Below are 72,089 nucleotides of genomic sequence, written 5' to 3'. Positions count from 1 at the left end.
AATAACTTTATTTGTGTTTAAAAACTACATTTAATATTTGTTTGGCAAAATTTCAAACTTGGTTGAAAAACTTAGTTGTAATAGCAAAACAATAGTTAAAAGTAAAACATCTTGTTATGCAGCTTTGATAAAAAAAAGAAACTATAGAAAAAATCGATTTAAAGTTTTTTTACTGTTTAAACACTTAAATTTAAATAACTAAAACGTTATGGAGTTCATAAAAATAAGAAATGAGTAATTTTTTTTTGTTATAAACGCACTTAAATATAATCATTATTGCATAGTGCATACTACTGTGCTTATTTTAACTTCTTATTAAAAACAAGTTTAAAATTTGTTATTTATCTGTAGGAAATGATAAACATGTTTTGCTAAAAATAAAAAAAACGTTTCTACAAATGCTGAGTTTAAGTTTTTATTTTTAAAATTGAGTTAGCTCTTAAAATTAAGTATTATAAATATAGTATTTTTTCCAGCTTAACGAAAAAACATTAAAACATTCATTAAAACTCGCTTAAGCTTATTTATCATACTATTTTTTTTCATAACAAACTTTTCATTTAAAATTTTATAACAGTTAATTTTATTGTTAAACAACTCCTAAACCTAATAATTTAATTTTTAAAATTTAAAAACATCATTGGTAGATAACCATTTAAAATTGGTGTTGCTTTTACATTTGGTTTTAAGATCTCACACTATATTTTGTGTAATTATAACGAATTTAAACTTTAAAATATTATTACTATTATCTTGAAACTCGTTTAAAGAGGAATTCTCAATAGTTTTAATTGAAGTATGTTTATAGTTTCTTTTAGTTTCTGTACAAAATGTAATCAACCATTACTTAGCATCTAAAATTTATACAACACTTTTTTAATATATACGTATCATATTATTTTAACTACATTTTTTTCGTTCTATGTCATTTAAATTTTCAATTGATAAATCACTGTTTAAAAATCCGTTCGCAATGAACATTCTGTAACCGTTGGATTTTTCAACAAATGTTTTTTTGAAATACATGTTTTAATGAAAGTTTATACAAATTATCTTCAAAAAGTCCTAAAATAATTTTACTTACTAAAAAAGTATTTGATATTTCGAAAATCTAGCATATCTCTCTTATTTTGAAATATACAACCTCTATAGATAAAGCATTTAAAGACCAAATGCTAAAATTCTATATTGATAAGCCTACTTAAACATCTATCATGAGCTATTTGCGATTTTACTTGTTTTGTTTACTTTCAGTGGGCGTTTAAATACGTTGTCACATTAGGTAAATAACAACACCTCAGCATATTTGTTTTTTATCGGTCAAAATGTACACTTGATGGAATTTAAAAGATTTTTTTTAAATCAAAATAATGGTTTTAGAAGTAAGACACTATTTTACTAAAATTGTTTTTGCATAAAAGTAGTTTAGTTATGTGATTAAGACTATGTTAAGTTTATAGATTAATGATTAAATTATTTACTCATTTAAATTAAAGACAAAAAGTTAAAGCACAAAAATTTGTAGACTTATCAAAATCAAAAGATTAATTTATGTTTTTAAATAAACTTAGCCGAACCAATAATGTTCGATTATGTTTTTTAATAAAAAAACAAACTTCATAGCTTGGTAAATTATTGTTTTATCCGAACAGTTGTTAAAAATATATCATTATCCAAGCTCTTGTTCTTGACATTTAACTGTTTTTAAGTTTTTTTCAAGTTGTTTTCAAGTTTCTGAAAAATATAATCTTTGCTGCTTTTTGTTTTTTAGTTTTTGAAGTACAGTTGACTTTTTACTTTAGAGATCACAATAAAAGTTCTTGACTTAATAATAAGGAAAAAAATTAACTCAAACTTTTAAATTTTATGTTCAGCACCATACAATTTAAAAAACTTGAGTTGTTTTTGTAATACTACTAGTAAAATTGTTTTAATTTTTGTTAGTTTCCAAATAATGAATCAAAATAGTTACAAAAGTACACAACACGCTTTGAATATTATAATTGATAAAAAAGTATGTCAACATTTGATAAAATTGTTTTTGGTTAGGTTTTTGTTCAATTAGAGAAAAGTTTTAGATCACAACAGACTTAAAGATAATTTCAATTTTCATTTTGATAAGGTTATTCTAACAAAGAGTTATTATAAGTTTATTGTCAATATGATATTATTGTCAATTATATGCTTTTTAAATATGAAACTTATATATAATTTTTACATATAGGTGTTCTCCATGAGGGATAAAAAATGGTTAGTCAAAGATTGAGAAACTAGTTGATTATAGTTCAATAGCAACCTAAGTTTATAGTAAATAACACTTAGATTTAGTTTAGTTAGAAGTTTACCAACTATAAAATAAAAATAAAATTAGACATTTTTCATAAATTAGTAATATCATAAAAGAAAAAAACCTTTATACATTGAATTTTGAATTTTTTCAAAAATTTGGACAGAAATACCAAAACTGCTCAATTAGATTTTTTAGAAACCGTTACAAATAAGTACCATACTTTAATTAAAAAATAATAGTTAAACTCTTAATGAATTTCGTAATACTGAAACCTTTTTTTTTTTTTAATTTTGCATAATTCTTTTTCACTTATAAAATAAAAATCAATATCATTATTTGATTTTTAAAACTTATAAGTAACTATTTGTTTATGGTACAAAAAAAAGTTGTGGTAAATGTTTAGAAATCCCGAACCAAAAAGAAATACTGGTAAAAAAAAAGTTAGTTAATTACCCTTAAGCATATAGAATTTACTGTATAGTTTATTGTCAAAATAAATACCACTTAAATACTTTACATTGGTATTGTAGAGTTAGGTAGTTAAATATTTATTTTTAAATTCTAATTGGTTAATTTTGTTAATATAAAACAAGTTTATTCATAAATTAAAATATAATGTACTACTTATAACAGTAAATCATATATAAAGAAATTAGTGCAATTGTTATATTATTTTTATAATTATTAACTTAAACATATATAAATAAAAATATAATTTTAATTTTGCTTTTATGTATTAAAAATAATTTTTAACGCAAAAAAAGTTTCAGTCAAACAGAAACTAAAACGGTAATTTAGTTTTAAGCACGAAATTTTTATGTAGAATATAAGAACTCTAGTATAAGAAGTTAATTGTTCTAAAAACTTTCAGGTATTAACCTTTTAATTTATTAACAGATTTAAAAAATTTATTTGTAAAACTTTTTTAGAAGTACTAAAAATATAAATAGTTTTAGTTACAAGATTACATTACAAACTGATTGTTTTTAGTTATTTGAACTTATTAACACTTTTTTTTTAATTTTGCCGTAAATGCTTACCTACCAACACAGTATATAAAACTATTACACATATAATTTTTGTATTCAAATAACACGAAATCTTCTAGAAAGATAAAGTTTAGCAGTGTATTTATTACATTAACTACAATTATTTGAACAAATATTTTTTCACAATAATATTTCGAAGCTTTAGTTCAGAACGAAATAAGTTTTTACTGGTTATTTATGACTATAACTAACTTTGTATTTTCTAATAAAATATATTTGACTTAAAGTAAATTACTTTTATATTTACAAAAGTTAAAACAACTTTATAATTCTACTTTAAATTAAGAAGCTACACTTTAGTTTGTTTTATTAATCAAGTCATTATTATACATTAATAAATCAATAATTTAACAGAGGAATATACTGAGGAAATCTTTGAAGAGTTAATAAGTAACAAAACTCTTTGTATAACAAAGTGTTAAAACTTTTTACTATTAAATTAAGTTTATTTGTATAGTTTTTTTTTCAAATTCTTAAAACAAATGTTACTGCCAAAAAGTATTCTTCTTTAAAAATAGAAATATTTGTAACACTGAAAATTTGTTCTAGTATGTTTTGGTTTTGAATTTAGTTTAAATAGTATATTTGTCACGCTAATCTAATTTGATTAAGTATTTTAAAATTTTAGAATGTACATCTTTAAAAGATAATGTTTTGTAATGGTTGGAATTAAAAAAAAGTTTACTTTTTTGTCGAAACAAAACGTACTTTAAAACAAAAAATTAAAACGAGAACACTTTGAATAAAAATAAAATATTGCTGCTTTTAGTATTAACAAAACTAAAAGCGTTGAACTTTGTTTATTTAAGTTGATAAGCTATTCTACAAATTAAACTGTTTCTAATTCAATAAATAGTAGATAAAAATATTATGAAACTCTTAAATTGTAAACAATGGTTCACTTTTTAATTTTTAAAAACGAAACAGTAAAACTTTTTATTAACAAACGATAATCAGTGGCAAAGTTTTGCCAAAGTTTAAAACAAGCCTTACTCAAGATATACACTAATATTATAATCTAAGTTAAAAACTCATATATTTTTGTTATAAATTTAAAGATATCCATACTTTTTTTAGTTTAGTAGGTTTATCATATTTTTAATGTATTATATTAACTTAAGTATAATAAAAACGTGACTTCATAAGTTTTTATTTAAGAACTTCATAAAAATGTATTAGGCTACTTTATTAATAGTAAATAATTATAAAATTTATAATAATAAAGTTGAAACAACTATATTTCAAAAAATAAATAAATATAGATAGTAAAGTTTATTATAAAACTAAATCTACATTAAACTAACTCGTAATTTAGTTTTACTAAATAAAAAAAATCAATAAAAGTATAATGAGTTAAAAGTTTTGTAGTTCAACTATTTCTACTTAAAAGTGCATAAAGTTTGTTAAATATTCCAATCATATTTCTAACACTGCTTTAAAAAGACATAAACAAAGAAAACTTTATTTTTAATATATATTGCTGAATAAAACGTATTAGTATTTTATAAAAAGTTAAGATATTTAAATTTTGATTGAATCAAATTGACAGAAAAACTCATCAAAAACTGCACACTTAAATTTAGTATAATTTGGCATTTCAAATTTTTGTTCAAAAGTAGATTATAACCACAATACAAACAAAACTTAGTTTTATACTTTTCAGTAATTTCGCAAACGCTTTATACATATTTTTGCAAATGTTAAAAGTTATATAGATATTAAAATCTTTGAAAAGTTATTTCATAGTTAAGTTGTAAATTTAGCAGTATAACAAAAACACTCTTCAATGTGATCTTAGATCTTGAAAAAAAAAAATTAGTTAAGTTTAATTAAACTTTGAAATAAGAAGTTTTAATATATATTTACTGTAACTAGCATCTGTATATTTAATTGATATGTTTGAATTAAAAGAATTTATACTTTTAATGTACTTAAGGCAAACAAATAATACACTAAGACTAATGTAAGTTAAAAAGCTACAGCAAGCGTCCAAAAAAATAATCTACTAAAAAAAGTTTGAAACTATTTATACTCATTTAAAGTTTTTTAATTTTAATAAAACTTTATCAAAAAAAATTCTTTAATAGTAAGAACTTTTCTAAGTTTTATTTACCTATTCATTGTCATAAAAATGTTTATCTGTTTTTACTGCCTTTAAAATAAAATTATCTAGTGTGAAGCTTACTAATTTAAAAAATGAACAAAACGATTTTAAGTTTAGTAAAAATAAAAGAAATTTAATTCTAATTAAAAATTTTTGCTGATTTATTATTTTAAGTTAACTTCATAACTGTCGTGTTGAAAAGCTACAAGTAAGTATACTTGTTGTATGTGGTATGTTACTCAAAGTAAAAGCTTATAAATATTTGTATATATTTTTTGAAATTAAATTATATTGAATAGTACTAAATGTCATTTATAAGTTGTTTTAATGTCTAACTAAGTTAGGTTAGTGTAACAAATACACTGCTAAACTTTTTGTTTTGTGAAGATTTCTACTTATTCGAGTATAAATACTATCTGTTTTAGAGTTTTATATACTATCTAAACAAGTAAGCATTTACGGTTAATATACTTTTCAATGTACAACATGACTTTAATTATCTTTAAATTTTTTATTATTTTTAACAATTTTTTTTGTTTCGAAAAATAATTTAGATTACGTTTTATTTATTACTTTCATCTTTTTTAACCGCAATTTTTATACACACATAATATCAGTTTAAATATATTTTCTTGTGTAAGATATTTAATTTCATTTGAAGCCTACTTCTAAGGGTATTTTATCGAAAATTAAATTTTATTATATTTAGTAAATGTTCACTAAAGTAGACTTAATCATTTTTATAAAATGCTTAAATAAAAACTAATGAAATCACGATTTTATTATACTTTAGTAAATTTGACACATTAAAGATATGATTAACCTACTAAACTAAAAATAGGTGTGAATATCTTTAAATTTATAACAAAAATATATGAGTTTTTGATTTAAATTATAATATTAGTGTATATCTTGAGTAAGGCTTGTTTTAAACTTTGGCAAAACTTTGCCTTGATTATCGTTTGTTAATAAAAAGTTTTACCATTTTGTTTTTTAAATTAAAAAGTAAACCACTGTTTACAATTTAAGAGTTCCACAATATTTTAATTTTTTATTTACTGAATTAGAAACAGTTTAAATTGTAGCATAGATTATTAACTTAAATAAACAAAGTTCAACACTTATAGTTGTATTAATACTAAAAGCAACAATATTCTATTTTTATTTTAAGTGTTCTCGTTTTAATTCCTAGTTTTAAAGTACATTTTGTTTCGTCAAAAATGTGAACTTTTTTTTTCAATCCAATCCTTACAGAACATAATCTTTTAAAGAAGTACGTTTAAAATTATTTAAATACCTAATTAAATTAGATAAGCGTAACAAATAAACTGTTAAAATTTAAATTAAAAACCAAAACATACTAAAACTAATTTTCAGTGTTACAAATTTTTATAGATTTGAAGAAGATTTTTTGGCAGTAACATTTACTTTAAGAATTTGAAAAAACAACTTGACTGATAAACTTTACTTATTAGAAAGAAGTTTTAACACTTTGTTTTACAAAAAGTTTTGTTACTTATTAACTTTTCAAAGATTTCCTCCGTATATTCGTCTGTTAAATTATTGATTTATTGATGTATAATAATGGCTTAATAAATAAAAATAAATTAAAGTGTAGCTTCCCAATTTAAAGTAGAATTATGAAAAGGTTTTAGCTCTTGTAGGTATAAAAGCAGTTCAATTTAAATTAAACATATTTTAATAGAAAATACGCAGTTAGTATTATCATAATTAACAAGTAAAGACTTTTTTTTTATACTAATCTAAAGCTTTAACATATTATTGTGATAGAATAGTTGTTCAATTAAATTTACTTTATTAGATTCAGTTAATTATTCTTATAAATTTTACAGTAATGAACAAATTCAGTTAAACATTTAGATAAAAAAATCTAACATTTAAAACAACTTGTAGTCATTACTTTTTTAATATTTTACATTACAGTAGACCCTCATAAATTATATTAAATAAGTATTTTAAGTTAATATCTTAGTTAAATAAGCTTAATATCAAGTTACAAGTTTTTTATTTAAATAAGATTACAGATACTTATTATAAAATCATTTTTATAAAACAAAATTTTTTAGCACCTACCAAATACATTTTAAAGAAAACTCTTTGTAACTTAAAGCGTCAGTTAACATTAAGTTGAGTTTATTATATTTATCAAAACTAATTTTATCTAGTACTTCATATAAACAAATGCAATTTTTTTTAATTTCTTTCGTAACTCCACAAATGTTCTACTCATCCACGATACTTTTAAAAGTACTAGAAAAATGCTCGTTTAATCGTGTATAAAGAGGAAAAAGTCCTCCAAGAAAACTTTAAAAGTGTATACCTTACACTAAACATTTGAGTTTGAGCTTAAAAAAACACAATATGTATAGAAAACAAGTTAACTTGTATTAAATTTTTAGTTTTCTAGTTAAAAATTAAAAATATTTATGAATATTATTTGCTGAAAAAAACAAATTAACCTTATAGTTTTTTTAGTTTTTAATTTAAAGCTTTTTATACAAATGCTTTTGGTAAGCAAAGTATTTAATTTCAGTAAAATGGCCCAACTAGTACAGTCTTTGTTAAATTAAAATAAAAAACCTACGATAAAGCTCAACTTATAAAGTATAAACCACATAAGTTTATGAAAACTAAAACAATTTAAGTAAAATAGTTTAGAAAACAAACTATTATAAGCAATATACTAATTAAGCACAAATTATTTTACAAAAGTTTATTTTGAATAAACGTGTTTTTTCAGTTTTAGTTTTAGTTACATTTTTCAACTAAATTGAGTTGTTAGAGTAATGAATAGTTCTAAACTTTTAAAATAAACTTTTTAATCCAACCATAGTTCTTTATGTTATTATATTTAAAACAAGACAACATAATTAATAAATATAAGTACTTTAATTACTTAGGCATTATAATTTATTTCGGTAAAAACAATATTAGACTTTATACAAAAACTACTGTGTTTTTTGTAAGAAATCTAAATTATACAAAGCAGTTATTTACGGTGTTTCGATTTTATTAGTTAAAAAGAAAAGAATCATTGCTTTTGTTTGTTTTCAAACAATACGCCCCTTCAAAGTAAACAAAAATTAAAAAAGCAAAGCTGGCTTAAGTACATAGAGCAGGCTACTGAATTACTTAAATATTCCTAAACTTGTTTGTTAAATATTATAAAAAGTTAACATTGTGTTTTTGAAAATAGTTTAAATACCATATTACTTAAAATAATGCACATAATAAATAATTGACTACTGCTTAGTATATTTTATAAAATTTTTCTAATTGGAAAATTTACTATCAAACCTTTTTGTCGAGGACAAATATTGAACTCAAAAAGGGGTTTTGTTACTGTTGAACATACTTTTAGAGTTGTTGTTCAAAAATGAGTTTTTCTAAGAAAAATACTAACAGTACGTTAAAGAAATAAAGTTGTTAAAGTCGTAAAGCTAACAAGATAGCTTAAACATATAAAAGTTTATTTTTGAAATGTAAATGTTTAATTAAAAATGAATTTTTTACTAGTTTCAAGTTTAAAAATGTCTTCAAGTAAAACAATTAACATATAAACACATAAACAGTTAAACGTGAATTTCGTAAGCTTAAAGTTCTTATACAAGTAAAACATTTTTTGTTTATATATTCAAAGCATTGTTTTTATTCCTAATTATAAATTTATAAGCATAAAAATATGCAATTAAATAATGGTGGAAACCGGATCAACAACTGCTATTCGCAAAATCATCTACTAAATTAATTCCAAAAAACTATATTTTTGTTGGATGATAACGCTTGTGATAAAACTAATTTTAAATTCATTTATAGAAGTATTATATATTTTGTTTTATTAAGTGTTTTTGCACCTTTAAGTAAAAGTATTTTGAAATTAAATTAAACAATTACTATTTTACTCTTCTTTAATTAATAAAATTAACTTAAATATGTTCTAGCAAAACGGACAAAAAAAGTATGTATGATAAAAAATACTAACTCAACTAAAACTTTATTTCGTAATACTAGACCGAAAACACGTTTAGCAGTAGTATTTGCTTGAAAATTAATGTCTAGCAATCAAAGAAACAACAAATTAAACTCATGACTTAGACTGTTGTAAAATTTTTCGTGAAAGTATTAGTAACAGTTAAATTTTGGCCGCACATAAAAATGTTGTCTTGATATATATCTAAATTTTGAAACATTTAGTTATCTAAGTTACAGTTATTCAAGAATAAAAGCATACAAACTAATAGCATTTAATAATTAATTTAGATTATTAAGATCAATTTTTTTCTGCATTTTTATCATATTCTTTTACAAACATACTTAACACACTTAAATTTTTATAGTTACAACATGAGCTAATAATATAAATTTCAAAGGAGTTTTGAAATCTTATTTTAATTTTAGCTTTTGTTTTACACTTTAAGAACTAAAGTTTTTAACACAATATATAAGACTAAAAAGAATATTAAAAAGATTGTGTGAAGATACTTAAAATTAAACTTAAATAATACTATAGAATTTTATAATTGATTCTTTAGTCTTTTTTATTTAAACTACTTATCTTATTAGTTTTGAAGTTATTTGTATAAAATTTTAAAAAATAAATTAGCAATAGTTTAAAATAAACAGTTACAATACAATCTAACTGATTGTTTTAGATTGTATAATACTTAAAAAATGAATTCCCTAAAATGCTTACTTGTTAAAGAATATTTAAACATATAAAACTTACAGTACTAACACTCAAAAAAAAAATCCTAAAAAGTTAAAGCTTAGCGGTGTATTTGTTACATTAAATGAAATTGATTAATTTACTTAACTATATACACTATATTTTATTTTTTACCTTTTGATCAGTATAAAACAAAAGCTTTTGCTGTTAAATATGATAATATCAAATTTTATTTTAAGATTATTTTACTAAAATACCTCTAGTTGAAAATTAATTTAGTTGCAAAATTAGAAAAATATTTTTCTTTAAGGTAGCAAGGCAAACTTCTATTTATTTTATTAATCGAGAAATTTAATAACAGATTAATATACTTAGGAAATCTTTAAAAAAATAATAAGTAACAATAATATTTGTAAAAAAACATTAAAAATTATAGCTAATATACAAAGGTTTTTGTAAAGTTTTTTTTTAAGTTTTGAAAAAATTTTACAGCAACAAAGCTTTTTTTCTTCACATTGTGTAATAATTTGTTAGACTGTGGTTTAAGTTTCTAGTAAAACTTTATTTTATAATTAAAAGTTAATGTACAACTTTTGCGTCATTTAAACTTATTTATGCATTTAAAAAATTTTAAAGGCTTTTATAACAATTGGACTTCTAAATAAATTTTTAAATTTACTTTTGTTATCAAAACAAAACGTACGATTATACTAAGCTTTAAATCGAAAACACTTTGAAAATAATTAAAGTTTTGTTGCTTTTAGTTTTAATAAAACTAAAAGCGTTCAGTATAAACTACAGTATCTTACAATGCTAGTTCAGTAAAAAACAGATAAAAATATTGAGGAAAACTTAAAAAGTAAACTGAAAAAATATTTTATATTTAAAAACAAAAGAGTTAAACTTCTTATTTACGAACCATGATCAGTGGTAAAGTTTTACTGAATATACTAAAGGTATAAATATTAAAAATTAATTAAATTAACTTTAAAAATGCCTATGAATTTTAAAATTGATAAAAAATTGCTCATATTTGTTGTAGTTTAGTAGCATTAACATGTTTTAAATGTTTCATTTTAACTTAAATATAATGAGATTGTAAATTTGTAGTTTTTGTTTCAGCATTTTATAAAAATAATAATTTAGTCAATACTTACTATGATAGTTAATTGAAACTTTCTAACAAAAATATACTTTTCTAAGTAGATTTCATACATAATTCAGTATTGTGATGAAAACTATATTTTTTTCACTGCTTAAATCTAATAAAACATTGAAAATTGAAATGTTTGTTTAAAAAAAATGTTTATCTGTTTAAAAAGTAAAAATCATTTGTATAGGTGTGTGTTATAATTTTTTCAAAAATAATAAAAAAATAAAAAAAATAAACTGTACTTGTATGTATTGAAAGTTTAAATTTTATAAAAGTTTGCTCTTTTTAAATCATTGTACTTATATGTACAAGTTATGTGAGGGTAGTTTTTAAATTGAAATGTACAGACTTTTATTTTGTCAAGTATTTAGTTTTAATTCAAGTATAAAATACAAATTTTAAGTTTAAAACGTATATAAAATAGTTCTTATTACATTTTAATTGAACTGTAAAAACTAGTAAACGTAAATTTATGATACTTAAACTTAATAAAATAAAATAATTGGTTTATAGAGTAGAAACTTAATATTTAAACAAGTTATTAAAAAAGATGTATCTAAGTTAGTTAAAATATTTTATTCTTAAATTTACAGAACTCTTATGAATTTAAATTAAAATTTAACCAAGCATTACATGTCATTTTAAATTTTTTTTACCGAGTCCTTTTTTACTTTGTAAAACAAATTTTTGAACGCACAATGTCCAATGTAAATAATTTTTAAATAAAAGCTTATTTTAAAAATTTGTTGTATCATAGCTGTCAGAAATATGATTGAAAAACTATTAGTTAATTAAACTTAATACAATTACTAATTGGAACTTTTAGAGTTAATGTAAAAGTAAGTTTAAGGTAATTTTTACTTGTTTCTTTTTTAATTAAAAAACTAATAGTAAAAATGTATAAAAGAATATAAAAAATACAACGCATGTATGTTGTTCATAACTAATTTTAATGCTTGATCAAAAAAGTTCTATATTACTAAGTTTTTAAAAACTATAAAAATCACATCTCATTGTTAAAAATAGTTTAAAATATGAAACTTATAAAAGTTTCTCAAATTTGAATTTTTTACTTGACCATCTCAAGTTTAGTTAAATACTCAAACATAAAACTAACTGACATTTTTTTAGATAATTTGAAGTCATGTGACGCATTATAGTTTAAACATAACCGTAAATGCTAACTTGTTTACATAGTTTATAGAACTATAAACATACAGTTATATTACTCAAATAAAAAGAAGTCTTCACAAAATTAAAAGTTTAGCAGTGTATTTATTACACTACCCAAATTTAGTAAGACATTAAAACAACTTATAAAATGAACTAAGAAAAACAAATAATAAAAGTTTTAAATGCTTTTTGAAATCTTATTTTAATTTTAGTTTTTCTTTGCGATTATAGAGATATAAGAAAGTTTTATACACATTATGTAGGACTTTAGAAAATAATTAAAAAGTGTGGAGTAAGTTACTTAAATTGAAAAAAATTATAGTATAAAATTTTATATGTGGATTTTTTAAACTGTTTTATTGAAAGTATTTATCTTATTAGTTTTGAAATAAAGGATAAATGTAAATATTTAATATATATTTATTGTAATTGTTGTATATTGCATGTATACTACATAAGAAATTAAAAAGTTTTTAAAATACTTTTAAAACGTTTTTCATTTAACAAAACAGTTATTGTGCCAAATTTTTTCGGCAAAATCGGATTGAAAGGAAATATAGGAGTTAAAATTATTAAAAAAAGTTTCCTAGTTGGTCATGTAAAACTGCACAACGTTTGCTGTTCTACGATATATCAAATAAAAGCTATATAAACAGATTTTAAAACAGTATACAGGGCTAGATTAAGTAAGTATTGGTTTCTATTTATAGTTTTTAGCTTTGTTGGTGCTAATTTTTTATTCATAAACTAAAATAAGTACATTTGTCAGTAACATTTAATTAACCGTTGGTAAGTAGAAAACAGAACACAAAACTATCTTTATAACCATAAATTAGGTCAAACTAAAAAATACAAGCTCATTTCTTTGTTTGTTTTCACTGAATTGTATTTGAGACACATATTTGAAGTCGAAAAAGGCGCTTCAGTAGAGCTCTGTCTATCGAGTTGGAAAACAACTAAAACTGTTTTTTAGTTTTAGGCACATTATTTTTATGACAACGTACTAGTTCCGTATGGGCGAAATGTGACAATAGGAATTGCACTTTTTTTCAACTACATCTAGTTGTTTGTCACTATTAAAGCAATTATACCAAAAAAAGTAAACGTTTTAATGTTTTCATATCTTTTTGTTGTTAGCTGAACATTTAAATTTCGTTCATCTGTTTACTTTATTAGCATTTTATGCAACTTAGTTGAGAAAAAGAATCTGAAGTAGAGATAATTTGAAAACATTTTTTTAATTATCCAAATATAGCCAAGAAACATAAATCAGTTACATACATTATAAAAAGCAATTTAGACAACAATTCTATGTGTGTTAATTAGGTTAATTATCAATTAAAACACTTTTTCTGTATGAAATTTATATAAGTCGCATATAAAAAAACAAAAGTACATAGAGTTAAACGTATGCACTAAAAAAAGCTTATAAACGAAAGTTACTAGAAAAAAACTGCGTCGAACATAGCTATTTAAAAAACACAACATTTTAAGCAGAAGTAATTGCACTTATACGTCGACACAGTTTTAGTTAGTTATGTCGGTTTTAAAAATTATAAAACTTAAAAGAGAGTCGTAAACGTTGCAAAACTTTAACGAGTATACAATGTACAGCTTACGGGTTAGCATCAATGTCATATTTTTTCATGGCCTTTTCAAGCTGTTTTGCTTTCAAACAAACTTTCAATTGTGGTTCTTTATCGGTTAATCTTCAGTGACTCTCCATCCATTGATCTTCAGTGAAATTCTCCATCCATTGATCTTCAGTGAAATTCTCCATCAGTTGATCTTCAGTAAAAATCTCCACCAATTCACCTTCAATGAAATTCTCCATTCGTTGATCTTCAATGACATTCTCCGTTAATTGACCTTCAGCGTCATGATCTGTCAGTTGATGTTTAGTGACATTCTTCAAAAGTTGAGCTTTATGAGCTTTCCATGCTCTCTGGAGGATTGCAATTTTTCTCTTCATATTTTCGATATCTTGATTGACTATTTCGATCTCCTTCTCAACTTCTTCCGATCCCTCCTGCAAAGCCTTGACGGCTTCCCTCTCCAACCGGTCGAAATCCGTGCGGAACTGGTTAACTTCCGAGCTGTTCTCGCTTTTCAAAAGTGCTCTGAACTCCCATCTCGGTTCGGGAAAGACCATCACATCGAAACACTCAACTATGATAGTTCTCTCGTCAATCTTCAAGTTGTTCTCTGCCGGATGAAGGTTGACCCAGTGCCAGTAGTCTATCGGCTTCGCTTTTTCCTTGAAAAATATTTTGAACTTGATGTCGAACTCTCCCCAACCAGTCTCTGTCACTTTGTAAGGAGGATTGAGGACATCCCTGACCGGATTTTTGAAGCTCTCATCCAAAGTGAACTCTACTTTCTCTATAAACACCGACAAGTCCTCTTTGTAGTAGGGTTTGATGAAAAATGTCCATCTATGGGTGTGAGGTTCACCGTTTGGCATAGGTATTTCGTTTTTCAGCTTGGTAGCGACGTTTCCGTAAACAATTGACTTAGTGACTTCAGTGTTCCTAAAGTCTGTGTAGAAATCGTTCGCTTCCGAGCTTCTTTCTCTTTCCAAGAGCGCTCTGAACTCCTTCCTCGGTTTTGAAAAGACAATTTCCTCGTATCTCTCTACGACGATTTTGTTCTTGCCAATCTCTATGTTGTCTTCCTTCGAAGGAAATAGGTGGATCAACTGCAAGTAATCCACGGGTTTTGCTGTGGCAGAGCGGAAAAATATTTTAAATTGGAGCTCGAACTCTCCCCAGCCGGTCTCTGTGACCTCATAAGGAGGATTGAGGACTTCCCTGACCGGATTTTTGAAGCTCTTATGCAGAGTGAACACTACTTTCTCTATAAATACCGACAAGTCCTCTTTGTAGTAGGGTTTGATGAAAAATGTCCACCTATGGGTGTGAGGTTCACCGTTTGGCATGGCTATTTCGTTTTTCAGCTTGGTAGCAGTGTTTCCGTAGACAATTGACTTGGTGAATTTGGTGTTTTTGCTACGTCCAGTTGACATTTTTAACCAAAACTGTTAGAAATAATTGTTGTTATAACAAACCTTGAAATTATGTTAGAAATTCAACAGTAAATAACAGCAAACAAGTTTGTAAATTTGTCCTAATAACAATTAACAATAAGTTTGTAAGAATAGTATATATTAGTTTTAAGTAACTAAAGCAAAAATAAATCAGGCCTTTTATGAATTTATCTAAACTAACAGTGTTTTTTGCTTAACATACTCTAAATTAATTACAACTAGAGTAAGATGATTTATGTAAATTCTTTATTTTGTTTGTTTGCAAAACTTTTTAGTAATCTAACAAAACAACAAATGCTTTAAAAAACATCAGTTTGAATTTTATTTACAGTTGTTAGAACTTATGTATCTAAGTGATTTTTCATGTATCAAATTTAAGCAAAAAATGGTCTTAGAAGATAGCATTCCGTTTTTTTTTTCAAAACTAATAATTCAACTCTTAAAATCAAAATGTTTATATGCTAAGAATTAGACTTAATTAAAAAAAAATCATTAAGTGGTAAAACTGTAAAAGCATGTTCTATTATCACAGTGCTTACATAGTTTTGTAAGAAGACAATGATATCTAATATTGTAAACCAAGGGAATACAAATCTACATTAAAAATTAAAATTAAACTTATAAATTTGTCAAAAAGCACTTATATGCTTACTCCAAGTATGTATTAAGTAGTTTTGTAGTAAGCATTTCAAATTCTAAGTTCTAAATTGGTTTAAAACATTTCTTCTTCTTTTTCAAGCAATGCAAAAAGTATAACGATATCCATCAAATAAAAAAAAACAAACTATGAAAAATCAAGCAATTGTAAATACCACCTTAAGTTTATTAGTTACTACCAGATTATGATTTTAATTCCATAAACTGAAATTTATGATAGTTTACCTAAAGTTAGATTAAAATTGTGTTTTTTGTTTAAGTTTTGAATAACAATTAAAAGTAAGTAGTAAATGGTTTATTATTTATTAGCTGATAAAATAGCTTTCAAAAAATGTGGTCTAAGGACCTGGTGTAAAAAGGAACCTTTCGGTAATCGAGTCGTACACCACGTGTTTTTACAATTTCTTACAAGCTATAAATGTCTTTTATAGTCTTAATTTTTAAACCTTGAAAAACAACCCATAAAAATAAAGAAAATAAAGTTAAACGAATAATGTGTTTAGTTAAATAAAGCTTTATCAAAATGAACTAAAAAACTTGTTTTATGACTTAAAATTTAACATAATGTCTTTTGCTATAAATGTTCATACCATAGTTCAAAAGTAAGTATTGTGATTTTTTAAGTATTGTTGATGTCATTTAGCAACAAAAACTAAATATAATTTTAAACCTGCGTTCTCAGTGTTTTTTGTTTGTGGAAACACGTTTTCAAATATTTTAATAAAAATATGTTTTGTTGTTGATAACAGAACGTACACTTTTTTGTATTAAAAAATTTTCAAAGCACCGAAATATTGTATTAACTTTTTTTTAACTTTTTTTTATGCATAAAAACATGCAATTTAAATAAAAAGTGGGTAAGTGGTACAATACTTGCTAGGTTCAAAATCTTAATAAAAAAAATCTAAAATATATAATACGTTTATGTTTTAGGACAACGTTTGTGATAAAATATTATCTTAACTTTATTTTAAAAGCTAGTAACTTTTATAAATTTATCTTTTTATTTATTATCGCAACATCTAGTAACTAATAATTAAAAAATAAACAGAATAAAGTACGATATTTTACTTTAAGTTAACAATTAAAAAGTTATACAAGTAGTAGATTAGATCCTGCTTAAATTTTTATAATCACAAATACTAACTTGCTATAGAAAAAAAATTAAGTCTGTAATTTTTTCCTATTTTTTTTTAATTTTCAATAACGTTTAATATTAAGATCAGGTATGATTAAAAGGCATTCAAGGATAATTTAGCTTATAAGTTCTACTTTTAAACAATTTTTAGATAAAAAAGGCATGACTTTTGACAAAACGAAAAAAAATACTACTAAATTGTACAGCAATACAATGTTAGTGTTTGTAAATTAAAAAAAAATTATAAGTCCTAATAATAATATAAAAATATACTAACTTATTAAGTTAATTATATTAAATACTTGTTTATAGCTCTAAGCTTTTTTATTAGCTTTCATTTGTTTTTTTTTTTTGTTAATTTCTTTAATATTTTCGTCATACTAGTCTAAGGTTTTTAACCAGTCTTCTTCATTTTTTGAATTTGTATAAATATAGTTAATAAAACTAAGCTAAGTCTTAATTTTTCTATAAAGGCTTATTTTGGTCTTCAAATATTTACTATAACTGATAATCACATTAGTTCTCTTTAATTAGTAAAAAAGTATTATATAAATAAGATTTTAATTCAACAAATTTTTAGTTCTCTCCTCGGGTGCAAGTTGAGATTTTTACTTTTAAACTAAACTAAAAAGATAAAGCAAGTGTAAGTAAATGTTTTTCTTTTATGTTACAAAAGTTACTTAGCAAATTTTATAAGTAAAATTACTTAAAAAAAAGATAAAGTTCAGAGAACTATCCTAATGTGTAATTATGTTGCACATAGTACATACTATAGATAATAAGAAAATAAAATGTGTTTTACACAATATTGAAAAAAATTGTACTAAGTAAAAATTTGAACACTAAGTGTAGTTATACACTGTTAAATTTATCTTTGAGGATTTTTCCCTCTTTGAACAAAATTCAACGAGCACTTTCGTTGTATTTTTAAATTTATCATACAACCGTTTAACATTTGTGGCTTTATCTAAACTACTAAATTAATTTAAAGTCAATGTTATTCTTAAGCGAAGTAAGTTTATTCTCGTAAACCTACTTAAGTAGATCAGTTTTTTTACATAAATAACAAAAACTACTGTAGATTCAAGTTGTAACAAAAAAATGATTAACTAAATATTTACTTTAAAAACTCAATGAAAGTTGAATAATAGTTGAAATTAAAACTTATTTGTTGTACTATAAGTTTTGATAAATTCTCAAAAATAAAAAACTGTTAAAAATACTTTTATGATTTAAAGAAAATGCTATTAAACTTATTAACTTACAAAAACTTCTTTTATAGTGTTTAAATTAGTTCTTTCATAATTATAAACCTTAGCAAAGTACTGAAAAATTAGTTAAGTTTGTTAAATTAATGTTGTTTGACTCAATATTTTCATCAACTTTGATCTAAATAGTTTTGCATTTACATACAAAACTTTATTTTTATTCTTGTTTAAAACTGCGATTTACAATATTATGAAGAAATAGTAATTATTATATTAAATTGTATAGCGTAAAAATAAAAAAATAAAAATTAATTTGAACTTTATTTTTGATCATTGAAGTTATCTGTAATATACTAATTTTATAAGTCATAAATACAACTAAGTATTTATGACAAAATTATATTTTATAATATGTAACAGTTTGAAGTTAAATAAAACAGTTTTTTAGATTGTAATGGAGCTATATAAATAAGCTGGTTTTTTAGTCAAAACTGTATAACACTAATTACCAAAATAATAATTTTAACTATTTTTTGAAAAAAAAAATGCAAGTCTATATTGTTTTAAATATTCTTGTTAGACATATTGACATGTAATGAATGCTTCAAAAATAGCATAACAAGTTTTAAAAAATGTAAATATTTTTCAAGTGCATACTGAACTAGTTAAATTGCAATTAAAAACTTGATTAAAGCTAAAATATTGTTTTAGTTTTTTTTTAACTTTTAAATTAAATTGCACGAGGTTATTAAATTTCACGAGGGAGAAAAATTGCACGAAGACGATTTTGCACCGAGGGTCAAATTTGTATATTAAAATTTTTATATAAAAAAGTTATTGTAAATTTTTTTTTTTTTAATTAAATAAAAAAGCTACCAACCAGGGTAGGGTTAGGGTTAACAGTGATAGTAAAAAACAAAAAAAAAATTGAAAAAATAAAAAATAAAAATTAAATAACTAAAAAACAAATAACTTACCGACTGAGGGTAAGGTATAGGGTCAACAGTGATAGTAAAAAAAAGACTAAATAAATAAAAAATAATAATAATGCAGAAATTAAAAAATAGCCCGTGCAAAAATGTCTCCGTGCAAAATTGTCTGCTAGTGAAAAAGTGATCCTTCGTGCAAAAGTATCTTCGTTTTGTGCACTTTTGTGCCCTCATGCAAATTAGTCTTTGTGAAAAAGTATCTTCGTGCAATTTTAGGCACTCGTGCATTTTTTCCCCTCGTGCAATTTTGTACGCTTGTGCAAATTAGACAGCTACCCTAAAAAGTAATATATGTTCTAAAAAATAAAAAAAAAATTTGTAGGCTGACTTATAAGATTATGATAGTTATGAAATAGTAGAAAATATTTATTAAAACAGAATTTTTGAAATTACTAGAAATTACTATATTTTAAAAACTTATTTTAGCCATATCTAAAAAATTTCTAAATTTTGCTAAAAAAAAGCGTTTGTAAGTAAAAAAGATTACAAAATTATTTATAATTTTTCAAGGTCTTTTCTCACTTTTTGAGACATGATATGAATTCTTAAACATATTTTAAAATTTTGAATTGTCGAAATTCGAATAGTCGTGCACCTTTCATTACAACCGCTAGATTTACAAAAAAATTACTTATGGGAGCTGTGATGCTCTTTATTGATATGCTCTAAATAATATGAACAAACATATTTAAGTTTATTGAGCGACAGAAAAAGTGCTCAAAATAATTGGCCCTAGGACCTGATGCACGAAAAACCCGCTCGGTTATCGAGTCGCACACCACATATACCTTTTAACGTCTTGAAAAGGACTTATTATTATTATAAGTAATTCAACTCATACTACTTGGTATTTTTTAACATTTTTAACACACACTGCGGTTTACCAAGTCTGCTTTATATGTTTGAGACCAGACATGTTAAAAAGCTCTGCTTTGTTTACTCAAGCGTGAAATTACTAACTTAAAACAAACCAAAAATAAAACACTTCATTGCTGAATTACCATAGTAACTTTTAGCATTTTAACATCTCTGTTTGAGACTCAAGACTTGATCCTTGGGCCAAAGCTACCACATTATCAAGTTTTGGTTTTTATTCCTATCAATTTTAAAATAAATCAAAGTTTTGTTTATTGCAAGTCCTACTTTGGATTGGAAAAATGTTTATCATAAATTTTATTGAAAATTAGTTTGAAAAACAAGTAGTTTTAGTCATCAAGAGTCATGACTCATGACTACTTCCATAATTCATAAAAGCGACAAATAAGAAACTATAATTTCTAAATTGTTACCGAACTTGAAAAGTATTTGGGACTTATAAAATCTGTTAATAGTTATGTTTTGGTAAGTTGAAACGAAAGAAACCATTAAAGTTAGTAAAGTAGGATTAATTAAACCGTTGTTTTTATTTGTGATAAGAACTCAAAGATAGATGCTTATTTATTCAAATAATTCTTTATGTCAATATTCTAATACATCTTTTAAATTTACATACTTAGGCCTTTTTTAGTTATGTCTATGACATCCCGGACTTATTAGGCAAAGTTAAATTATTATAATGTTAAACAAATTTATTCTTTCGTTTTAATTTTTTGCTTAATTTTAAATTTTACATTTGAACAACAAAAGCACCCGAAAGCTTTAATACGTTTTACATGTTTATTGATCATTAAAAACATCGCTCAAAAAGTTTCGTATAGGGATGTGGTATACAAAGGAACCTTTCGCTTGTTGAAGATATATTTTGAAATGTTTAAAACATTAAAATATAAAATTAACAATACTCATTAAATCATTCAAATATTTATATTTGCATCTGGTATACTTTTATAAACTATTGTTTATTCTATGGTCAAGCTCATCTAGTTTTCAAATCTATTTCAAAAATAATGATAAAAAAATTACTTTTTTTTAAGCAGTAAATTATCATTAAACTTATTAACTTATAGACTATTAAAAAAAAGAAAAGCTTGTAAACACTTTAAATTTTAGGCGAAAAACAGTTATAGATAAATACGAAAAATTAAGTCTCATATTGGTTAAAAAATAGTAATTGAAGTATTTTACATATTTTTTATTTAGTTTGATTGTAATTATAAACTTTTCAAAACTAATTTGTCAAATGCAATAGTAATTTATTTCCTTTAACTGATTTATCTCTGTGTTTTGTTAAATTTTTCCACCTAAGTTTACTATAAAATAATTTTGTTTGGTTTGAATACTTTTTAATTTTGGTAATTTTCATTTCTATATTTAAAAGTAATACAACATTTTTATAAACTTAAATGTTTTTTTAATTGAAAAACGTTTAGAATACTACTATAGTTCAAAAACAGTATAATAATTTAAATATAATGATTCAGGTATTTCATAATGGTAAACGTTAAAATTGTGTTAAATAGATTGCAATTAAAAAAATAGTTCTAAAACGTTAGTTTATTATAAAATAAAAAAGTAACGAACGTCATCAGTTTTTACGAATGGATATTTAAAAGATGAGACTTTTCTTGAAAATAATTTTTTTTACTAAAAACTAGAAAATATAAACAAAAAATTATTTAAATGCCAAATAGTATAAACAAAATTGAAATTTAAGTCTTAAACTAAATTACGAAAAAGGCATGCATGATATAAGAACCAAGCAGACCCTAAAATTAATTTTTCTAAAAACCCCTGATTCAAACTATTTTTTCAAGCAAAACTTTTCTCACCAGGCGAGAATGACCTTTTATGGAAAGCAGAAAAGTTTGAAAAAGTTTGAAACCGGTCGCTTGGTTGTGTTACGTTCAAGCATCGCGTCACGTGACCAACTGAAAAGCAAGGCGCGGCTATAAGTTTTAAGTTTGCTTTGGAGGAGCTTCATTTGCAAGTGCTCGCACAACTAGAAACTTCTTGTTGCTTCTGTCTGATGTAATGTTTGAATGAGAATGGTTGTGTTGGCTCACATTTCATACAGCTTAGTAGTGATTATAGGTAATTGTATTAAAGGATTATGCTCAACAGTAATTATAAGATAAGTAAACAAGCATAATTGATTAAAAATATTTAAAAATAAAGTTTAGTTATTTGTTGTTGTTGTTGTTGTTTTGAAAAACATAACTATTAAAAGTATCACTACTGTTGCAGTTTTTTCATAAGGTGTCTTTTTATTTTATCATCACTTAAAATTTTTTTGTTCCGTTAAATATAGTTGGTAATTTTTTACTTTGTTTAATAAAGTTTTATCTTTGCATGTTGGCTGATGTTAAAACTATATTCTTAATTTTTTGGAGATTCTTAAAGAAATCTAAAGTAGATTATTAATTGGCTTAGTTACTGAAAATACTGTTTCTACTTTGGGTTTTAGACAAATATTTAGAAACACTGCAGAATGTTTGTAATTGTAAAAGTTTAATATATGTTTGTAGTAAGAGTTCATGTACCAATAATATTCGAATCTAATGTTCAAGCACTTTTACAATAAGCTAAAGCTTCCCTTTTTAGTTTATATATTATATAAATTTCTAAGCTTAGTTCTTAAGTTTCACATTGCTCATTTGTATAAATAAGTCCTCATGGCAAGCCTGGTTGAAAGTGGAATTTGAAATTTTTGTTTTTGTGTCAACCATTAAGATTCATTTGTGTTATCCAGTCTATAATATCAAAACTTAAAATTACTTTATATCTAATTTGTTACATAAAATAAAGTTTAATTGACCATGAGTGGTGAGTTTTCACATTTTTATTTCTTTCTTATTGAGTAATAAAGCAAATCTTTTGTAAATATATTGTTATTGAATCAAGTAAACCAATAATGATCGTTGTTTGACTAAAATTAAGGGTATAGGATACCCACCTTGTTTTCTTTTACAATTTTATCCTATTTTGTGAAGTCTTTTTTTTCAACTACCTGAGTTTTTACAAGCTAAACAGACTTCATAGTTACATGTAAGATATCAGGATCAATGTTGGTGAGGTTAATATTAGGTTGGCCGAAAAATATGGAATCCTGGAAAACCTGGAACTTGGAAATTTAGGCTAAAAATCCTTGAATTTGGGAAATTTAAAAAAACAAACATGAGAAACCTAGTACATGAGAAAAAACTAAAAAAATCAAGTATTCTAAATAATTTTAACATGTTAAGTGCTGAAATTTTGATTTGACACAAAGTATCTATCATTATTAAATGATGAAAATAATGAAACCATTTTGCCAGCATAATTTTTTTTGATTAAAAAACTTATTTAAAGTAAATTTACAATATCTTTTCAATATTTTTATATTATTCAAAATAGTTTTTTTATTTAAACTTAGTTTTCAATTAAAAAAATCCAAAAATGTGTTCTTTAAAAAACTGAAGAAATTGAGAAAACATGGAAGAAAAGTTTCTCAAAAACATTTGGCCACCCTGTTAATATGATCTTATTTGAAGCTGCAAACTAGTAAACCAAAAAAGACTACTTGACTAAACATAAATCTTCACATTTGTTAATCTTAACAATATTTTGCAAGTTTTCACAGTAAGTTCAATACTAATAATTTAACAATTCTTATAAAAATTTTAATTTTGAAAATAAAGTATTTTTCAAAATTACATACTTTTTGTTTTTGTTTATAAATTTTTTATTTAATCTTAGTATATTTTCTATATAAAAAATCTTATTAACTATATAAAAAGTATTTCTGAAAATTTGAGGTATTTTTCTTAAAAAAAAGATCGATTTTTAGTGAATTAATAATTTGCTCTTAAATTTACATTGAAAAAACTGTAGTCTATACATTTTAGGGTGGCCATTTAATGTGAAGTCTTAGAAAACCAGGCATTTGAAATTTTTATCAAAAAATACCTGGTCAATCCTTGAATCAAGTAAAACTTAGAATTTTGAACAGTTTTTAAATGCAAAAAAATACATTGAGATAATATAAGAAATAGCTACTATATAAAATTATAAAGTTATAAATTTTTAGTAGTTTTATTTATATTGAAAAAGATTTAAACTACTTTATCTATTTAGTAATTTTATACTACTTAAAAATATCTCAAACTTCAAATTCTACTAAAAAGGAAAAGAAAAATTGTACTTCTTAAACTATGGAAAAAAATCCTAAAATGCAAGTGGCCACCCTGTTTGTAAAGGTGAAAGTTTGAATAAATGTTTAAAAGATAAAAAAAGAAATCTCAAACCATAGTTTTTTTTAAAGATTGCCGATTTTTATACATATTCTTTTTAAAGCTACATTTATGAGAAAAAGAAAACAATTAAAAGTATTAATCGAAAAATGTTATTTAAAAGTATATTTTCGACACAACTTAACAAAGTAATTTTATACAGATTAAACAAACATTATTTGTAGCTTTCAGTTAATAACATGCTATTCAATTTTAACATAGGTCATTTCTTGAGAAAGTTAAAATTTTTTATAAATTTAAAAATATCTTAATTGAAAAAGTTCATTATGAAACAGTACAAACTGATTTAAGTTAAGCTTAAGATAGTTAATATAATGGGGGTCCATATTGTTTTTTAAAAGTTCTAGTTTGTGAACAATTTATTCTTAGTAACCAACTGCTTTTTACTGCTTTACTAAGTTTTATTCTATATTTTTACAATTGTATAAATAATGTTAATAACTAATTTTAAGGGTGCAAACCAAAAAGACTACATTATTATTTTTAGTATAAGTACTCAATTTATTATTACTTAAGCAGTTCCATCAAAAGTTAAAAGTCAATTCTTAATAAATTTTGAAAGTAGATTTGGAAATAGCTTCATGTTTACCTTGTATTAATTTTTAATTGTACTAAGTTATTGTGTTTGTGTTCTATATCATATTTTATATTCTCTAATACATTTTGTTTTTATGTTTGGGTGTTTAAAATTTCAAATTGTTTTATTCTCATGTAATATTCAAATAAGTATTAGCTAATTATTTGTAATTTGCTAATATACTGTCATAATGTTCTAAGGCTAATAAATTCAAGTAGAAAAAAATTTAGAAATGTTTAATTTATGGTAAATTTGTTTATTTTTTAAACTAATTTCATAATACTTACATAAACTAGGCCTTAAAATTTATAATTTGTTCAAATAAGCTTAAGTTAATAATTTTGTGTTAACTATAATTAATGTAAGCTATAAGAACTAAATACTTAATTAAGTTGTAGCCAACTGTTAAATAGAAATATTATAAGCTATAATAGACACTTTAAAATTTTATTTGTGATTTGCTGGCTCTTCAGTAGGATTGTTTTATAGTTTACAAATAAAACAGTATAAGTGTCATGTTAGTATTGTCATATTGTGACAAAGTAATATATTTAGTTTTAACACTGTTGTAGCTTGATGTATTTATGACTTGACCAATTTAGTATAATTTGATTAGTTTTACATGGTGAAATACTTAGCATTTAAAAATGTTTATGTACGTTTTAAAACATTTGTTTTTATTTTTGGGTACAAGTTTGTATTGGTTTATTATTTATAAACTTGAGAGCTAGTCAAATCGTAAAAAAATTTCAAAAATGTATATAAAAAACTTTTATAGAGTTATGGTTAATTGATTTTCAAAACAAAAACTGTATAAATTTCAGCTTAAATTTATACTTGATTAAACATGTAAATATTTTAATCTTAGTTATAAAACTTTCTTTATGCTCATTGTTTTATTCTTAATTTTGTGTAAGAAAATTTATATTGTTATTGTTTTCAAATTTGTTTTATATAAGCTTAAGTTATTCAATTCCTGCTATGCTTGTGCATTGTAACAAATTAGTATCAGTAGCTCAGCTAAAAGTGGTTTTTCAAGTAGTCTATATTTAGTAACAAATTATCAAAAACTTGCTGCAGTATTTCATACACTCAGTTTGAGGCCGGATTAAGTTTTGTGCTGCTCATTGTGTTTATTGCAAAACAACAATGCACAAATTAAACTGGTCAAACCTTATCATTTGATTAAAATGTGCAGCAGCAGATATATCAACTTCCTTATATGGGTGATGTGCACTACCTTATACTCTCTCATCAGTCGATTTCTCCTTTTTTCATTGTGAAATGAGTATATAAGCTGCGCATTTTGTGTATTGAATTCAGTTTATTGTATGAGGGTTTTGAGCAACTACAACTTGTAAAATTTTTAATCAGATTATGTTTGTTTGCAAATTACTTGTACATTTATGGCATGTATAATACTTAGGTTTGTTCAGTAAAGGTTGTATTTAAACTTTGAAAGTTAGTTTCATAAGGGTTTAATTAATCTTTTGATAGCTTATAAAACTTATTACTTACTAATTTGTAAGGTTATACTTTGTATATTTGAGGTTTATTCATAAAATATTAAGTTTTTTTAAAAGTTTTAAACCTTTAATGTAACTTTAAAATAAATAGAATTTTAATCTATGCTTAAAAGGCTTTTCAACAACAAACAGTGTATTATAACTTTTATTTTATAAGTACAGGTATCAATGTCATAAAACAAGTTATGGAGAATTTAAATGTTTCATTCATTTATTATTTATATACTAAGACAACATGTTTTATTAAGTGCTACTTCGACAAAAATATGCACCTATCATCTTACAACACATTGTAAATGAAACTTTTAAACTTGTTTTTAAACCACAGTAATTTAAAAAAAGTTTTTTATTGAGTTATTAAAACTTTAATGCTTCATAAAAAATGTTTATTCAAGTAATAGTTATTCAGTAAGCGTGATATGAATTCAATAGTTTTATATTAAATGAATTTTCTGACACAAGTTATTTACATTAACTAAGAAAAAATAATTTAAAATGTAGCAAGCTGTTTTTAATAAAATTTGTAAAGAAATAAATTGTTTAACCACCAAGGTATTAAAAATCAATGTGTAAGTATTTAGAGGTGCTTGAAAATTAGTTAACATTCTTATAATAAAATTTTTTAATATATAAACTACAATGTAAAAATATGTATCAAACTTCATACAATATAACTTCTTAAATCTTGTGTATTATTATATCAATAGAAGTACAAAAAAATCAGAAATATAATATAAAAATATGAACAATAACTTTAGTAGTTTCATGGTAAAAACAAACATTTTTGATTTAGTTGATTTTTTGTATTATTTAGAATAAATAACAAATTATTTGCATAATGTTAAAAAGTTATACCTTTATGAAAATTTATGAATCATTGTTAAAAACAGACATATAAAATAAATCATGTCAAGTCGCAGAACAAACAAGAAGACGAAGAAGAGGGCGCAGAGAGCCACCTCCAACGTCTTCGCCATGTTCGACCAGGCCCAGATCCAGGAGTTCAAGGAGGCCTTCAACATGATCGATCAGAACCGGGACGGTTTCGTTGACGTGGACGATCTCAAGGACATGCTGGCGTCGCTGGGAAAAGATCTCCCTGACAAGTATTTTGAAGGTAAGTAAATGTTGTTAGAAATTTAGAATATATTTAAGATACATAGGGTCTATATAATTTCTTGGAAAATACTTGCCTGATTACTATTTTGAAGGTAAATGGATCTTTTTGTAGTGTTCTATTTTGTTTCTAAAAAATAGCTGCATTATAAGTATTTTATAAGAAAAAAAGTGTAATTCTTGTCGATTATTTGGTTAAGTATTTTTAAGGATTGTAAAATACAGCCCATGCAGTTTCCTTGCTTCAATAGGAAATTAGTAATGAAAAGTATTTTGAGGAATTTACTTTTATATATAGATTTTAATCAAAATTGTAGTTTTATTATATGTGTACAATAAGTTTTCAATATTACATTACCCACTATGATTTATTTAAATATTAAGTAGACTTATATGTAATACTTGTTTATTTAAGTAATAATTTAATTTTAGTTATAAATTATGAAAAATAAATTATGCATAGTTTTCTAAATTTTCAATAACTATTTTATGGTTTTGATGAAAAGTTTATTATCTTCAAAAGTTGTGTTTAATTTGAAGATATGTAATAGTATGTAATAAAACACTGTTAATAAAATACGATTATTTTATAAGTCACAAATGTAGTAGGTAGTTGTTACAAATGAAAATATACAACTTAAAGTTAATTAAAAAGTAAAAGATTATATAGGCAAAAAACATATGCATAAGTAAATAAATGTTAAGTTTTTTTATCGTAACACTATTTTTTAAGTTTTTAATTTGTTTTAATTAATACTTTATTTCTAAAGATTTTTTTATTAAACTATAACAACTTTAATTAGATAAAAATGGTTAATTTTAAGATAAAAGTAAAAGTAACTAAATTATGTTCAATAATTTTTTCTATTAAAAGCTTTTAATTAAAATAAATTTCATTTTAATTAAGTACTTTTAATTTCATAATTGCCTATAGTTTGGTCTTATAAGCTTATTAGTTAATATTTTCTAATAACAGTTTACTTTAAACACCTTTAAAGATTTAAAATGATATTTACACAAAGTTCCCAAAGCAAGTACAATTGTAATAATGAATTGGTAAATAGACTCTATATACATGGAATAAGTTCAGCTTAAGATCAAAATAAAGTATGAAATTGTAATGACAAAACCATGCCTAAGTATAACTGCTGTAACATTATGATACATTGTTTAGTTGTTTCTTTTTGTTTTTTATTTATCAAGTATAGTCTTATTTTATAATCTTTTAAGAATCGCATATAGTACAAACAATGTTTCTCCAAGTTTTATTTGCAATGACAAAGCCATCTTAGAGTTTGAGGAAAAAAAAGTTACTTTAAAGTTATGATAGACTTTTTAATTCTTAAACTAAATAATTTAAGAACTAAAAAATTCCTTGGTTTCATACATGGTCTTAAATGTAAAAAATAACTACTTTAACATTATGATAGACTGATCAATTTTAATAGTTCTTTACATGTCAACAATTCCCAGGCATGATGGCCGAGGCGCCAGGCCCCATCAACTTCACCATGTTCCTGACCATGTTTGGTGAAAAATTGAACGGCACCGACCCGGAGGAGGTGATCAGGAACGCGTTCCAGTGCTTCGACGACGACCACTCGGGCAAGATCAACGAGGACTACTTGAGGGAGCTGCTGACGTCCATGGGAGACAGGTTCACCGAGGAGCAGGTCGACGAGATGTTCCGCGAGGCGCCGATCAAGAACAACGACTTCGACTACCTCGAGTTCACCAGGATACTCAAGCACGGCGCCAAGGAAGAGTAGATTGTTGAGTCAGCGTTGGAATTGTGACGTCAGAATAAGATCTGTGATGTCACAATGAGACCTGGACCATGGTTTTCTAATATCATGAACTGGTTTTTATTAAGGGTTCAAGAACACTCTGATTTGTTTTTTTTTTACATTATTTTAGAACACTCTGAATTTTTATTGTGTACAAGCTAGTGTTAGTTTAGTAATTTAAAATTATTTAAAGTTAAAATGAGTTTATAAAAGTGTAAAAAGTTCTAGAATAAAAACTAAAGTTTTTATTTTTATTTTGGTTCATAACTTGTATATATGTAATTTTTTCTTTTAAAGAATATTTTGCTAAATAAATCCATCAGTGTCTTAATAAGAAATTGAATAAATTTAACAAATTAGTCTCATGAAATTAAAGTTTATTAGTACCTTGTATTTTTATATACAAATATATTATTTTTTACTTCTTTTTATTCCTTGAATGTTGTTCTTTCAGTTTTTCTAAAAAGGTCAGAGACCAAACTATAATATACTTACGAATAAATTTCCACTTTTTTACGGTAGAGTTAACAGTTGTATCCGAACAGCAATTTTTTTATAAACAAACAATCATGCCAATGTTGAATAGCGGAGACAAGGAGCTTCAGTATCTGCAGATCGACAAGAACGTCATCAACGACTCGGCGCTGCAGGCCGACTGGACCCAGAAGAGGCTGGTGTGGGTGCCCAGCAAGGAAAATGGGTTCGAGTCTGCCAGCTTGAAGGCTGACAAGAAAGGTGAGTAGTTGTTTGATTTTTATATTATTTTTCAAGTTAAGATACAAAAATTGTTAGGAAAGGTTAAATGGTTATTAAACATGATAAGAAGGGTTTGTAAGTATATATTTTAATAAAATTTAAAGGGAATTTAAAACTATTAACATAGTTTCTTTATAACACTGGTTGTAGACAACTTTTGAACCTTTCAAAGACTCTTGAAACATAAAATTATCAATTATTTGAAATATAATGTACACGTATGAATAGTTTCAAACTCAATAATTACCTTTAAAAAACAAAACAAAACTAATCAAGTCCCCCATATAAACAGACGAAGTTGAGGTTGAACTGACGGAAAGTGGTCAGAGGAAGACGTTCAGCAAGAACGACATCCACAAGATGAACCCTCCCAAGTTCAACAAGGTCGAGGACATGGCCGACATGTCGTGCTTGAACGAGGCTTCGGTTTTGAACAACTTGAAGCAGAGGTACTACTCATCGCTTATCTATGTGAGTTTACTTGTTTCTTTTTAAGACATACTTAAAATAATAAGCTAAGAAACAAATAAAAAAGAGTTGGAAAAATGTTTAACTACTCATCGTTGATCTACGTGAGTTTTGTATTTATACAAATAAAAATTACTGTGTATGCGGTCTTTAATTTCAAAACTAGAAAAAAAAGTTATATAACTACAGTTGTAAAGGTATTATTCAACCCTCATCTATGTAGGTTTTCTTTATTAGTGTTTGTTTAAAATATTTATCTTTCTTTTTGTACATAATATTTCAACTGATAAAATTCATTTATAACATTATAATTTTAACCAACCCACTCAAAATTGTTTTCTGTATTGGTAAACTAGTTACAAAATAAGCATGTAAATAAAAAGAAATTAATGCTTATAATTATTTCTGCAGACCTACTCAGGACTGTTCTGTGTGGTGGTGAACCCGTATAAGATGTACCCGATCTACACGGAGAAGGTGGTTGAGATGTACAAGGGAAAGAAGAGGCACGAGGTACCCCCTCACGTGTACGCCATCACCGACACTGCTTACAGGAGCATGTTGCAAGGTAAATGGTTTATTTTATATTATTGATTGCGTTTAGTACATGTGCAATAACTGAGAGGTTCTGTTGATAATTATGTGTATTTGGTCAATTTGTTTGAATAAATTGTATCTTTAAAGACAATTTTGAGTATACATAAAGACAATATAAGAGTCAATATGTCAATAAGACAATATGTTGTATGGTAATTACTACATGGTTGGTATTTTATATGAATTACACGATATAGTATATGATATACTTATATATCGGTTTATATTCCTGATTTTTGTGTATTTGGAGTGGTCATTTGTATTTGTTCAATTTTATATACTAAAATAATAACATTAAAAAGAGTATAAGTACCTCTGTAAAACAATAAATATTTTTTATATATTGATCCTAAGAAAATGCCCTTCCAAAGTTTTAAAATAGAATTTAAGTTGTTTACTATAAGAGCTGTTACCTGCATTAATCTCCAAATTGAGCAACTAAAACCACAGTGTGCTATACATACGCACCAACAAATTAGCAATTAGAACAGTCTAGATATTTCTTCTAACTTTTAGCAACATTGAGGCCTGCAAGAGTGATTTAAAGTGTTGATAGTCGTGCAAATAAATTGCACTATGCATACGTTTACTATTAATTAAAGTATTGCAATTGCCGCTGGATTTAAAGTTTAACTATATCGTTAAAAATTTAACAAGTCGACTTATTAAAAATTTATAAATTTAGTATTATAACAAAGGTTAAGAGTTTAAAGATAATCTCCATTTAAGCAATCAGTAGTTATCTTTCAGTGCACCTTAAAGATTTCTTCTAAAGTTTTGTGGTAAGTATGAATAATTCGAATGTAGCCATATTACACCAGGTCGTACTAAGTTGTATCTTATATGTTCCAATACAAACTAGCAGTTACAACAGTGTAATGTTTCTTCTGACTACTATAATTCACTGTGGTAATTGAGTTGTGTTGTGTGTTAGTGCAAACTAAGGTCAAACCATCAGTTTCTTCTCACTACAACCAGACGCACATAATGACTGTGGTTAACTTAATCCTTACTAGTTTATAACGTATGGTGTTTTTAATTTGTTGTATGAGAAACTACTTAGAAGTGTGCCTTTGCGTAAAACTTTTATGGTGTGGGTTTTAATGATGTTTAGTATTTTACAATTTTTTCATAACTACAAATAAATAACAGTAAAATACTTGTTAAATATGAATAATAGTTATTAATTAATAACTTATTAAGACAAATTATATAATTGTTAAACAAATATATTTTATTTTAGATCGTGAGGACCAGGCTATTCTTTGCACGTGAGTTGAAAATTTATTATTTACTAAAAACACCACATTATTTGTTAACCTTAAGTAGTAACCAGATTACTTACTAATTAGAGAAAGTAGTGTTTGGTAAATACTCCAAACTGTTTGACTGACCGCAGGTTTTAGCGCGTTTTATGAGCTCTTGTTAAGTTAAAAAATTCCAGCAGGCTTTGTAAAACAATAATTTAAAATCTATAACTTGAAAATTGTACATAAGTATTGTAAGTAAAACTACTTTATGTGTGACATAAATTTACAAATTTAAATAAAATGTCCAAAATTTTAAACCACACATTAACGAAACATCCGGCGAATAGTAGCAGTAATTGAACAGTGTTATTGTGACGTCATAATACGAGGAAAATTTCGAAGGTATTTTGTCGAGGGCTGTTGAGTTTTTTCATTGTTGCCAGAATTTGCGCAAAATCTTTCCGCCCTACCATAACGTTTCTTCTGTACATTATTTAGTTGGAAAAATACTATTGTTAAAATTAAAAAAAAAAATAATTGAATCACTCTTTTTGTAAAATTTACACTGTAATATGTTTGACAATAAAAATTAGGAGTTTTCCGTTAGAAAATTATTTTGTAAATATTGATAAAAAGTACTAATGTTGTTTTATTTGTACAATTAGCTTAAATACTATGTTGTGCTTGGCTAATTGCTTAATTGCTGTTAAATTAAGCGTTGTTACATTGTGAAGAAATAAAAACTTATAAAGATATTTAAATGGCATTATCTTTGCTACTTATTATGTTAAATCCTCCATATTTTAAATAAACTATTTGAAAGGTTTCTAAGAATAATTTATTTCCGTCTAATAACTTTTCATGTTAAATTCAGCTTGTATTGAAAACTTTTTCTTTTCCGCGTATTCAAAGGTAAATATTTATTTCAATGTTAAATTTTTTCAAGTGCGTTTCATCTTTGAAAGATAAATTTTTGTTTCCTTGTTTGAATATTACTTCCTCGTTGTAAGATAATAAAAATTTTAAATTTAAAAAGTTTTATCATAAAATATATTTCTCAATATTATTAAAAAGCATTATTTGGTTTTAATAAGCTAAAATAAAAAATATTGTTCAAAACAAATATTTTTAGATGAGTCAATTAAAACTTTTTGTGGTTGAGTTACTAGAAATCTTTAAGCTAAAGTTTCAGTTTGAAAAGCAATAATGCAAAATAGATATATAAAATTTAATTTTACAATATGATATTTAGGTCATTTAAAAATATTCTGTACTTAAAATCGTAAATTTATTTATAAGATTTTACAAGTGAAACCTAATTAATACATGTCTGTTTAGATAGAACTAAAGTTTATTTTAAGTTGTCTATAAATAACCGAATAAAAAAGTTAAAAAAATGTTTATTAGAATAGATAATAAAATAAATAATATTGATAATATTCCATGCAAAAACATGTATTGAAAACTGTCTGCTTACAAAACGGATATTGCGTTAAAATACGTCACTTTTTGTATACTGGCTTGTTTATGTTAAAACTTATTAGTTTATTCATTAAATTAATAAAATAAATAGTTTTAAATACCTTAGCAGAAAAAAAAAGTTTAAGAGAAATTTTAAAAGAAAATTAACTTAATAAATTATTTTATGTTGTTGACTGTAGCGCAGTAAACGTATTGCTTTATGTATTTGTGCTTACTTGGCAAAACTAAAATAATTATTAATAACATCAGTTTAAAATAACTTCAAATCAATGATTATAAACAAAAATGAAAGGTTAAGGAAACTTATTCAATTACTTTTATCGCTAATTAATAACAGTGTAATAAATAAATTACCAATATTTATTCTCATTTAACAAGTGCATTAGATAAAATTAAGTGGATTAGAATTTTAGTGCTGTTTGATTAAAGCTTTTAGCTTGTATTTTAGTTATTAATGAATTTTTAGTAGTTAATAAAATAAGTCCTACAGTATTATTGTAATTAAAATTTGAAATGTCTCATAAATAAACCACATCCGGCCTACCTAAATATGACGAAATTTGCGTGATTAAAAAACACTTTTTATTAAGTATTGTTTAATTTAAGTAAACAACTAATATAGCCATAATAATTTGATAATTAACTGTTTTTTCGAGACAAATAATCTAAAAATAATTAAAATAATCTGTTTGAAAAAGTTACAATTAGCGATTCTATTGAAAAAGTTATTATTAGATAATCAACCAACGAATTTAATCAAATAAGCTGACATTCTCACATCAGCAATCCGCGAGCGAAACACCTCAAATTTCGCGTAACATCTTCCAACTCCATATAAGGAAATTGTCTTCCGAGCGCGCGCACTCGAGCGTGTCGGTGAAGTTTTTCAAGAGAGCAGTTTTCTCCTCGTTTTTTTTTTGTTTCTTTTTTGACGGAAAAGTTTCGTCAGATCGTGACGTGATGTTTTAATTAGGAGCTGAAAAAGAATTTCGTGAAAAATTACTGGTAATTGAGCGAAAAATTCAGATGAGTTTTTCATGAAAAAGTTGTAAATAAAGTGTCTGTTTGCTGATTGTGAAAAAGTAAATTCGCCTCGGTATTTTTCTTAAATTACGTAGTTTCATTTGATACGTGTGCATAATTACTTGTGTAGAGAAGTTTGAAACTTTTTCTGAAAAAGTTGAGTGAAATGGTTTTATGAGTCTAATTAAATAATTTATTTAGAAAAAGTTTCTGGTTGGACTTTTTATTTTAAATAAAAGAATTTATATCAAAAACTGATTTGGAAATGTAAGACTTTTAACAACTAAGCAAGTAGCAAGTCTAGTTTTTTCACAAAAAGTAGCCGATTTTTGAGAAAAATGTAATATTTGTCAAAATACATCGGTGCAAATTGAAGCACTTGAAACGTTAACAAAACAATTTATTATGACGTCACAACCGCATAAACGTTTGATCTCCGATTCGCTGTCATTTGTGCTTACATCAGGATAATATTTGTTGTTTTATCAGACAAATATTTCTTGCCACTTACTCAAATAAATATTTGTTGTTTTGTAAGAAATTTTAAGTGGCAAATTTCTAGCCAATTCCAAATAAATGTCAACAAGCATAAGTACACAGATTTTTCGAACCTCCTAAAACTTAAACTACTTTTTTTTGAGATTAACATAAGAAAGCTTACAAAAAATACATAATTTTTATATTATAGCTAAAAAGTTTATGAAAGTTAATTAACACGCAAAATTTTATCAATGTATCTTTAAATAAAAAAGGCTTGATAAAATGTAAAGAACTTATCAGGGTAAAAGATGGTATAGAAAGCTTAATATACTTAGCACTTGAAACTTAACATTAATCAACTAATCTCTACACAGTGGTGAATCTGGCGCAGGTAAGACCGAAAACACAAAGAAAGTCATTCAGTATTTGGCTCACGTTGCCGCTTCACCGAAAGGAACTAAAGCTCACGGTGCACCTGTTAGTTAAATAAAATAAAAACTGAGAAATAAATGTTATAGAATTAGTATTACTTATAAAATAAAGATCAAAAAAGCATAAGAACTTGCTAGTGTAGAATAGTTCTTGTTTGATAACTTACTTATTTAAAACATAAAAAAGCAAGTTGTTTAGCTGATAAAGTTTACTTTTATAATTAACATTGAATTTTTAATTTAGAGTGTGTTTGCTGTGACTTAAAATAATATTTTGTGTGAAATTAATTAAATATTTTCTTTGTAAACCAAAAGTATAAAATAATATTTTATAAGAAACATTAGCAGATAATTGAAAAAACTCGATTAAATATTTAGAAAATTAGTAAATGAAAAATTCTAAGTGAAAGTATTGTTTTTGGTTACTGTAAAATGTAAGATCCTCAAATAAATTATTTAAAACACAACACATTTTTTTATAAATGAGAATCTATAGAGAATTGAAATTTTCAAATTAATCCCCTGAGACGAGATCAATTAATAAATTCTTTACACAGGAGCAAGTTAGCAACATTTGGATTTATATTTGAGTTTAAACTAATTTGTTAAAACTAAAAATACTTACCAGTAACTTGAATGTTTTTTACGTTGTTTGAAATTACAATAAAAAACTAATAACAACTTTTATTTCCTTGTGTTTTATGTGGGTCTTATTTTACTTAAAAAAGTTTAAGTGGGTAAATTTTTAGTTTTATTTTTATGTCTGTCTAATATTCTTTCTTTGTTTAATAACTTATTAATACTACTAATATAATATTGTACTTATGCCTGAAGCTAATTTTAAAACAACTATGTTTTGTTCTTTTGTTTTGTTTTAAGTTTTCTTATAATTTATTGATTTATTTTTTAAAGTTGGTTGTGTTTCTTATTTTGCACTCAAGTGTGAAACAGTATTAAATTAGGTTTTTATTTTAATTCCTCGTGGTACATTGGTAAGTTCAAAAACCTTGTTTGCTGAAAACTAAACTTATACATAAAAACTAAGCCGTTCCAAATTTGTGTTATCTAACCAACAATAAAAAAAAATTACAATCCATGCTACTATTCCACTATGGTCTTGTTCTAGCTATAAATATAAGCAGTTGCATGCTATTGGTTGAAATTTATCTGGTTATTTGTCAATATAGACACCGCCTGCAAATGGTTCGTCTAATGGTTCTAACCTTGCATTGAAACCGCCCAGCGGCCAACTCGTCAACCAGTTGACCTCCAACAAAAACGACGAGTCTTTCGAGGCGTTCCAGCAGAACAATTTTGTCAAGAGAAGGGAAAGCAGAAAGGTGAAGCGGAACTCTTCCAGGAGGAGAACCTTGAAGGAGATTCACGACGATTGTGAGACGTTGGACTTCAGGCCTTCAAGAGTACGTGTGTATATCATGAGTGCACAAGTGTTTGAAAATTTATGTGCCCAGCGTTTATAAGTCACAAAATGTTGCACCGCCTTTTAAAATCAATCATTTTGTCACACGTTTGTGCGTTGAGAGTACATATAGAAATCATGTGAAGTTTTAGTACATGAACTGATGAGGATGTTTGTTCATGTACAAAGTGTGTGCCAAAGTTTTTACAATGTTTTAACTGAATAGCACCCATTTTTGAAGGGTTGTGCCAAAACCATTGCTTTTTGTCACATGTGTTTGTGCATTGTACATGTAAATTCACAATAAAGTTTGAAGAATTTCATGTGGAGTCAAACATCACCGGATTTTGATCATTCGTTTTCGTGTGTGTGTTTTTTAAATGGTGTTTTTTAAATAAAGTAAAAAAAAATCACTGTGTGTTGTTTTTGGGTGCTGTTTTTTTTCACAAAATTTTACCAGCATACAGTCTTGACTTGTATTGTGCATTGCTCGGTAACAACAATGAATTATGTAATAAGTTCACGGAGTACCCATGCTTGATGAGTTCTGCAGTATTAAGTTTGGAAATATGTTTGAGTTTATCCTTGTTATGTCGCTAGCAAGGTGTTTGATACAAATTTTATGCATTCAACTTTGCATAAAAGACCTGTTTTTAAATTTAAAGGTGTTCGTCAAAAGTTTCAAGCTCAAGATTTATTTAAAACTTACTCTAATCAGGGATCATAAAATATCAGTTTTACCAGTGTTACCAAAATGTTTAATTTAATTCAACATCTATTCAACATCTATCAGTATGCCTATCTTTGAAGTTATTAATAAACTAATTTAATGGTCCCACAATTAATTAGCCTACAAAGGATTTTGAAGTGAGTTAAACAATCCAAAATGTAAAAAGTTCAAACAGTTGTCATATATATTGTTTATATACGTGTGTACTTCATATTGTTTTGAGAATTATAAGTAAAATATCTATTTGTCTTACTCGTTGTCTTAGCATGTGTGTTCAGCAAAATTTACATTTGAATTTTCTGAATTTTCCTTTCTAAGACTAACATATGCTATAAAAGTTTTGAAAAAAAGACTAAAAAAGTACTTATTAACTTTATAAACTTATTAAACTTATTAACTTATTTAAAACTTTATCCTGTTTATATTACTGTTAATTATATGAAAGAACAGTTGTTTGATACATAAGTTATATAACTAAGTATACGTTATTAAACTTATAAAACCAACTTTATAAAAGTTTAATTTTTATCTTATTTATTCATAGATATTATAACCCTTTCTGAGTTTCTTTTAAAACAGATAATTTACTTTCTAGTTATCACCTTTTTAGTAGATGTTGTTGTTATCAAACTTTATCACATATTTCATTAGTAGTCATTGTATTTACTGAAAAGTGAACTTTTAGTTATTTTCCATTACACCATTACACAGGGCGGAATTCAATATGTAAGTTTTTCTTTAATGTGTAAGAATAATAAAAAAATCATCCGCTAAAATTTTCAAATAAGCTGCTAAACATTTAAACAGCTACACCATATATAAAGCTTAAAATTACTAGAAATTTTGAAAATCATTTATTAAATGTCATCTAACTTAATAAGCCATTGTAATAACTTGTAACAAAACATCATTGTCATTTAAAAAGGTGTTATTAAAACTACATGTTACAAATTTTAACCATATAATTAACAAGTTACTTGATCATTAAACACTAACGATTAATAATGTTAAAGTTTTAACACATCTCTGTAGAAAATCAATATAATTTCATTTGTTAGATCAAGTCTGCTGCATTTATAATAATTGCTGCAAAATTTAACATTTCATGCAGATCATAACTTAAACGTTACACAAGTAGATAAATCAAAGTATTTAAAAGTCTTTTTACCAATTTTAAACTTGTATAAGAATGTTACATCGATTTACATACGTTTTTATAATGTTAAACAAGTTTTTCAGGTTTAAATAAAGTTTTTTTTTCATGTATAAAACCTCTTAATGCAAAAATAAGAACATTAATTTCTAAATTAACTTATGTTTTTCAAATCAAATTTCAAAATTGCTTTGATGTAAAAATTTGAAACAAATTTTCTATAAATTTTCCTTAATTATTTTTAATACACAATAAAAATTGCATGTTGTAATATATTGAAATTGGTTGGTGGAATTTAAATTGAAATTTAAAAGGTGATATTTGTTACTGCTTGTTTTATTAAATTTCTTGCTTACAATATACGTGCTTTATTAATGCATTTCTTACTTATAATGCATATGTGCTGTTATTGTTTAAATTTAATGTATTTATGATCAACGATAAACGAAATTGTTATTTGTATTTTGAACATTAATAAAGTATTGTAAGGAAATTAATGGCTTCTAATAAATTTGGATGGCATGATTTATTGTACTTGTTTTATTCGTAAATTGTTGTAAAATTTTACTACTGAACATGATTTTTATTTTTTAAAGAATATCTTTAATACTCAACATTAAAAGAAATATTATAATTGTATAGGAAGTTGAGAATGTTAAATTACAGACTTTATTCAAAGTTAGAGTTTTTTTACAACAAAAAATAAAATTTATCCATTTTTTGCCTTCTTTTGGACAACTTAGCAGTTTTATCAACCAATAAAAGTAATGAATAATTTAAACAAATAATAGGGAGAATTGGAACGTCAATTGTTGCAAGCCAATCCAATCTTGGAAGCTTTCGGTAATGCCAAGACTGTGAAGAACGACAACTCATCCAGATTCGTGAGTTGAAATAAATCGTCTCAGTTTTAAATAAATTGTTTTGATTATTGTTTAAAACATTATACTGATATGATAATTTTAATCATTTTAATATAACAGGGAAAATTCATCCGTATCAACTTTGATGCTTCTGGTTTCATCGCTGGTGCCAACATTGAGACTTGTTAGTTTTTTGTTATTATTATCTTTAATGGTGTTTTTTAAGTTATAATCAAAACATTATAAAAAAAGAACTAGTGTATGTTTGTTTCTACTTTTGAAAATTTTGTTTTTGGCGTCCAAAAATCTCTATGTTTACATAAAAATAAATGTAAATTGTATATTTTTATATACGCATCTTTTAATTAAATTTTACTATTTAATAGATTTGTTGGAAAAGGCCCGTGTGCACCACCAAGCTAACAAGGAAAGAACTTTCCACATTTTCTACCAACTTTTGACCGGTTCCAATGAACAATTGAAAAGTTTGTATTGAAAATATTCATATTGTGTACTAAATAAAGTAATATGATATCATACAACAAACAATACAGACCAGATAACATTTAAAATTTTGTTTATACTTCACTGATTACACCATAGTGATTGTATGTAGTATAGTTTTTGTTCATCACGCATAAATAGTAAACTTTTAGCATGAAATTTAATATCCTCTTTATTTTACAACACTTCTTAGAATGAAATAAATTAAGGGCTCACATTTTTATCTAAAAATAGAACCTTACGTCTAATACAAAGTTACTTAAATAAAGAAGCATATAGCCTTTATCAAATTTAGCATATTAATAATACAACAATACAAAAAACTTTATTAAAGATAAAAAAATGAACAATTAAAACACTGGTGTTAGAATAAATTGTATTTACAAACAACTATTATAACCTGATACTGATTAGAACAACAAAGACCACCCATATAGCATTCCATATGTTTTGTATCAAACAATAGTAATATTGGTAATTTATCACATATGTGCCATACGCATTGTTGGACTTTTTATAGGAGTTTTTTTCAATCAATATATAAAAGTAAGTTGTTGTAAAACCAAAACTTAATAATATAAATTAACAAAAATGAGACAAGTAAACATTTAGGATTAAATCAGCTATAAATATTAATACAGTAAAATAAAGCATTATAAAGATTAATGAATAATTAAAAGATACAGGCTAGCCATACAACATGCCTACCATATGGTAGTCAATATGAAAGTTTTGTCAATATTTAGCAGCTGTTGTGCTTAATTCATTACATGAGTATTTATCTTAAGTATTAACAGATTCCAATATTGTGGTGATTTTATCAATGAAAAGTTTTAAAATATTTTATTAAAATTTAATACTTTTTGGTAAAATTACTATAAAAATTAAAAAACTTTTTTTTACATTATTGACAATAAAAGCCAAATATTACCTTAATAAAGCAATGTTTATGACAAAAACTGAACAATTCTTTTATAGTATTGAGCAGTTTATTTACTATAAAAATACTACCGTATAACCGGAAGTAATGTGAAGCAGTATGAAAATACTTCGATAAACTTTAACCTATATTGAGCTTTATTACATTACCGCACTAATTATAAGCGGAACTGTGTTATACAACTTATACAAATTTATTTAAATAGTTTTTAGTTGTTGGGCTGCAAAAAATATATTTATAACAAATTTTTTTCAAGAAATAACTATTAATATTTTGTTCTTAAAAATTCATTACGTTCAGCTTAGAGCAATAAAAAAAGTTTTAAAATAAATAAAATTTTACTTTTTTTCTAACAAAATTGTAAAAACAAAACAATTTTGAAAAATTAAAAAATAAGTTTTTGTATATAGTTTTGATTTTATAGAAAAAACTCAACATGCTAAACATGCAGTATTTTAAAAACACTTTTAACCTAAGATCAAATTTACTTAGATAGTTTTACCCTACAAATAAACTATTAAATTTTCTACAATTCAATAGAGGAACCTCAAAATATTTTTATAACATTTAAAAAATTTTTCTTTCAACAGAGGAACTCTTGCTCCAGGACATCAGCAAATACCGCTTCATCACTCACGGAATGCAGCACCTTCCCAACTCCAGTGACAGGGAGGAATTCCAAGACACTTTGAGAGCCATGGAGATCATGGGAATCACTCATGATGATGTAAAATGTAAGATAGTTTATTTATTTTTTTAGCTGTTGCTAATTTTGAATCTGTAGCTTCTAATCAAACTTCCATTTTATATCAGTGCAGTAATTTCTGTAATTCAACAAAACTAACTATTAATAAAACTCTGGTAAAGTCTGCAAATATACTTATGAACTTTGTAAATAACTATTCACTTATAACTTTAACGGTTCTTACTGCACTTAATACCTTTTTGAAAACTCGCCAACTTATTTTCTCATCCCCACAGCCATGCTGAAGGTGGTGTCTTCGGTGCTGTCGTTCGGCAACATGGAGTTCAAGAAGGAGCGCAACACCGACCAGGCGACCATGCCGGACAACACGGTGGCGCAGATCATCTGCACGCTGCTCGGCATCAGCGTTTTAGATTTCACCAAGGCCTTGTTGAAGCCCAAGATCAAAGTGGGCAGGGATTACGTGCAGAAGGCCCAGACCAAAGAACAGGTTTGTTGTTGTCTTGTTGTTAATTATTATTTTTTTTTAGGAAATAATGTTTTTCGATAACAATCAAAATAGTGAAAATGAGTTGAAGCTATAAACTATAATAAACTAGTTTTAAAAATGTGGTACGAATAGCAGTATTAGAATTACATAAATTTACATGACACTGAAACAAACAGCTTTGTAAAAACAATAAAGCTGCGAAAAAAAGTCCTGCTAAAAGCTAAACTCTGTGTGTGCATATTGGCGTCTCTCTACTACCAGTTATCTTGTTTTGTTTGCGTTTGAAGGGATAAAATATATTATTTGACATTTAAATTGGATGTAATCCCACATGAAATTGTCCGTGTGGGAGGTATTAAATGGTTAAATTACAACAAATTTGCTTGCTTGTGTAAACATTAAAATATATGTGGTCAAGTATAGTTCATCGACACAAAATAAGAGAGTTGTAAAAAAAAAATTTTTTGCACTTTTTATGTTTACTATTGGCTGAGGTTTTTAGGCTATAAAAGTTTTGTTTTTATAATACCAATATAAACTTATAAACAGGGCTTTTTTTGGAGCTAATCCAAAGTACAAAAACTAAAACTTTTAACTTTTTATAAGTAATTTAATAGGCTTTATATTAAACAATTAGTTCAAATTTTTTATAAGCAATTTTTCAACATGTGTAGGCTAATTATAAAACAACTAAATTTTCATCAAGCATAAAAAAGTCTTCGTTAACCAATATACAAACGTAGCTAATATTAGCATCGTTGTTACGTCATAATGTGTGTGTTTGCACAGAGAATTGTTCAAATATTTCAACATGAGAAAATAGCCACTCAGACACAACAGCTATTTTTTGCCTAAATTGATATGTATTAATGTCAACAGTTGAAATTATTTTTTAAGTTATAGCTGAAAACTTTATGAAAGACTGAATTAAATTAGATTTTCTTATAAGAGCTTGAAGCTTTAGAAGAAAGTTATATACCGAATTAAAAAATAATATTTTTTACTGTAAAAACTTCATTTTATATATATATATATATATATGTTAACTTTGCATATGAAAATAGAACATAAGCTTTCTTGGCTGTGTATCCATAAATTTATAGACGAAGTGACATTTTAAAACGTCCTATTCACGTCTACTAGCTGATTTTGGCATACAGGAAAACAAGATGTTGTAAAGTTTCACGTGCTAAAGTAATAAAACAAAATGTTTCATACATAAAAACAAATATTTCTTATACAAAAACAAATATTTCATATACAAAAACACCTGTAAAGCCAAGGTATAAGTAGTAAAATAAACAAATTCGATATTAAATTCCATGTATTTGATATTTACCTTTTGAAAAACTTACAAGTACATAAAACACTTGTTAATAATTAACTTAAGTATGTGGTATTATTTTTCGTGGGATATTCATATATAAATGTTTGCCTGTCCGTCATTAAATTAAAAGCTTGAATAAATATTTATATTATTTTATAATTTTAGTGCCGAAACTTGAACAATTTTGGTATTTTCTAAAAATAAACTTTTGCCTATTAACTATAAGGGTTAAGAAACATTTAAATGTCCAAATGTTTAAACAGTTTGTTTTGATGTTTGACTGAATTATTTAAGGTTTAAACAAAAATTAAATATTAAAATTAAGTTTAGTCTCAATACCTGTACATTCTTTTATAAACAGCCATTGTACTATACTTTAATTTATTTAGGCAGTATCCCCATAGCCTTAATTAAGCAATTAGCATACAAAATCATTGCAAACTACTTTTAGCCCTTTGACGAGCCATTATTTCTTTCAATCACTGTAAAAATACGATGTTTGCTTTTGAAAATTATCTTTCTCAACAACCAAGCAATACTCATGATATTGATACGAACCAAACTTTCATGAATTCTTTCACCGACCTCTTGTTCAAATTGCCCAAAAATTTTTCCACTCACTCAATCAACACCACCAGGCCCACTTCGCAGTTTTAACAATCAATCAGAGTTTTATTACGTTCTAGCACAACTGTTTTTACAACTCTACTAACAACTTTTAACTGAATTCTCAAACGCACAGTTCTCAAACCAGTTTCCCAATTTTAATGGCTTTTAACTGATGCAAAGTTCGTAACATAAATAAAACTTCACAGGTCGACTTCGCAGTGGAAGCTTTGGCCAAGGCGAACTACGAGCGCCTGTTCAGGTGGTTGGTAGACCGGATCAACAGGAGCTTGGACAGGACGATGAGGCAGGGCAGCAACTTCATCGGCATCCTCGACATCGCCGGTTTCGAAATTTTCGAGGTTGTTTTAATAGCTATAAAGTGCAATAAAATGTTTCATTTTAAAATTAAAGTCTTTTTTATACTTTTAAAAAAATTTGAACTTTTTTTTAGTTGTAAAAGTTTTTTATATACGAGTTGTTAATAAAGATATAATATTTCAAAAATATATTTAGACAGTTGGTTTTGTTCTTGAAAATACTCTAGATTAAATTTTTTTTTAACGTTTATTAAAGCACAATTTTTGAAAAAAACCAGTACTTAATGTGTATAATTTTATGATAAAATTAATATAATAAGTACGTGATAGTATCTATTTTTAACCATAAAAGGTTTTATAATCAGTATTGTGAAATTCCTTGTAAAATATTTAGATACCAAAAATATTTTAATTTCAACACTAAATTTTTTGAAGCTTTTCATGCTTTCTTAATTAGTTAATTTGTATATCAAATACTGTAGGAAAGTTTACAGTGTTTGAATAAAAAATATGGTGAGTAAAAATAAAAATCTATTTTTATACTGTCACAAAAGTTAAAACTTTAAATTTATTATTCAAACAACAAAACCTAATAATTAACATGATATTTTTTTGTAAATAGCTGAACAGTTTCGAACAAATGTGCATTAATTACACCAACGAGAAACTCCAGCAGCTTTTCAACCACACTATGTTCGTGCTGGAACAGGTTATTATAAAAACTAACGATAATTTATATTTATTTCATGTTGGAACTTTCAACTGTGTGTGGAACAAAATTAATTGTGACGTCACAAATATGTTGTTGTTTTCTCGCAATTTGCGTGTGTGGAAAAATCACTACTTTTGCGAATGTGCGTGGACGCTTTTGACTTCTGTCTATGACGTCATAATTCTTCTCAACTCGTACTTCTCTACTAACCACATGACATCACGGTTCAAACAAAAATTTTCGTTGAATTTTACGTTGCTTTTTTTTTGGTTGGCATTTCGGAAAAAATAGGTCAACAGTTTCGAGCAACTGTGCATTAACATGACCAACGAGAAACTGCAGCAGCTTTTCAATCACACGATGTTTGTGCTGGAACAGGTTATTATAAATAAAAAACCAGGGGCATATTCGAATGGTTAATTTTCGTTTAAGTTTGGTTCCTAATGAAAACGCAATAATGAAACATTGGATAATTTTTATCATATTTTATCTTAAAAAAACAAAAAAAATCATTGAAGGTAGTATGGGGCGGTTCATGTTTTAATTTGTCCATCAATAGAGCCAAATACAATTTGCAATTCATACAAAAACTGATTAATTTGATTATTGTATGCTGCAGAAATTATTATTTCAAACAATTTATCATTTAGTTAAAGTTAGTTTTATTCATTGAAATAAATTAAAGCTATCTGCAAAAAAAAAGGAATAAAAAAACAGGAAAGTTTTAGATATAATTTGGTGTTTTACCCAGCTAAAATTAGATCTCATTCATCAATATAAGTATTTACCATTAAATTTAAATTACCATTTGACTTGACACATCATTATCAATAATTTTTCAAACGTTTTTTCAATTTGCACATCATGTTAACATGTAATTATGTTGAACATCAATTTATTAGCTTGTAATTCAGCTAAACTGTTGTAAATTTTATATCTGAAGTATATTCTAAATTGTTTTTTCTTGAAAATCATTAAGTGTAATGTTTTTAAACTTATAACTTTTTAAGGTGACATCAAGTATGTTTAGTTATTATAAATAATTTCGAAAAGAGTCTTAATTTAAAGAACAAAAATAGTTTTTAATGAGGGTTAAGCTTTTTAATTAAACTTATAAATATACAGCTGGTTTTCAATACAAAATAAAGTAAAATTGACATGTTGGCATATTTAATTTGATGAAAGGTTAGATTTACACACAAAATCATCAGACCGTTAAATCATATATATTTTTGAATTATTTACATTGTCCTTTAAACTACCATGATGTTCTGAAAAGGGAGTGTAACGATTTCACCTAAGCACATATAATGTTGTTTCCTCTAAGAATAATCATACCGAATAATATCATCACCAACAATTTGTTTGCATGTTTTGTCATTTATTCTGTTTTTATTTTTAATATTAAAAACTAAAAATCTTATTTTCCTTAAAATTTATGTTTTATTTTTTATTTTGTTTTTATTTTGAAGATTGTAGACTAAGATGTTCTTTTTTCTCTTAAACTTTTTCAAGCAAACATCTTTCTTTACACTAACTTCCTAAAACTTTGTTCTTAAACTTTTGTTTTTTGTAAAGAAAGAATTTTGGCATGTCTTTTGTTAATTTGTTACTTTTGAATCAGTTTAGTTAATTTGTTCTTTTTTTTTTGGTGTTTAGTAAACAAGTTCTCCGAAAAATAAATTACTCTAATTTAAAAACAATCCCTGTTAAATCGTTCACAAACTCCACAAATTTATCATCTTTTTGGACATATATTGTCTTCAATTCGTCACAATCTTAATTGTACGATTTGGTAATAAAAAGTTTCCAATTTGATTTAACAAATACGAATTTAATTGACATAATTGGCTGTCCTTAATAGTAATTATGTAATTTAAAACGGACTTAATTGTTATGCATGTTGCAATTTGTTTTATTACTATTGTAATTGAATTTTAATTGCTCTAATATTTGTTTACAAACATAAATGATTATATTTTTTTCGATTAAGTCATAAAATTTTCCTAAATATTTTTTTGACTAAATAAAAGTCTAGTTTTGTTCTCAAATTATTATTTTTCTAAAAACTTTTTAATTTGACCAAAAATAAAGAAGTTTTTACAATTGAATTGTTAAAATTGATTAAATAAAATTATTACTTCATTGAAAAATAAATTGAAATTTTGATAGAACCATCTAATATTAATGCTTGCAAAATTTTTTTCAAAATATAAAACTCTTACTTTGATGAAAAATAAATTGAAATTTTTATAGAACCATCTAATGTTTATGCTTGCAAATTTTTTTTTATAATGTAAATAAAATACCTTAATTAATAACTATATAACAAATCACCCACACATTTTTGTACCAATGTAGGAAGAGTACCGCAGAGAAGGTATCGACTGGAAGTTTATTGATTTCGGATTGGACTTGCAACCCTGTATCAACCTCATTGAAAGACCTGTTAGTTTTTTTAGTATGGTATAATATGTAACTCAATTTGCATTTATTAAGTTTATACTAGAATAAGATATAAAAACTTTTTTCTTATATCTAGGAAGACCTGTTAGTTTAATTTATAATTTATTATATGTATTTGTACATATTAATATACCTTCTTTAAAAAACTATCTTATTTTGTTTAGCATAAGTCCTACATATAAAATATCAAATTTTAATACGAATGATTAGTTTATTGGACTATCAAGTAAAACAAGGTTTTTTGATATCACGTTTTTAAGAACTTTATATATAAGAGTAAGTAAATAAAGTTTCACAGCGGTTTTTTATATAGTTCAATTAACTTCTTTCGATAACAATTATATTATGAAACAAAACCCCAAACTTTTTGTCACCCTTTCTACCGACAACAATCTGTCAATAGACCAATCGAGAGAGGTTATTTATACCTCAGTGTTACGTCACAAACGTAGGTGATTTGCCACGTATTCGTTGCAGGGGTTTTACGTGAATGCGGCACGTTGATTTTGTCGTGAAAATTTTATCTTGTAAAGTTTTGCAAGCTGACGCATTTAATGCTATTAGCCAGTGATAATCGTGATATGAGAAATTATTTTTGAATTTTTTTAAGTTATAACGTCTGTATTAGTCTATAAAAACTAAATTATTTTTAATCTATAAAAAACACATTGTAGAAAAATTTAGAATCGTTATATTTACATAAATGTGTTTTACTATAGCTTCTAAAAAAAAAGGTCAGAATACTAGAAAAATCTAAAATAGTTTACAATAATATAAAATGTTTTAACTGTAATTTTGAATGACTTAAATTTTCAAATTAAAAACTATACAGAGCAGATAAGTCTTTAGTGGTGTATTCAAATAAAACAAATGTTTGCGCTCCAAACATTATGGTGATTAGAATTTATTCAACCGTTAACATGGCTATATATAACTTTATGAAACTGGTGGAACTTGTTGTACTACTCATATTAAATTCCTTGTAACTTTGTATTATGATTTTAATAAAAATTGCAATGACAAAATTTAATAAATAAAGTAAAGTATAGTTATTTGTTATTGTTAATTCCACTAAAAACTCTTCTAAAATGAAAATTAAAATAAAACAACCTAATTTAAAAAAAGGGAACCATAAAGAAATACAATTTTTCAATAGTAGTAGTCATTCAATTAAAAGCAAACAAAAATGATATTTGCAAATTGAAAGTCATAAAAACTTAAAAAATATTTGTTTGATGAAACAGCGTTGTTTAAGCGCAAATAAAAAAGCACTTTTAAATGTAAATATTTTATTTTATTTTGAGTTAATATTTGACATTGAAATAAATTAATTTTTTATAGTAGTTAATTCAATAAAGCTTAATATATATGACGGTCCTATGATAATCAGGTGAAGCAATTTTTAAATAAAACTTTTTTATCTCAACCATAAAACAGTATAACCTTTTTTTGACATTTTAAATTTTTTCATAATGTTTATTTAATAAATGCGCGATAAAACACTTAAAAGTTATCTAAATATTTTGATTAAGTGATAAAATGAAGTAGTTTTATTTCCTATATAATTTATATTTTATGATATCTACGTGATTAATTTTCAAAAAACTTCTCAATCAAAATTTTTAAACAGTCGCCTAAGTTCAAAGTTATTTTGAATATCAACTCATTAAAATAAAGTTTTTGAGAGCTATCAGAAAGTAATTTTTAAATTGTCTAAATTTAAATTAATAAAAATGTTGGTGTATTAATGCAGCATTGTTGTATATTAAAATATAAGTTAATCAGAAGTTAAGAAAAAATTGTGAAATTCAACCAATTAACTTATAACTTGCCACATGTACAATTACAATCCAGAATAACAAAATAAATGTAACAATAAAAAGCGTTGATAATTGCCGCAATTATTTGTTATTATAAGCAACACCTTTATTATGTCTGCTGTTCTTGTGTATAAAAACTTCTGCCAGTGTTTTTATAGTCATTGGAATTCAAGAAATGTTGTTTATGTTAGAGTTAGCAGGAGTTTAAGTGTGCCTAATCATAGTTGAAATATTTAAACTTGAATTACACGACGTTTTAAGCCAATTAGAAACATAGCTTAAGTGCTTGATCATAATTTGTACGCTTTTACTTAAAATTTATACCCAAAAATTTTTTCAAACTTTATGTTTTCAAAAACAAAAGTTTACTTGACAAGATAATAATGTTGACATAAAATTATTAGATTAAAAAAGCTGACTAACGATCAATTAAAAATTTAATTATTAATTATTTAAATATGTTATCAAAAATATGAGATATACCATGCTATTTATCAATTCAAAAAAATCCCTAGTTAAATCCTGTTATTTTTCTAAACAGTGGTATACCATTCTATTGAGTTAAACAAAACAAGTAAAAAACATTAATATTTCAATATTTTATTGATATATCAATATTATTAATAATATTTCAAATTGATAAATTTCCAAACAGTCGGGCCCACCAGGCATCTTGTCGTTGTTGGACGAGGAATGTTGGTTCCCCAAGGCCACCGACAAGACTTTCGTCGAGAAAGTTGTCAAACAATTGGGACACCTCGAGAAGTTCCAGAAGGCGAAGCATTTGAAGGGCAACGGAGACTTCTCCATCATTCACTACGCTGGAAAGGTATGCTTTTTGATTACAATAAAAAAAAAGTGATTTTTTGAATCAAAGATTTTAGATAAATATATTATTATTTTGGATGTATATTTATTATAGATTTATAAGAGTAAAATTTATTCAACATTTTACAGAATTGGTGCATTTTTTGAGATAAGATATTTTTAACTCAAGGTTTATTTATATGTTATATTTTAATAATTATTTCTATCTTTCCTCGTTATTGTTATTAGGTTTATTATTATATTTTATTGATATTTCTTCCCCTGTTTAGGTCGATTACACAGCAGACAAATGGTTGATGAAGAACATGGATCCTCTTAATGACAACATCACAGATCTCCTTCACAACTCAACCGATCCTTTCATCTCCAAGATTTGGAGCGATAGTAAGTTTCTATACTTAGATATTATTATTATTTAACCATATAAATTTTTAATACTTAAAAATAAATTAATCAATTACTCATATACTTAGATATTAACAAATAAACTTTTGAAGAGCAAGCTTTGATGAAAATTAAAAACGTTTTATTCTAAGTAAAATCTAAAATCAAACATTTAAAATTGGTAATGTTCAAACTGTTACATATAGTTCGAAAAAACACCAATAAATTTTTATTAATATCCAAACCCATAATTACATACATATTAACAAGCACTTTGTGTAATTTACTTATTATATGTATGTTTAATTTTTTTTCATAGTAAAGTTTAAAGAAAGTAACAAAATTGATATTAAGAAATCCAACAAATTTATATTATTGTCAAACACATAAATTAACGAGCACTTTGTACTATATGTTCGAATAAACTAGTAAATTTTTATTAAATCCATAAATACACATAAATTAACTAGCACTTTGTACTATATGTTTCCGCCAATGCACAGTGTCCAAGGTGGTGGGGTTGGAGCAGCTGGTGGACAAGCCGCAGGGACAGTTCACCTCGAACGTGTACAAGACCAGGAAGGGCATGTTCCGCACCGTCGGCGCCCTGTACAAGGACCAGCTGGGCAAGCTGATGACCACGCTGAGGAACACCAACCCCAACTTTGTCAGGTAAAATGTTTATATTTAGTTAAAGTATTGTTTTTTTCTTTTAGTTTTAATTTATTTTCTTAGTTTTAGTTTATTTATTAATTTTGTTAAAGCTGAGGAACACCAACCCCAGCTTTGTCAGGTATTGATTATTATTTTTGATTAATTTTTATTCACTTACAAGTTTAAAAAAACTTTTTTAAAAATTAATCGTTGTAAACTTGAAATGAAATCGAGTGAAACTTTTTCAGGTGAAATTTTTGAACGTTTTGTTTTGTTTTTATTTAATTAGAGTATTGTTGAACAGCCTTGTAAAACTTAAATTTTTTAATGCTTTAGTTTATTGTTTCTTTCTTTCTCTTATTTTCTTGGTAGCTCCCCTAAAAGAATGTTTCAGATTAAAATAAATTGCAATAGAAGTTAACTTTGAGTAGAAAGGCTGCTTTTCAATGTTACATTTGAGCTTTGACATCTCGTTTTAATCCTTAAATTGGTTTTTAAGCGTCTTACACTTCTTTTCAAAATGTTACCACTGTATAAACGGTTTCGTTATATATATATATTTTGATTATTTCAAATATCTTGTCATGTTGTTACGTGACAACTCACAAGCTTGCAAATTAAATCAGTCAAAATTATCTCTAAAATACGTGCAATCGAAATACCTCAGAAGTTTTATCAGTGAATGCTTGTTGATAAAAAACTTCTTAAAATGTTACATGCGTACAATGTGAACTCAATATACCTCCTACAAAACATACTTGCTGCTGCATTTAAACTTGCATACTTGTTGCGAGAATGCCCTTATAAGGTGGTGAAAGCTGTGTATAAATATTGTCGTATTTTGTTTATACGAAGTTTCTTAAGGTGTCAACAAAAATAATCAGCACTTTGAAGTGCTTTATTGTAAGTTTTAATGAATTTAAAACGCCAATATTGGGTTTTTAATGAATTCGATTGTTTATGTTTATGCGTAAATATCGGAATTCGTCTTGGTAATTATTTTGTTCCAAATAAAGTTTTTGTTTGAGGATATAAGCTTATATAATTACCGTAGCTAATGTTAAGCACTTTAGTATAAATAGAAATATATTTAGATTTTATTTGAAATTAAAAAACAAATGGTTAACATAACAGTATACTTGATTTGTTTAAAATGATAAAGGTTCATACAAACTTGAAGTTATACCAAAAGTGTGTGGGCAACTCTTTGGTTTCAATAAATAGTAAACTACTATAAATAACTTGAAACTTTCTAAAAATAGTTAGGAACTCCTATTCTAAGCTATTCTGCTAAGCTACTTAAATGAGAGTAAATAACTTGCACAACTTTTAGTGTTGAAAAGGCCACATTTGTAAAAACTTAAATTGTGTTTGAATATTTTTACATAAAACAAAGTTATGTGACTATTACAAAAAGTATAGTTTAAAATATTTTTGAATTTTGGCTTCAGTCAAGAAATACAGACTGTTGCATTGAGTACAAACATTGAACTACATTATGACGTAGTTGCTTCAAAACAGACATTAAATTACTTTCGTAGCGCCCTGATTACAATTATTAAATGTCTGAAACTCGTTGTTCTGCTTTAAAAATAAACTTGTTTACAATTTTACAGATGCATCATTCCCAACTACGAGAAGAAACCAGGCAAGATCGTGGCATCGCTTGTGTTGGAACAGCTCAGGTGCAACGGTGTGTTGGAAGGCATCAGAATCTGCAGACAGGTTTGTATTAATATCAATTTTTTGTATAATGCTACATAAACGATATTATAGAAGATGTAAAATCGCAAAGAAGTTTGTTTTGACATCAAAATATTATAAGTTAAGCCCTTAAAGTTTATTAAATTAAAAATAGAGAGTGTGAAATTAGTTTTTGAAAATGATGGTGTTCATTTTCAAATATTATATAAAAACTACCTTTTATCTTTGTAAATTATGGGTATATATACAGATAATTTAAAATTAAATATTCTCACGGGTTTCACAATGTCCAAATTAAAAAAATTTCCTGTAAGTTTTTTGACCACGATAAGATTTAATTAAACGTAAGTGTGAAATTTTAAATGTCTGGAAAAAGATTCTGACATATCCACAAGTTTATATTAAACATAAAAGTACAGGAAATGAAAGCATAATTTGAGCTGTAATGTTTTAATCTATTGAAAGTTTTCCATATTTGAAAAACTAAAAATTCATCTAAGTTTAAGTTATGTGAAGTTATATTTCGAAATTATTGAAAAATCTACCTAAGTAATATTTTGTTGTTTTGCAGAAAATTTAGGTTTGAGCCAATAAATTATTTAAAAATATTCAAATTATAGTAAATCAAAAATATTTATTTTATGTCATTACATAAAAAATCTTGCATTAAAAAAGAAAAAAAAAACGATTTCTATGTAAAAGTTGTACAATACAACAAGTTTACTTCACTAGCTAAAATACTAGAAAAAATATTAAGTAATAGTCAAGTTTAATACTTCAATAATTTCCTTTCAGGTGATAAATAAAAAATATTTTGTTTGATATATAAGTTTCTCACTATTTATATTTTAAACACCTGGTATTCAGTCAATTTTAGACTCTCCGCTATATTTAGAAACAATTTTAATTCTAAAAAAATCACACACTCAAAAACTGGTGATATAAAATATTTATATATAAAAAAATAATATCCAAAAAAAGTTTGGAAACTTGTTTGACCAACGATTTCCTGCAATTAAACACGATATTTGCAGGAAGTTAGACGTCACAATTTGTTACGTCATAAAACGATATGCTGACGTCACATTTACGTGTGTTTAATATCAGGGTGGAGTTTTAATATACATACATCATGCACATCGTAAAACATCGTAAATTTTAAAATATTTTGCAAAATTGTTTTTGTTTGTTTATTGCAGAGTTCAAAATACAAACATATTTTATTACATAAACAGCTTATGACTAACGATGTTTTCTTATGAAATCAAAACATTCTTGAAGTTTATGCAAAGTTGTTTTGCTAATTAGATAAGCAATGGAAAATTTTGCAGATATTTCCTTGAGCTTACTTATGTAAATACATTGTTTGCCCAGGCAAATACTTGTTAAAAAGCTATCAAGTTCTAACCCAAACTACTTAACAGGATTTAAACAATTAGTTTTAGAAAATATTAAAATATACACTTATATACCAACCATAAACTTCTAGAATAAACAAACTAAGCTTAACTTTCTATTGATTATATATTATACCTTATCAACTTGGCTACTACAAACTTTTTATATGTTTAACAAATTTCAGATAGTTAACATTTAAGAATGAAGATTGTAAACTGAGTACATTATTAATTTAAGGCGCAGAATGTATGATATATGTATGCATACATTATAATTTAATTATTACAATAGGATTTAAATTAATTTCATTTTTAAGGTGCTAAAAGATAAATAACTCATTATAAATAGTTTATTTCTTAACATAATAAATTTTTTAATAAAAATATCGAAATTCAAATAAACAACTTGGTGTTTTTCTTACAGGGATTCCCCAACAGAGTGCAGTTCCAGGAGTTCAGACAGAGGTACGAGATCCTCACACCAAACGTTCTTCCCAAGGACATCATGGACGGTAAGAAGGCCGCTGTCAAGATGATACAAGCACTTGACCTCGATGATAACTTGTACAGGTATTTAGAAATATGAATATTTTTGAGACATTGAAGCAAACATATTTTCTCATAGGTTTATTGACCTGCAAAAGATTAAAAAAAAAACTTATAAATAGAAATACTCAATTCATCTACTCAATACAACTACTGCTTTTATTCAATACATTTAAAAAACTTAACGTATTAAAAATATAAAAACGTATAACATGTATTAAACAAGTACTTGTACAGGATTGGTCAATCAAAGATCTTCTTCCGCGGAGGAGTTCTCGCTCACTTGGAAGAGGAAAGAGATCTCAAGCTGACCGACATCATCATCCAGTTCCAAGCTCAGTGCAGAGCCTACCTCGCCAGAAAGTTTGTTTTAATTAAAACTATTCTGTGAGAAAAGTAGTAAACAAGCTTTTTTCAAACCGAAAACACACTTATTTAACTCATTAAACCTTTTTGTTAAACAAGTTTATGTTGAAAAAAAAGTTTAAATATTTAATCTTAATTTAATAAAATGACAAAAACTTCAAAGATCTACCTAAAAGTAGTTATGTTCCTAATTTTCATTTTCTCACAGGAACTTTGCCAAGCGCTATTGTTCTACAACAGCTTAATACAAACGACAATGTTTACGAAATCCCACAGGAACTTTTATTAATAATTATTTTCTCGCAGGAACTTTGCCAAGCGCAAGGAGCAACTGCGCGCCATCAGGATCATCCAGCGGAACGGGCTGGCGTACCTCAAATTGCGCAACTGGACGTGGTGGAGGCTGTTCACCAAGGTGAAGCCGCTGCTGGACGTCACGAGGCAGGAGGAAGACCTCCACCTGAAGGAGAAGGAGCTGGAGAAGGTGACGGAGATGAAGAGGAAGCTGGAGGGGTCCATGCACGAGCTTGAGAGGCAGAACGAACAGGTTTGTACATAGTATACTAGTTTTGGTTTTAATATTAAATTGTTTGATAAAACTTAATATCAGAGCTATCTAGAACTTTTTCAGATTTTTATAAGATTGCGAATATTTAAATTTTTTAGGCATGTTTGTATATACACATTGTACATTGGTTTCAGAATTGTTTGATAAAACTTAATTTCAAAACTATTTAGGACTTGTTTTCAGATGCGCATGAAAAAGCGAATATTCCAAACTATTTTAATAATTGTTAATCATTAAAACTAGAATTGATTTAATTTTGTACCAGATGTACGATAAAAATAAAACATTTAAGTTTCTAAATGTTGTACATTTTACTAGCCAATAAGTTATACTAAACTTGCAAAGACTAAAAAAATATTTTTTAAGTCATTTTTCATCCAAATTTAAACATTATTTTCAATTCCCAACAGCTCGCAGCGGACAAAGCCCTGTTGGCGGAGCAGCTGGCGCAGGAAACCGAGATGCACATCGAGACGGAGGAGATGAGGGCGCAGGCGGCGGCGAAGAAGGTGGAGCTGGAGGAGCTCTTCAAGGACATGGAGGACCGGCTGGACGACGTGGAGGACAGAAACGAGGCGCTGAAGCAGGAGAAGAAGAGAATGCAGCAGAGCATCAAGGTTGGTGGAAAATATTAAAAAAAATTTAAGTTCAACGTTTAGTTTTTTGTTCAAACAAATATCAAGGTTTGTTGAAAATATTAAATAAAACTGTTTAAGATACAGTTTTATATACAATCATTAAACTTACAAATAAGGAAAAAATAAGTTATTCTTTTAGTCAAACAATGTACTCAAAAAACCAAAAACATCATGATTTGTTATAACTAAATACAAAAATTTGCTGAAATATTTTTAGCTTAAAGGTTTATAACATGAGCCTAATTTAAAGATTAACAGATTTAACTTTAAATGAAGAGATTTAAGTTTCACCTTAAAGTATGTTGAAAAAGGAACAAAAGTATTTATTTTCTCTATATTTTAGGACTTGGAAGATCAGTTGGACGAGGACGAAGACTCGAGACAGAAGCTGCAAGTCGACAAATTGGCAATTGACAAGAAGTACAAGCTAGCAGAAGAAGAAAAAGTTGCTCTCCAGGATGCCAATAACAAGGTTTGTTTATTTGATCGTAATAATATGAACATGCAAGTGTTTACTTTTTTATAAATTAATTATCAAACAATTTTTTGTGTGAAATGTTGCGTTACGATCATAAAGCAAATTAATTTCGAAACAAAATAAATTATTAAGATTGAAAAATTGGGTTAAACTGTAAAAAATTGTAATTAACATCAAGTAATATTAATAACATTATTAACAGATGGCTCGCGAAAAGAAGGCGATTGAAGACAGGATGCAGGAGATAGAGTCGAAGCTGAACGAGGAAGAGGAGAAGTCCAAGTCGCTGGGCAAGCAGAAGAACAAGCACGAGAGCAACATCCGGGACCTGCAGGACTCGTTGAAGAAGGAGGAGAAAATGAGACAGGTGTGTAAAAATGTATTGAAAAAGCTTGAAAAAAATGATTAAAGTTAAAAAATTTTTTTTACAACCACGTTTCTTTTTTAGTAGTGCTTATAGTAAGTAGGGAAGTTAAATAACTTTCAGCTCTTTTTACTTGAAATAGTTAAACCTTTTGAAAATATTGTATCTATCTTATAGTTCCCTTTTTGGTTGTTAAATATGTCTATTATAAGTTTATTTGGAGTTAGATTTGAAAATTAATTACATGTACTTGATTAATTTTTTTTTTTAAATTAAAAATAAACAATATAAACAATATATCATTTATACAGGAACTGGAGAAATCTCGCCGTGAGATGAACAGCGAGCTTGCCGAACTGAGGGACAGAATCGCCGAGCTCGAGCTGGAAATCGAAGAGCTCAAATCGCAGAACGCCAGGAAAGATGAAGAAATCGCCAATCTTCAGAACAAGTGAGAACATATTAGTTACTGGTGTTCATGAATAAAAAAATTTAGTAAAATAACACTATATGTATCAAGCAAGTTCATGTAGCTTTAACTAAATGTTATTTTTAGTTAAAAAGTTTGGCAGTAGACAACTTTGCAGTTAACTGTAACATTTTTAAACTACAAATTTCACTTTTATTTCCAACGCAATTGTTAAATTCTATATAAAAAAATTGTTTAAAAAGTTTAAAATTGAGATTATTGTTGGAAAACTTTGTGTACAAATTTACACCCACACCCCGCAAATAGTCAATTTTCATATTATTTGGAATCAGGCTGGAATCGGAGCAGAACAGCAGGTCGGCGATGAACAAGCAACTGAGGGAAACCTCGCAGACGCTCGCGGAGGTGCAGGAGGACCTGGAGCAGGAGAAGGTTCAGAGGAACAAGGCGGACAAGAGCAGGAGGGACCTGAGCGAGGAGCTGGAGGCGCTGAAGCACGAGTTGGAGGACAGCTTGGACACGACCAACGCGCAGCAGGAACTCAAGTAAATAAAAATTATTGTTAATGTTGAAATGTATATATAAACATTAATTGGAACTACAATCATTATATTTAAAATTACCTAGTCCATAAGTGCATTTTAAAAAGTATTTTATTAAAGTTTCTGTAAGTATACAAAAACAAATAAAGACAAGATATTCAAACACTAATTAGTACATTTACTAAAGTTAGTTCCTTAAATAATGAAAAATTCATTTTAAAATACAATAAGTTTAAGTTATACAGGTTAAATATAATTTCCATATAGAATATTAAATATAAAACCTGTTAGTAAACCGCTAATATTATAATCCCAAGCACAATGCATTTTGATTATTTAATCCTTACACTAGACTTTTGTTTGTTAGTTTAACCTTTAAAACGTTATACTTGCCAAACTAAAGACTACTTTCATTAACTTTAAAATTGAGCTAAAAACAGTCAATTTTGTTCTAACTAATTTCTGAATTTAAAACTATTTCGTCAAAACTTTTTTTTATAACTTAAACGGAACTGTCTAGTTTGATAAAGCCATCGAGATAGCAAATTAAATTGTAAGTTAATTTACATGTAAAATATCCTGTACAAACGAACTAGTTTAAGTACGTAAAATATTCCTTTTTTTCTAAAATTTGTTACATCTTAACTTGTTGAAATTAATAATTTAATTTAATTATAAAATTTTACCTCAAGCAATATACTTTTATACACAGAACGTCGTAAGCTTAAAAAATATATTGCATTAAAAATAGTTAGTTTAGGAGTAAAGAACATTTAAATATCTCCATACTAGTAAAACCAATTTATCAATGTATTTTCTTTCTTGTTTCTTAATAGTGACATCTACAGGGCACAGCGCGAGAGGGAGCTCGATTCGCTGAGGAAGCAGATCGAACAGAACGAGCAGGCCCACGACCAGCAGATCCACCAGATGAGGAGCAAGCACAACCACGCCATCGAGCAGCTTCAGGAAGAAGCAGATAATTTGAGAAGGGTGAGTTGAATGATAAGGGTAGTTTAAGATGTAAACACGCAGACCCCTTACTTTGAAAACAAATTTTGTAAGGGTTAATAATCTGTTTGAAAAATTAAGTTCTGTTAAAAAGATAGATTTTCTTTTGATCAAAGGTTTCGAACAACGTTTGAGTTTGATTAAATTACGAAAAACGGTAAAATTTAAAATTTATTTACAAAGTAAAAATTATAAAAGTTGTCATTTTAATTAGCATAATGTCAAACTCAAACCTGCTTCCAACAGGCGAAGACCTCCCTGGAGAAGTCGAAATCTTCCATGGAGTCGGAGAACAACGACATAGTGGAGGAGTTGAGACTGGTCAGCGAGGCGAGACAGGAGAGTGAGAGCAAGAGAAGGAAGCAGGAGCAGCAGATCAGCGAGTACGCGAACAAGTACCAGGACGCCGAGAGGGTGAAGCAGGACCTGCAGGAGAAGTACAGCAAGGCTTCGGTTGGTGTTTGGATAAATAATGTTTCCAGAAATTTTTTTTACGTAAAAAAGTTGTCGCAACGTGTGAAAGAATTTAACATAAAGTATTATCTGAATTTAAAACTTACTCGAATTTTGAAAAAAAGTTTAAAATAGTGATTTATAACAAATGAATCTTAATAGAAAAACTATTTTATATGTATTTTCAAGTTCATTTTTATTTTGCTACTAAAAACTAGTGAAAGTATTTAAATAAACCACGCAATTTTAGCACGAATTGGAATCGCTGGCAACTAATTGCGAAGAATTGGAAAATCAACTTTCAAGATCGCAAAAAGAAGCTTCCAGTCTCGACGGGCAATTGCAAGATGCTCAGGTAATGTAATAGATAATATATGTATACATTATAGTTATATTAATAACAGTATAACACATAACAATAACAATTATAGCACCGTAGGTATACGAAATTCAAGATTAAGTTAAATAAAGGTAATACAATTAACACTTTTAAATAATATAATAAATAACATATCACATAAAAATAATTATTTTTATTCAATAGGTATAAGATATTCAAGGTATAAGTTAAACCTTTAATTTTATTTAAAAAATAGATAAAAAGTTGTGCTAAACTGCTTTTAATCTGGCTATACGCCGTTTTTATTAAAAAAAGATTTTGCAGGAAGTATTAAGCATTATTTTCTTTGTTAAATAATTTTTATACAAAGTCATTGTGCTCGCGACTTTCCTAATCCTTTTTGAATAAATATTATAAAGTTTAATTTAAACAATTATGTATTTTGTTAAAAAAAGGAAGTTTCTGTAAGAAATTTTTAACCACATGTATGTTGCAAAGGAATTATATAAAACACACTTATTTTAAATAATTTACTTAAATATTTGAGTTAGTTTTTTGAGAATTTACAAGCACAAAAAAAAGCTTATAATTTTTAGTTCAGTTGTGAACAATAAAAAAAAAATATATTATTTTCAATTTTTTTATTTTGTGTAAACTAATTGACGTTTCCTTTAAGTTTAAGCTCCTACCCTCAAGTTTATTCATAACTCACTAGCTCCATACAGCGGTTAAAAGTAATTAAATTTGGTTTTAAACATCTAATACACTACCTACATTAAAATTCTAGTAAACTAAACACTATACTCATCGCAGAGACAATCGCAAGAAGAGACTCAGGCCAAGCTGAAGCTTGCATCTAGATTGAGGCACGCCGAGGAAGAAAGGAAATCTTTGGAGGAGCAGCTTGAGGAAGAGGAGGAAGCTAAACTGGCGATTGAGAAGAACTTGCACCAAGCCAATGCTAATGTGAGTTAATGAAATAAGATATAAATTTAAAAAAACAGCAACAGATCTAATTTCAATGAATAAACAAGTTTTGAAAGCTGTCTTAGTCATTTTGTAAGAAAATTTAAGTTAAAAGTTCATTTTCTACCCAGTTTGTTGATAACTTGATTTTTTGTAGTGTTTTCTTTTGTTCTCATATTGAATTACTGCATGAATAACTGAAACAAGTTTACCCACTAAATTAAACAATTAATTATCTGCAAACAGTTGTCAGAACTTCGCAAGAAGATGGAGCAAGACGCTGAGCAGTGCGATCACCTGGAAGATCAGAAGAACAAGATGAAGAGGTCGATGGACAACCTCCAGGAACAACTGGAAGAAAAATCCGCTCACTGCGATAAAGTTAGTATGATTTTATAAGAAAATTAAAATATTTCAAAGAATTTTAATTCAAATCTTTATGTTTAAATTTTTTTATAACCATTAAAACAAGATGTCTTAACTATAATTTGTAGTATTAAAGTCAGTGTGAAAAAAGTTCCAAAGACTTAAATATATATATATATTAAAATCAAATACTCAAAATTTGCTATAAAATTATTCTTTCTAACGATTTGAAAAGCATATTTATTTAAAAAAAATTTTTTAATCATCTGAAATAAACCTCTGATTGTGATTTAAAAAAGTTCTAAAAAAATAACACGTATGTCTACCTCTCCTGTTTCCCTTACAAGTTTTCTTAGTTGTCTAACAGCTTAAAATGCCAATACCGAAAATAAAACCTTTCCTCGCTTAACAGCTCGACAAAACGATCAAACGGCTGCAAGCCGAAGTGGACGACCTGACGGTGGAAACCGATCAGGCCAGGTCGCACATCTCGTCGCTGGAGAAGAAGCAGCGGCAGTTCGACAAGGCGCTGAACGACGAGAAGATGATCTCGCTGAAGATAAGCGAGGAGAGGGACCAGGCGATGAGGGAGGCGAGGGAGAAGGAAACGAAGGTGATATCGCTGAACCACGAGTGCGATGAATTGAAAGACAGGGTTGGTTACATGTATATGTTTATATAATTTTATTTGAAGGGTTTTAAAGCTAATTCTACCTGATAAATTATACAGGTTGGTTCTAAACCTTTACTAAAATTAATTATAAACATCCAAATAAAAAAGATTATTAATTTTTTTAAATGTTAGCTCGTGAAAATACTAGTAATTATATTTAAGTATTTAAAAACGCATGTCCTAGTTGCCAGTATTGAGTTTATTATATTTTTTTAGAAATCAATTTCATTTTTTTATTTTTTATCAGATTGACGAGTTGGATAGGAAATGCAAATCGCAGCAAGTCGAGTTGGAAGAATTGGTTGGACAACAGGATGCGACTGGTTAGTGTATTAGATATCTTAAATATTTATAACCTATATATGAATAATTTTAATATTTAGTTGTTTATATGTTTTATATTTTTAAGGAATAACAAACATTTAAAAAAATATAATAAATAGTTTTTAGTTTTACAAGCAACATAACAAAATTTAAGGTATTAAGTTGCTTTGTTTACCCCAAGCTCTTATTTGATAACTCTTATCCTTAAAAAACAGAGTTAATATAATTTTATTTAAGAAATTTTTTATTACCAGGCCGATCAGTGCACGAGCACGAGAATTAACACAATTAAAACAAGAATATAAAAATAACGTAACAAAATTTAACTATTATATTGCTCTATCTACCCCTTAAACACTTATACTTTTGACATAGAAAATTTAATTATGATATCTAAAAAACAATCAAATCAAACAGGCCGCTCAGTGCACGAGCACGAGAGGATGCGTCGCAACCTGGAATCGAAGATCGAGGAGCTGAAGACGCAGTTGGAGGAAGTTGAGGACGAGCTGCAGATCACGGAGGACGCAAAATTGAGGACGGAGGTGAACATGCAGGCGGCCAAGGCCAACCACGAGCGCGAAATGCAGCAGAAGGAGGAGGAGTATGAGGAGAAGAGGAGAAGCGTTATCAAGCAGGTATGTATAAAAATATATGATATATAAATAATTACGTGTTTTGTTTAGTAGTATGTGAATAAGATGTGAAAAAAAGAAGCATTATTAAGCAGGTTTGAAACTTATAAAAAAATCTAAAGTCTTAAGTTGAATATCCCAATGTAGGTAAATAAAAGTCTAAAGTTTTTATATGTTTTATCATAAGGTTTTAAAAGCTTTCAATGTTTTTTTTTTCAATGTTTATTATGTTTACATGTGCAACTTCAAAAGACTTGAAACTACTTTTGATTTAACTTAATTACGTTAATAATGTTTGATAACATCTAGAAATGTTGATAATAATCTTTCTCTTTCACACAGATGCGCACAATCGAGCAAGAACTGGAGGAGGAGCGCAAACTGCGCAACGCGGCAGTGCAAGCCAAGAAGAAGGCGGAAAGCGACCTGAACGAGCTTGAGAGCCAGATTGAATCCGCAATGAAGGGAAAAGACGACTTCGCCAGGCAACTCAAGAAGGCTCACGTTAGTTTTTGATTATCCGTATAAGCAGCATTGTTGTTGTTTTTTTAATGCTTTTCAAAGTAAGATAACTGCTACACAAGTAATCATTAAGAGATTCATTGTACTGGCAAAAAATTGATAGAAACCTAATTAACACTTATACTTTTTTATCATTAAATTAGTTTCCAATGTATATATATATGTATATATATAATTGCGTGTAACACGTCATAATCACAACAATACACTCAACAGCAAGCGTGCAAGGAGTACGTGAAAGATTTGGAGCAGCAGCGCGAGTCGTCGGAGCACCTGCAGAGGCAGACGAAGGAGGCGGAGAAGAAGGCGAAGAACTTGGAGGCCGAGCTGATCGCTTGCCAGGATCAGCTGTCGAGCAGCGAGAGGTGCAGGAGGTCGGCGGAAGGCGACAGGGACGAACTGCAGGAAGAACTCACCAACGCCACCAGGGAAAAGTGAGTGTGTTTGTAAAGTGTAAGGGTTGCAAGGTTAATCTGTATATGTTGCTAAAAAGGTGATACTTGTCTAAGGACAAAAATTGTATAAACTTAAATATCTAAAAGGTATGGAGACATAGATATATGTCCCTAAAAAACATAATAAAACATTTATGTGTATATACATAAGCAATATATATGTTTTTTTTAAGCATACATCCGTACTTAAGTTTGTTGCATATTTTTCCTTACATACCTTTAAAACTTATACAATTATATTAATTATACAATATATTATACAATATATAGAAATTATACATGTTAATATTCCAACAGGCAAACAGCGCAGGACGAGAAACGTCGCCTTGAAAGTTTGTTGAACGAAATGGAAGAAGAAAGAGAAGAAGCCGAAGCACAGTGCGAAATTACCGAGGACAGAAACAGAAAACTGCAGGTAATTAAAATATGCTTGTGTATACAATTAAATGCTATCTGGTCAGTTTTATAAATCTTATTCAAATAGAATTCTATTTGAATAAGATTTATTTAAGCACTGACGAGGTCTTTGACCGAAACTTAGTTTGCAAAATAAATTTTTGAAAGAATAAATATATTACTTCTCATCCAGCAGTTGAGATCTCTCTATTTGTTTTCTTAAAATATTATTATCATATAATAATATTTTTAACTGTATTTTGACTTCAATCGAAATTGCATCATACAGGCGCAGAACGACCAGCTTACGAACGAGCTGGCGATCGAGAAGAGCAACTCGCAGAAGGCGGACAGCGCCAGGTCGCAGCTCGAGAGGCAGAACAAGGACCTCAAGTCGAAATTGTCCGAGCTGGAGCAGGCCATCAGGACCAAGCACAAGTCGGCCATTGCGGCGCTGGAGAGCAAGGTGCAGAGCTTGGAAGAACAGAACGATATCGAGAGCAGGTTTGAATGAAAAATCGGTTTTATTAGTTAAAGTTTGAATGAATGTTAACTAAGATATGAGAGTGTTTTATGTGCGCTTGAGTTGATTCAAAAAGTTGTAGTTGATCTCAAAAGTGTTCCTAAAGTTCCTTATTATAGAAAAAATTCTAATGAGAGCTAAATGACAATTTAGAGCAGGTTTGAGTTAATATCAGTGTGATAAATCATAACATGTATTGAGTATAAGTATTTATTTTAATAACAACAAATTTACAAAGTTAACATACACTACATGAAACGGATCTTTTTTTTTTTAATTGTTTCAAACGACGCTAAACTTTTCTGAATAATCATAAAAATTCCATTAATTTCTTTTTTTGGATTTTATAAAGATGTGTAAAGACTTAATGTCACTATTTTAATATTTACTAATACTTTTGTACAAACAGAGAGCGCGCAGAGGCAAAGAAACAGTGCAGAAGATTGGACAAACGTCTGAAGGAGGCAATTAACAATGTTGATGACGAAAGAAGAGCTGCCGATCAGGCTAAAGAACAGGTTAGTATTTGATTAATTATTTCGTTGAATGAAAAAAATTTAGGTCAAAAACTTTCCCATAGCTATAAGTTTTAACTTAATTTAAGAAGGTTTTTTATTTCTCTCGATAAAAAGTTCTTGCCAACTAAACAAGTATTAAAAAATTAAACTTAAAAAAAATTTTTTAAGTGTGTATAAATTAATAACAAATTACAGTACAGAAGGTATATATATATATATATATATATACGTTTTTTCTAAGCTTCCTAACTTGTAAATTATGAGCAACAATTGTAAGAAAAGATTTGTTATATTACCCGAGTAAAAACATTTTCTTCAAACAACATCCAAACTTATCAGGTGGACAAGATCAACAGCAGGGTGAAGTCGTTAAAGCGGCAGATAGACGAGTACGAGGAGGAGCAGTCGAGGCTAAACGCGGTGAAGAGGAAGCTGACCCGGGAGGTGGAGGACCACCAGGAGCAGGTGGAGACCCTGCAGAGGGAAAACACCCAGCTCAGGAACAAAGTCAGGTGAGTCAGGGAAAATTTTGTTGTAGAAGTAATAAAAAAGTTAGAATTATTGCTGTTAAAAAATTTAATTTTTTGTAGTAACAATAAATTTAAATGATTCATATTAATTTAATTTCGTAGCAATTAAATTAAAAAAGTTATTTAACTGTTAATTATGTTGAACAGTTAGTAATTGTTAAAGTAGAGTTAAGTAATTAGTAGCTAATGAGTTTGAAATGAATAGTTATGTGTCTTGTACAATTATGTTTTAAAATACTGCCTACATAGTAAAAAATATAATTTTGTAGCTGATAAGATAATTTTTTAATGATCTTGTTTTAAACGTTTTACTAGACTTTCTAATTATGGTAGTTGTACTTACTTTATATTTAAAAAATATCAAAAAACTAATTCAAAATGATTGCTAAAAGTTACTTTGTATCAGTAAAAATTTGATGAAGTGATTTTTACAACTGAATTAGTTAATTGATACATTTTGTGGCAGAGGTAACTGTTTTCTGATAATTTTTCTGAACCTTGAGCAATCTAATATAAAAATTTCATATGTTTAACCTTTAGTAAAAATATAGATATTTAATTTATCTAGCTTTTTATATTATTAGCTCTCCGTGGAAATCCCCAATTAGAAGAAGGTATTAAAAGTTAATTTTATTCCACAAATACAATTTATTTTTATGAAAAAATATTTATAATTTGAACAATTAGTTTATTTTGCTCCAAACAAAATTTAAATGAATTATATGTTCTAGTTAAAATTTCAAGACACAGGTTTTGTTATTTAAGTTGAGCTTATAGAAAATCATTTTCTGATGATTGAAATTAGTTTTCTCTTCCTGATTTATAATGATTATATAGATTAAATCTTATTTTAGATATTTTTACTGATGAATTAGTTATAACAAAGTAGTGTGTATGCTATATACTGATTCAACTTTAAAGCTTGCTATAAAAAACCTTAACATATGTTTAGAACTTAAATTATATAGAGTTAATTGTTTATGTTCTTATTTTTACTAAAACTAAAATAATGTAGATTTAATAATGCAAAAGAATATTTTAAATTTCAGAGCTTAACCTTAAATATAAATCTAATCAATTATTTAAAAGTTTCTAAAAAGCCACTGTTAAATTTATAACTTTTTATTGTATTTTTAGCACTTTTGTACTGTAGCTTGTTTTGAATTTGATTGTAGCAACCTAAATACTGTGTTTGTTTGAAAATAGTGTTTTATAAATGTTTTTGTTAAACTAAAATAATTTTTACACAATTTTGAACGTTTAATTGAAAAAAAAAAGAAATTAGACAACTTTAATTACAAAATTAAATAATTAATCAGCTCTCCATGGAAAACTCCAAAGAGGTATTAAAATATCTACACTCACAATTACACTTTTATTTTTATTTAACGCACATAACAAAGTATATTTTATTTTAAACACTTGTTTTATTTTTATTTTCAATTAAAATTTTGTGCATTTTTTACAGCCAAGTAGTTAGTCTTTTACTAACTCTTCACGTGGTACAAAAAAAAAACTTTAAAAAGTTTTACACTGTTTTAATTAACTTTCAACAGCAATAATTAGTATTGTGTGTAGCTTCGTGTAAAAACTCGTGAAAAATCGAGTGACTTTTACTAACACTTTAACGAAAAGTAGCAAGGAAAGTGTGAACTGTGCCGAAGAGTAAAAAGGTTTAACGAGTGTTCGTGTTTTTATTTAACCGTTAGTCTGTATCTATGTGTTTCTAACTTTTGTTTGGAAGAATTAACAACGAAATTTGAGTACTTATCCAGTAATTAAAAGTTGTTTGTATGTGTGTTGTGTCTGTTAAATTAAGTTAGACTAAAACTTAAATGTTAACTACATGTGTATGTGTGATACTCTAATAAACTTAAGAAGTCTCAGTAACAAAAGTTTTTGTTGCAAAAAAACAAAAAATGAATCTCCTTTTGAATAAATTTTCAACGGGGCCACGACTAAAACCAACCAAAATTGAACAAAAAGATCTTTAAAAGATCAAGCTCTCGCGTGTTGATCTTAAAAAATATCTTGAAGATCTATTAAAAAGAGATCTTTTCAAAAAGTCTTCAACATTTGTATTATTAAAGAGCGGGCGGATACGGAGGCAGCTCGTACAAGTCCAAGCTTAAATCCAAATACGCTTCGCAGTCGACGCAGGAACTAGACGATGATGTGTCTCAGGACGAGGAATAGATTTGAGGAGGTATATAATGCATCCCAAAGCATCAAAAATACTAAAAAATAAATGAGAAATTAGCCGGGCATGTTATTAATTGTAATGTACTGCTTTTAAAAGTTGATACTAACTATATGATAAACGTAAAAAGTGCTTTTAGCTGTGTAAACTTGGTTTCGAAAGTACAAACTGGTCTTAACGTTATTATTAGAGGTTGAAGTTTAGGTATTTTAATTCAGCTTAAAACAAGGCAGCCTAAATACTTTTACTAACAATTTTGAAAAATAAGTTTTATTTTTCAAAATGTAACTTCAAATTTTAGAACATATAATTTTAAAAAGTTAAAAATTTATCCTTTTTGTTTTAATATATAACTCAAAAATTTTAAACTAAGTCCCTTTTATTTAAGAAGCAGTACATTACAATAAAAAAATTTGGGGCGAAATAAGTTAAGAGTTGAGTTGAGAGATAGGTGCTTTAATTTGAAGAACATTTTAATTTTGTTCAGTTTAATTCAGTTCGATTTAATTTGTTACTTTACTTAATTGCGTTCAATTGTTGAGCATGAAATAGTTGTTAACTTTTGCTTTTTTTGTTGTTTTTTATTATTTGCATGTTGGTTTTTTTTTTAGTTTCATTTACTCGATTTATATAATATATAAACAGTGACTCTTTAATTAACTGCTGCTTTATTTGATTACTATTGATTAATGAGTGCCAATTTGTTTTTAATCATTTTAATTTTTGCTTGGTGTTAAGCAATATTTTCATCAAAACATTTTTAAAAACTTCATTAAGTATGTTAATTATTTTATTAATACCGCTTCATTCATTTTTTACCAATCAATTCATTAGTTTGCTAAATTATCATGTCTTTTTTACCTAAAAAAAGCATAAGTTCATTTATTAATTCTTCGTAACACAATTTTGCATCTTAATTGTCAGAAACATAAATCGTAATTTAAAATTAACAACATTTTATATTTTTTGTGTACAAAAATAATCAATAAACAATGACTGCTAATTTAGCAGTAAAAAGCTTGAAATAACAAAACAGTTGGATAAAGTTTAATTAAATGCGTAGAAATCAACTTAAAAAAACAGGGCAGCTTTTAAATAAAAGAATTAGACCTACTCACTAATTAAAATCATATCAATTAAAAAATAAAATAAACAATTTTAATAAAAATTAAAAATTTCATTATCATGTTTTGTTAAATACTTAATTGAAATTACTAACCATTATTTGCTTCAATTAAAATTATATTTTTTATAAAAGATAATAATTTGATAAATAATAATTCTCAAAATAGTTCTTATATATATAAATAATATTATTTCCCCAACAGACGCGGCGACGCTTACGGTCGCTCCTCGCGTTCCGGACGCCACCGAATGACGCTCCCGTCGTCCTCCTCCGATTCTTCCTCCGACAACGAGGACAAAAAATCCACCCACTCCTCCCAAAAGGACCAGGAGTGAAAAAACACATAAAAATTTTGATCCCTTTTCACAGGAACTTTTGGATTCATCAAGTTTTTTTCGACGACAAAAAATAAATACTTTTTCTACATATTTTTCCAGTTTGTATCATTCCCATTTGTTGACCGCCGAGCACTTATGAGCGTTTGTGCCTTTCTAACAAAATTGAATCCCTGCTTTCCCTTCTTTCTTATTCGGGTATTTCCCACTTTAAAGTATTGTTTCCAGTACATTTTATCGCTCTTTTTATATATGTGAGTGTTATAATTAATTTTTTTGACATTATTATTATGTTACGTGTATACTTCCTCTCGAGAGTACATTTATTACAATAAAGTTTGACGTCGAAAATAAAGGGTTGTGTTGTTTTTTATTTTGTTTAGTTGTATTTAATCTACGTATGTATATTTATTTGAAATCGATTTTTAAAACAAAAATTTTAATAAAATAAATCTTGCCATTTTAGATTTGTTTTAGATGGATAATAGCTGAATTTATACTACAAAAAACATTTAAGTTAATTGTGAATTTGAACAATGAAAATAGTTGAATTGTTTAAACTTAATTTATCATTGTGATTAATATAAATGAAAAAAATTATAAACAAAACAAATTGTTTCCCACAAAAAATCTGATTTCGTAAATACCTTTGACCAACTCATAATTTAAACTCATTTAGAAGTCAAACAGCGATGAAAGCTTCATTTTAAACACATACCATTAAGTCTATACTAACATATCTAAACCAACTTACACAGCACCATATATAAAAAAAACTTATACTTTTTCTTTGCAGCAAAGCACAGTTTGTTTATAATAACAGCCTCTAAAAAATTGCAGTACAATATCTAAACTAATAGCTATTCTTGTTAATTTATATAGCTTTATTACTGCTGAGAAAAGATTTAATTACTTTTGCATATTAGTATTTTAAGTAACCTAAGAAAATTCTCTACTATTGTTTTGAAACATGTTAAAATTTTTAAGTAGTTCTGAATTAATATGAATTATAATCAAGTTTACGTGATTACTCTTATTAAATTTTTATATCATTTTGTAATTCTTATATAGTTTTTTTCTATGCCTATTCTTTTTATAGAGTGGATTATGTTATATATACAAGTTGATATATGATATACAAGTTTTATTTTAATGTTATAAAAATCCACTATTAAAAAAAATAGATTATTTGATATTAATAGTTAGTAAAATTTAAAAAACCTAAATTTAATTGTTTTAACTTTTTCTGTTGTGAAAGAATTTTTAGCTATGTATCTTAACTGTTTGCAAAAAACAGAAGTCTTCTGTAAAAACATTTTCAAAATTAATAAGTGTGATCACCTTAAGTCAACAACTATGAAATTAATAGATATGAACCTCATACCTTTACAAACATTACAAATAAAAAAATTTATGCACTATTTAATACTATTGCTTATTGAACGATATAAAAAAGTGCTCAAAAAGAATGGTATAAGGACCTTTCGGTTATCGAGTCCTACTATAAAAGTAAGCATGAATAGAAACTTGAAAAATGTTAAATCAGCAGAGTTTTGCGATGTTGCTAAAGATCAGTAGTCACCAATGGTATAATTTTCGAAAATT

The 72,089-nt window shown here is 26.5% G+C and overlaps 2 protein-coding genes across 4 annotated transcripts; both read left to right on the top strand.

The window, feature by feature from the left end:
• The first annotated feature begins 27,659 nt into the window (after window positions 1-27,659).
• On the top strand, window positions 27,660-30,210 carry LOC145834211 (myosin regulatory light chain 12A-like). The gene is made up of 2 exons (XM_082941589.1): window positions 27,660-27,882; window positions 29,355-30,210. Exons 1-2 carry the CDS (start codon window positions 27,672-27,674, stop codon window positions 29,648-29,650), a joined length of 507 nt encoding a protein of 168 aa, XP_082797715.1. The 5' UTR covers window positions 27,660-27,671; the 3' UTR covers window positions 29,651-30,210.
• Window positions 30,211-30,217: 7 nt separating this feature from the next.
• LOC145834210 (uncharacterized) lies at window positions 30,218-70,835 on the top strand. Of its 3 annotated transcripts, none has more exons than XM_082941587.1 (41): window positions 30,218-30,403; window positions 30,717-30,895; window positions 31,304-31,460; window positions 32,733-32,760; window positions 36,099-36,201; window positions 37,343-37,576; window positions 40,250-40,342; window positions 40,442-40,505; window positions 40,708-40,806; window positions 42,356-42,499; window positions 42,747-42,961; window positions 45,104-45,256; window positions 46,218-46,304; window positions 48,288-48,374; window positions 50,868-51,041; window positions 51,310-51,424; window positions 51,928-52,096; window positions 53,695-53,803; window positions 55,604-55,749; window positions 55,963-56,088; window positions 56,398-56,638; window positions 57,070-57,276; window positions 57,641-57,769; window positions 57,978-58,142; window positions 58,451-58,590; window positions 58,902-59,114; window positions 59,960-60,104; window positions 60,369-60,575; window positions 60,826-60,930; window positions 61,729-61,881; window positions 62,128-62,262; window positions 62,660-62,902; window positions 63,168-63,243; window positions 63,662-63,882; window positions 64,222-64,383; window positions 64,618-64,835; window positions 65,154-65,271; window positions 65,542-65,756; window positions 66,185-66,293; window positions 66,633-66,805; window positions 70,352-70,835. In XM_082941587.1, the coding sequence occupies exons 1-41, from the start codon at window positions 30,238-30,240 to the stop codon at window positions 70,482-70,484; spliced, it is 6,156 nt and encodes a 2,051-aa protein (XP_082797713.1). In that variant the 5' UTR covers window positions 30,218-30,237; the 3' UTR covers window positions 70,485-70,835. The 3 variants fall into 3 exon arrangements, with proteins under 3 accessions (XP_082797713.1, XP_082797712.1, XP_082797714.1); XM_082941586.1 differs by lacking the exon at window positions 46,218-46,304 and adding an exon at window positions 45,837-45,923; XM_082941588.1 differs by lacking the exons at window positions 37,343-37,576; window positions 46,218-46,304 and adding an exon at window positions 45,837-45,923.
• The last annotated feature ends 1,254 nt before the right edge of the window (window positions 70,836-72,089 follow it).

This window comes from Thalia democratica, chromosome 4, assembly GCF_965202585.1.
Source record: "Thalia democratica chromosome 4, ktThaDemo2.hap1.1, whole genome shotgun sequence".
NCBI classification, from domain to species: Eukaryota; Metazoa; Chordata; class Thaliacea; order Salpida; family Salpidae; genus Thalia; species Thalia democratica.
The sequence above is the reverse complement of the archived record's forward strand: the minus strand, read 5'-3'. Positions and strand labels throughout refer to the sequence as shown.

What these genes read in the sequence shown, in the direction of transcription:
- LOC145834211 (XM_082941589.1), top strand. Translation starts at nt 27,672, where the DNA reads ATGTCAAGTCGCAGAACAAACAAGAAGACGAAGAAGAGGGCGCAGAGA. An exon ending in CCCTGACAAGTATTTTGAAG is followed by an intron (nt 27,883 to 29,354) that starts GTAAGTAAATGT and finishes AACAATTCCCAG; the next exon opens with GCATGATGGCCGAGGCGCCA.
- LOC145834210 (XM_082941587.1), top strand. Translation starts at nt 30,238, where the DNA reads ATGCCAATGTTGAATAGCGGAGACAAGGAGCTTCAGTATCTGCAGATC. An exon ending in AACGCGCAGCAGGAACTCAA is followed by an intron (nt 59,115 to 59,959) that starts GTAAATAAAAAT and finishes TGACATCTACAG; the next exon opens with GGCACAGCGCGAGAGGGAGC. An exon ending in GGCAACTCAAGAAGGCTCAC is followed by an intron (nt 64,384 to 64,617) that starts GTTAGTTTTTGA and finishes TACACTCAACAG; the next exon opens with CAAGCGTGCAAGGAGTACGT.